This window comes from Saccostrea cucullata, unplaced genomic scaffold (assembly GCF_032062105.1).
Source record: "Saccostrea cucullata isolate Sc308-1 unplaced genomic scaffold, CSIRO_AGI_Scuc_v1 ctg5574, whole genome shotgun sequence".
NCBI lineage: Eukaryota > Metazoa > Mollusca > Bivalvia > Ostreida > Ostreidae > Saccostrea > Saccostrea cuccullata.
The window spans coordinates 2263-74351 of record NW_026918878.1 but is presented as its reverse complement, the minus strand read 5'-3'; the positions used below and the strand labels follow the sequence as shown (position 1 = coordinate 74351).

At 33.8% G+C, this 72089-nt stretch overlaps 2 protein-coding genes across 2 annotated transcripts; both read right to left on the bottom strand.

Annotated features, from left to right (window-relative positions):
* Window positions 1–44975: 44975 nt before the first annotated feature.
* LOC134274138 (uncharacterized) lies at window positions 44976–47228 on the bottom strand. The gene has a single exon (XM_062756395.1). The coding sequence runs from the start codon at window positions 47226–47228 to the stop codon at window positions 44976–44978; it is 2253 nt and encodes a 750-aa protein (XP_062612379.1).
* Window positions 46826–49794, bottom strand: LOC134274127 (uncharacterized). Its single transcript, XM_062756384.1, has 2 exons — window positions 49708–49794; window positions 46826–49657 (listed from the first exon to the last, which is right to left on the bottom strand). Exons 1-2 carry the CDS (start codon window positions 49725–49727, stop codon window positions 47323–47325), a joined length of 2355 nt encoding a protein of 784 aa, XP_062612368.1. The 5' UTR covers window positions 49728–49794; the 3' UTR covers window positions 46826–47322.
* Between the last annotated feature and the right edge of the window lie 22295 nt (window positions 49795–72089).

Sequence of the window (72089 nt, the reverse complement as noted above, 5' to 3'; positions counted from 1 at the left end):
AATGTCTCAATACCTCAAAGAAGAAAAAATAAGGAAAGAAATACAATATTGCAGAACGTGTCGTCTTACTTTATTAATTTTTTCAAATTTTTACAGTGAAGGCAAACCGTGTTATGATATCAAATATAGTTAAGGACAAACCTTTCTCCAATGAAGTTTTGATTATTCCTGTATGTGTCAAATCCCCTTTATATAAATTTACTTTCATTGACCTTCTTCAATTGATAACTTAATGCATAACAAATCTTGTTATTACATCTTTTGGCGGTGAGGTAACTTAGAGAAAATAAAAAATGTAATTTAACAACGCAACATTTGAACTTTTAACAGAGGATGAAAAATCAGTATAAATTTATTCCTGTTTCAAGACCATAAACTGGGAATAGACTTATTTAAAAATTTAAAAGTAATATAACTTTTGAAATAATTTTGATAATAAAACAAAATTTTCATTGTATGTTTGAATTCAAATTATTCAAAACCTATAAGTTTTAAGCAATATTTTCGATAAACTCATGTAATAAGAAATCAAAATTTTGACTTAAGTCTGTTTTCATTTTATGGCCTTTTGGCCTAATTAACGACAATAAATACCTTTATGTTGGTGTTTTCAGTTACTATTCTTCACCTCTTATTCCTGTTATATGGGAGGAAGCCACAATTTTATTCTAGAAATAAAAAAGTTGTTTTGGCCAAAATCATCCCCAAGGGTGAAAACCACGCCCGCAGGACACTCCAAGACATACCAAAATATAATTGGGCTGTAAAAATTGTGAAAGGATCTCAGGGAACCGGGCTCAAAGACCATAAAATGAGAACAGACTAAGGTAAAAATTGAGCCGTGAGGTAACTTTATCGAGGCAAACCCTTTCGTGACACTGGACCTTGGCATTAAGGTCTCATTCAAAACTATTTACTTCATAGTGCCGAGGACTTTACGTAAGGGACAGTTCTACGTAGTATTTTATCGAAATTGGGTTTGAGCCAAAAACCTTCCAATCATAAAGGGAGAGAGTTCTCTATACCAGCTGAAGTTATTTAGTGAAGATTTGTTCGGAATTACCTTAACCAACTTTATTCGGGTGCGAGAAAAATATAAGTTTCGAGACCAACTTTAATTTGTGAATATTTATTTGTTTTCCATTGTATTGGTCAGTCGCGAGAATTGATCGTCGTGGATTGATGTCAAAGTCAATCTGACGAATCGCAAATAAAAGATGACGAAAATAATAGTTGGTTTACAGTACCTACTCATCAAAACCCCGCTTGAAATGCAGGGGGTCAGGGTAACATAGTGCTGAATGAAATAATCAAACTTTTTAAGACAAAAAATCATCGATTACGTTTTAATCAAGAATTTAGAATTCTTCTGGCTTTAGGAAGATTCTTACGTTAAGATAATGAAAGCATCCACAGTGGGAAACTTCTGATGTATGCACCACATCGTCAAGAAATGATGAGGACGATGGAGATTTTATTGATTAAGATTTTACGTAATTAACTTAGCAAGATATATCAGTCTTGGGAAACTACCTTTATGCTGGTTTCATCAGTAGAATAAATCGACAAGAGACTTTAATCAGAGGAATAAATCTTTATGAATACAAAGCAATGCCACACGTTTATTTGGTTGAAATAAACAAAGTCACATTATTATGGCTTAAAGATGTACAACGGCAAGAACTTGATCGAGAAATCAAAGTCATTACAAGACAAATTCACTAACAAAGAAAGATAACAGAATTTGAGACTGGACGAAAACCAGATCTTATGACAAGTATAGACCAATTCTTGACGTTGGTAGCAGGGTCTTGGAAACCGAATGTATAAAAACGTATTCAGTACAGATGATACGTTCCTCAATAATATATATAACTTTTTTTCAAAATATTTGGTTGAAGTATTGCTACTCACAAAAAATGGAGATACCTTACCAAGCGTTTGTGCAAGATAGCAGAGGGTAGTATTTCGTATATAACCCTTATGGGTAAAACCTTAATCTTACAAAACCAACCCTTTTAGTGTTTCAGTTTTTTCAGATTATCAGAAAGCGGTTTAGAGATCAGGTTGTCATTGATATTTTGAATATTTTTCATACATATAAAATATACAAAACAGATATTTGAGGAAGGTGTTGTCTGACATTAAAATACAAGAAACCCTCTTGATTCCGTGCATTCATTCATCCAAAAAAAAAATAAAGTCAGCTTAATATCTAAAAATATTGAACAACCTGTGGCTAATTTTGTTCTAGCCTCTCTCTAAAATTGAGTGACTGCATGTTGGTTATTTAATGCTTCAGATGTGGATTGACCTTGAATCATACACGTGAATACAAGCAGCAAAGGCCAAAAATGCATTTTTAGAATTAATGGGTCTGTTTATTTAAGGATGGAATTTATTTAGTAAATTAGAGAATATTTTTTTTTCACTAGAGCCAGGCGCTATTTGGAATACTTATTTTAAAAACCCTATCTCTGGAAGGAAATAAATTTTATTTCCATGAGAAAGACAGGGAATTTTCTGGTAATAACATTATCTTTGGTATCATTTGTCCTAATTAGCGATCTCTTTATTGAAATTGTCCAATTAAGGAGCATAAAATTACCATGAATACTTTAAAATAACTAATTTTCGTGGGGCGGGGGGTATTTTCATGGTTTTAAATGTATGAAGAGACCCACGAATTGATGTTCACCACGAAATGCAATTTTTTCTCATATATTACTTCTGAACAATTCTTCAACCACGAAATCAAATCCCCTTGAAGCAATATTTTTATGCCCAAAAACAAGAAAACAAGTTTGAACAATTTACCAACTTTACCTTCTTATGTTGAGTACCTTTTAATAGTAAGTAAAACATTCGTGAGGTTCTTAAACCTTCTGCTCTTTCATATGAAATAGTGTTTTAATTTTTATGATTTTCTAAATGTAATCCAAAAGATGCACCATAGTTTGTAAACAAAAAAAAAACAATATTTCAACTTGACAAATCTGAAAAGACACAATTGACATTTATGTCTTTAAGAGTTATCTTTCTTATCACAGTATCAGTGAACCTTGATTGGTTTTTTTTTTTTTTTTTTGTAAATTAATCTTATAATAGAGAAGTGTTACTGTCTTGTGGTCATCTTTTTTTTGCAGTTTTTTTTTACCTGTTTCATGTACATGTAAATAAAAAACAAAGTAGGATACCGACCTCTAAAAATTGTGCTTCGTATGCATTGGGCACCTGACCTCACCTTTGGTGTTTCCAAGGTTACTCGTTCTTGGCCTGTTCTCTGTTCTGTTGTTTAGAAGGTTCATGATATTGAGCACTCCTTCATCTATAACACCAAGCCATATCAAAAAGAACCGGTATCACTGCACATCGTGAACTTCCAGCAGTGGACAACAAGGATACTACAAAATTTTGTCATGACTTTATGATTAATATTCAAGTACACGGACCTTATTTCTGGTACATTTGATATCCTCTAAAGCTGTGGAGGCATTTATCACAATACTTGAAATTTTGCATAAGTTCAAAAGTAGTTTAACATGAGGTCTACTAAAAATTGAATGATAATATTTTGCTCCGAGAGGTCATACGTAATGGATTACAGGTACCATATTTCAAATTTTACTCACAATTCCTTCTCAGACGTTGAGACAAAACTGATTTCCTATCGGTTTACGTATTTTACTGCACAATTTCCATAAATTTGGAAATTTGTCCCTCTACACCAATTTCCTTGAGGAAAAGACAGAATCAGTAACATGTCATTTTCTGTTCGGTCTAGTTAGCATCAGCAAATAGTGATAAATACAAAAAAACATGATATCAAGATGCACATCAGCGCATTCGTTTGATTAATAATTTAACATTTCGATAGATTATCAATTAAATTAAACTAATAATATCTTACGCAAAAAGTAAATCGATCATCTTTTGCATGTACACTAAAGAGAGAGTAAATGTTTCTTTTATTATTTGTACAATTACACTAACATGTACTCAATGGAAAAAGTTTTTTACATTTAACTAATTAGCAGAATGGATTTATATTGTCATTTTAATAAATTATCTCTCAGTTGATTCATTACGTAAGAGCATGCTCTACGTATAAACAATGTCTAAAACGAGGTAAATTATTGACAAACAAGTTGATGTAACAGGAATATCTAGCAGTCTCTATTAAAGACATCAGTTCGTACGTTCTATGGTCGATACAATGACCTTGCCAGTTAATTAATAAATTTTATCATTAGATTTAATTGCTGATTGATGTTTTTATTCATTAATGGTTAGTCCATTATTTTTACCCTAAAATCCAAGAGGATGGATTTTTTCTGTTATTTCCCGATCATAACAAGGAGCACATGGCGTGTGTGACTGCTCAGAAGGGGATGCTCACTCTTCAATGGCACCTGATCCCACCTCTGATGTATTTGGATGTTCGTGAAAAACAGTTAATCAGATGTGCGCAAATTTCATTTACAGTGTGATTGATTGATTGATTGATTGTATACTGTTTAACGTCCCGCTCCAGAATATTTCACTGATATTTTGACGTCACTATTGCCGGTGAGTGGCTGGAAATTTAGGCCTATGCTCGGCACTTACGGTATGGGGCAGGGAGGGATCTTTATCGTGCCACACCTGCTTTGACACAGGGCCTCGGTTTATACGGTTTCATCCGAAGGACCACCCCATTTACTCGCCTTTTACGACAAGCAAGGAGGTACTGAGGACTTATTCTAACCCGGATCCCCACGGGGCATATTTTCAGTGTGAAATCCTCGAAAGATAGACATAATAATAATAATACTCGGAAATATGACTGTCAATTGCCATTCATTCGTTAAAATTTCTGCATCAGAAATTTTCTGTGAAACTGAAAAAATTATGGAAGGTACAAATAAGAGTATAGAATCAATCGTATATACTAGTATATCTTTTTTTGGAAATCTTTTTTTTTTTGCCTTCGTGGAAAACTTGATTGGATGAAACGGGCAAAGCACTTTCGTCCTGCGCTGAACCTAATGTGTTCGTCGAATACCTGCTAAGAAATATGCTAAGAATTACACACATTGAAAGGAAGTTTTATCCTGTTCCAGTGGGACCAAATAGGGATGAAAAGGAAGTATAACCCTTGTTGTAATATCTGTATTCCAATAACAGGAAGTAGGATAGTTTTGAGTAAAGGTATTTTGCGAATATTTAACACCAATGTTCCTGTATTTGTTAATAAAATAAATATAAGAAATCCGTGAACAATTCCGTTCAAGGTGAGGCGAAATCTGGAAATTCTAGATAAAACAATTGTTTGCAATTGGATAAGTTCAAAGAGTGGTTGTCCAATTCGAATTACACCATTACCAATATAGATTTGTCTAAAAGATGTTCCAGAATCTTTTTTAGCACACTGAATATCCGAAATTGCAATAAGAATGGAATAAATTGTTGATCCAAGAGCAAATATCCACAGTAAAACCAATACTAAGTTTATGACGGAACGAGATCTTAAGGTTGTAGCTATATAGGTGCTATATCTAGTTCTGACTAAATCCATAAAATAATCCAAAAAATTGCAGCAGCTATTATTGTAGCTAATCTAAAAACAGGTATAATTACATAAGTCCAGATTCATAGAGACCCGTGGTTATATTCAAGTCGACGAATGCTACACCAGCAGCTATGACATTTATGGTTGCAATAACAGATAACATATTTGTCACGATAGATTATCTCTTGCTATAATTCGTAATATGGAATATTTGGTTCATAAACTCTTGTATGCATTTTTTGAAAAGCACAAGTAAAAAATAAACACTCACATATACGTAATTTTCGATGCAATGATATTTAAAATTCATGTAAAAGAAATCGTTATTCACCGGTATTTGTATTGTGATCAGTTTATCAATAAAGGAAATTTAATTTAGCATAAAAAATATTTAAATATTTTCATGATTTTCGGACAATTCGGACAATTACAGTTTCCCTTTTGATTTTTTGCACCATAGACTATTATATAGACATCTAACATTAATTCAGACCCACGGACAGAAGAACACTTTTGAACTCGGACTAATTTTATCCTATCATTCTCTTTTGCTCTATTGTAAAAGTGAGACTGCTGATATGGCAAAACTTCAATGAAATTATTTTGAGGAAAGATATACATTGTCAATATTTTGGAAGGTGTCGTCTAACTTTACAGGTTTCTCCAAATTTATACTGTTATAAGAAAAACAATGTCAAATATTGTTGTGGACAGAAGTTCCTCCAGTATATTCCTGTACCAAATCCCCTTGACATTAAATTTCTTTCATACTTCAACTGATAACCACATGCATTATAAATCATAGTATCAAATCCCGTGGAGGTGATGTAACTTGGAGGAAAAAGAAAATGTAATTAAAAAAACAATGCAACATCTTAAACATAAACAAAATACAAACAATACAGTGAATAAGATGCCACCACAAAAAAATCAATTGTTGCACGCTAAAGCCTTGTGTTTTCCTCTTAAAATAACCATCTCTGCATTTGTGTAACAAGGGAGGAAGAAAACCAAAGTTCATCTTTTATCATATTTATATACATGCAGTAGGGATGACAATTTGTAACCAGTTAACCGATTACTTGGAACGATAACAATCAGTTAGAAAATCTGCAATCGATTAGTTGGAAAAAATAAAATAGATATGTAAAACTGAACACAATTTTCTTGAAATTCATTTCAAAAATAGAAATCTCTGCACAAAGGTTAATAAGAAGAGGATAAAAACCCAAATTCAAAACTAGAAGTACTTTGAGCAATGAGCTCACTAAATTATACCCCCTCAAAATGAATAAAAGGGTAGTGTTCATTTTTTGCTATGGTAAACCCAAAATATGTCTCGGATCAAAAAAAGTAAAATAGGCGGTGCACTCTGTCAACATGTAATAAAGTTTCTGTGAAAGTCTCATCAAATTTCAATTCAATCAGTGGTTGCAGATAAGAGTTGGGTACCCAAAGCGTAACAGATGGACAGACAAACAGCTTCAGTACCTGGACCCGGGCCTCAATTAACTTACATATAGACTTATATAGTAAAAACATATGTTTTATTTTCTTTGTAATTTTTTTAAAAAATCTTCATTTCCAAAATATTTTTGATCATATGATAGAACAATGTGTCAGATAAATATTCACATCCACAAATAGGGGTGTTTAATGTGGAATTCCCTGATTATAAATAAACTTCTAACTTCATGACCTCAGGATAGCTCTCGCTTGGCAAAAAAAGTGTTAAAAAAACAAATGACTGCTCTGTTCAATACGTATTTCTATGCATAATTTTTCTTGAAATGCACCGTCATGCATATCATTGCAAACTTTATACATTAAACTTTTATTCTATACCAAAAGATTATCACAAACATGTGAACTATTTTTATTTTTATCATTGAATGGGAGGTATGTGAATTTCCTACATGTGCTATGTTTTAGCCGTTTGAAATTCCCCCTTTTATTGTGGCCCGGATCCTATATGGAAGCATATAATTAATAAAAAAAAAATTTAGGCAATATTTGAAATCCTAAGATACTACCTAATTTATGTACCAAGTTTGAATGAAATTAGTTGATATCTACATGTAAATTTACGGGGCCACAAATTTTCCGTGGAAATTTCTCCAAGCGTACTTAATATAAAAGTAAGGCATATAGTGACAGTCTTCGAAATACGATAAATTTTCTACCCGCGGATTAAACGAAAATTGAGATTCCGCCGAATACTGACCCCGCGGAAAAAAGTACGTGTACAGTAAGTGTATGAGGTAGAAGACGCAGACAATAAAAAACAATGACGTTGTCGGACGTCATGAAACGAAACGGCGACGGCGACAGGTGATCATATAATGTCAATTTTATTTTACAATAATTTTCAAATAATGAACGTATCGAGCTAAAATTTTCAACATTTATTTATTTTTTTTTTGTTTTATGTTCCATATTAATTTTGAAAGCACAGACAACATACAACTAATTTTATAGCCACAGTCCACAAATTTTTTGATAACCCCTCGTATATCTTTTCTTGGAAATTCTTTTTTTTTTTTTTTTTTTTTTGCCTTCGTGGAAAACTTGATTGAATGAAACAGGCAAAGCACTTTCGTCTTGCGCTGAACCTAATGTGTTCGTCGAATAGCTGCAAAGAAATATGCTAAGAATTTCACATATTGAAAGGAAGTTTTATTCTTTTCCAGTGGGACCAAATAGGGATAAAAAGGAAGTATAACCCTTGTTACAATATCCGTATTCCAATAACAGGAAGTAGGATGGTTTTGAGAAGAAGGTATTTTGCGAATATTAAACACCCATGTTCATGTATTTGTTACTAAAATAAATATAAGAAGGCCGTGAACAATTCCGTTCAAGGTGAGGCGAAATCTGGAAATTTTAGATAAAACAATTGTTCGGATAAGTTCAAAGAGTGGTTGTCCAATTCGAAATATACCATTAGCAATATAGGTTTGTCTAAAAGACTTCCAGAATCTTATAAAGCACACTGAATATCCGAAATCGCAATGAGAATGGAATAAATTGTTGATCCAAGAGCAAATATCCACAGAAAAATCGATACTAAGTTGATGACGGAACGAGATGTTAAGGTAGAAGGTATATAAATGCTATATCTAGTTCTGATTAAATCCATAAAATAATCAAAAAAATTCAGCAGCTATTATTGTAGCTAATCTAAAAATGGGTAATATCATTTGTCCAACAGATTTATAGAGACCCGTGGTTGTATACAATTCGACGAGTGCTACACCAACAGCTATGACACTTATGGTCACAATTACAGATAACATATTTGTCACGAAAGATTATATCTTGCTACAATTCGTAATATGGAATATTTGGTTCATGAACTGATGTCTGCATTTTTTTAAAGTACAAGTAAAAAAAACACTCACATATACGTAACTCTCAATGCAATGATATTTGAAATTCATGTAAAAGCAATTGTTATGTACCGGTATTTGTATTGTGGTCAGTTTTTTAATGCAGGAAATTATAGCGTAAAAATGCTTGTGGTGTCGAATTTAAAAATTTTCATGATTTCCAGAATAATTACAATTTCCCTTTTGATTTTTTGCACCACAGACTATTATATAGAAATCTAAAATTAATTCAGACCCACGGACAGATGAATACTTTGGAACTCGGACTAACTTTATTCTATCATTCTCTTTTGCTCTGTTGTAAAAGTGAGACTGCCGATATGGCAAAACCTCAATGAAATTATTTTGAGGAAAGATATACATTGTCAATATTGCGGAAGGTGTCGTCTAACTTTACAGGTTTCTCCAAATTTATACTGTTATAAGAAAAACAATGTCAAATATTGTTGTGGACAAAAGTTCCTCCAGTATATTCCTGTACCAAATCCCCTTGACATTAAATTTCTTTCATAAGGCTTCTTCAACTGATATCCACATGCATTATAAATAATAGTATTAAATCTCGTGGTAGTGATATAACTTGGAGGAAAAAGAAAATGTAATTAAATAAACAATGCAACATCTTAAACATAAACAAAATACAAAAAAAATACAGTGTGAATAAGGTGCTATCACAAAACAATCAATTGTCGCACGCTTGTGTTTTCTTCTTAATATAACCATCTCTGTATTCGTGTAACAAGGGAGGAAGAAAACCAAAGTTCATCTTTTATCATATTTATATACATGCAGTAGGGATGACAATTTGTAACCGGTTAACCGATTACTTGGAACGATAACAATCAGTTAGAAAATCTGCAATCGATTAGTTCGAAAAAAATGAAATAGATATGTAAAACTGAACACAATTTTCTTGAAATTCATTTCAAAGATAGAAATCTCTGCACAAAGGTTAATTAGAAGTGCTTCTTCGGACAAACAGATAGACAGAGGATAAAAACCCAAATTCAAAACTAGAAGTACTTTGAGCAATAAGCTCACTTAATTATACCCCCTCACATATGAATAAAAGGGACGTGTCCTAATTTTGCTATGGGAAACCCAAAATATGTCTCGGATCAAAAAAGTAAAATAGGCGGTGCACACTGTCAACATGTAATATAGTTTCTGTGAAAGTCTCATCAAATTTCAATTCAATCAGTGGTATTATATGAGTTGCAGATAAGAATTGGGTACCCAAAGCGTAACAGATGGACAGACAAACAGCTACAGTACCTGGAACCGGACCACAATTAACTTACATGTAGACTTATATAGTAAAAACATGTGTTTTATTTTCTTTGTGACTTTTTTTTTAAAAATCTTCATTTTCAAAATATCTTTGACCATATGATAGAACAATGTGTCAGATAAATATTCACATCCACAAATAGTGGTGTTCCATGTGGAATTCCCTGGTTATAAATAAACTTCTAACTTCATGACCTCAGGATAGCTCTCGCTTGGCAAAAAAAGTGTAAATAAACCAAATGACTGCTCTACTCAATACATATTTCTATGCATAAAGAATGGGTGGACTTAACGCCCTATTTTGGATCTTTTTGCGACTCCTCTTACAATCTGTAAATGAAGTGAATCCAAAATAAATTATGTGCAATTGAAAGAGCAACATATACTTGGTTATATTAGGTGGAACATTTGTGCAAAAACAATGCTCTGTTGTCGTGTATCAAAATTGAAGCAACGACACATGAGTGTCGTCTTCCGGAATTCGACATGTACCCGGGGTGGTTTCTTTGTCACACAATCAATATTTATAGGAGGCGGGGCTATTGATCGGTGTCATTGTTGACATCTCTCTCTCTATCCCTCTCTCTTTCCAAAAATTCAAATACGTGTTTAGCATTTTACAGCAATGTCAATATGAAATTATTTCTAAAATGTGATGACACGCAAAAGTAAAACAATATTTAATTTGCTAAACTCTGAAAACGGCAACAAAACACGCTAAAAGACATGATTTAGATCGAGGTCAGGTTGAAGAATACAATGTAACTGTTTTCACGAGTACAGTCGCAGGTGGACATCACGTGATGAATTGTAATATTTAACAGGTCAATCAAAGACATTTAAATGGAAGCGAGAAGTTTGTTTTGAACATGTTTTTTTTTTGTTAAATTAAGTATGAGCACACTTTTGTCGGCTCTTTTCCTTTTAATATAACATTATTTTGTTCAATACACACCTACAGTTTTCTTAAGAACAGCCGACAAACATGTGCTGACTATGTATTCAGACGATGAAAAACGAGTGACCCTGATTATCTATTGATATTTAAGAAATCTTCAGGCACCATGCTTTCGATATTTAGTTAGTTTAGGTCGAAAAGAGTGTTTTAAATTCACATCCTTACCATGAATACACAGTTAAGATATCGGGGGTTTATATGATGGAAAGAAATAAACATTTTAAGACGCTTAAATTTACGGCATTTTTTCTGGCCAGTTAAGTCCATTCTTTGCTTGAAATGCACCTTCATGCATATCATTGTAAACTTTAGACATACAACTTTTATTCTATACCAAAAGAGTATCACAAACATGTTAGCTGTTTTTATTTTTATCATGAAAGGGAGGTATGTGAATTTCCTACATGTGCTAAGTTTTAGCCATTTGACCTTCACCCTTTATTGTGACCCGGATCATGGCCATACGTCTGTCATAAAATGTCTGCCGAAATATCAAAATTCAGGAAGCCGTTAGTAAATAAATTACTCTATACAAGCTGCTGTTGAATACTTTCTTTCTATAGAGTGTTTACAAGAATATTATGACGTCATTTTATAGAAAGTGACGTATTATCTGTCAAATATTTAGCAGCTGACAAGATGGCTACCAAAAGTAAACAGATGTCTACCCCTATAAAAATGCGATAATAACTATGTCTGAGAGTGGACATACCCTATCTGTGAGTCATTCCGGGATTCTATGTTCCTCAAGCGACACAAGACGCGCGGATCCAGTAAAAATAAGCATCGAAGCGGACGACCTAGAAAAACTGATGTACGAGGAGATCGTTAAGATACTTCGATATGTGAAACTCAACAGACGGCAAACCTATGAGATAACGAACAGTATTTAATCTCTAATTCCATAAAACAATACAAAATAAGAGCAGAAACATCAGAGGTGGGATCAGGTGCCATAGAAGAGTGAGCATCCCCTGCCGACCGGTCACACCCGCCGTGTGCTCCTTTTCATAATCAGGAAATAACGGAAAAAATCCGTCGCCAATTCAGTGTATAAATCATGGATTAACAATAGGTATGAAAAACGTCAGTCAGCATTTGACTCAGTGATAAATTGTACTTGGTGACAAGGTCATTGTATCGACCAAAAAACTTACGAAATGATGACTTTAAACGAGACTGCTGATATTCTTGTTTCATCAACTTGCTTGTCAATAATTTACCGCGTTTTAGAAATTGTTCATACGTAGAGCATGCTCTTGCGTATCGAATCAATTGAGATATATATACTCCGTATGCAGGTGATGAAGGTATATTGCTGCATAAGTAAGGGAAGTTGACGATAGCAAAGTTAAAGTCATCACGTTTATCATATAGCTTGGTTGTTAGATTACTATTATTGTCTTTTTCAAGTAAAATATGTAAAGTATGAAACAGAAGTGTCGGACTCTGTGGTATCTTTTATCTCAAGCTCATCAGGATATATCATATCGACGTACATGTAGGAATGGAAATTGCCATTATTAATTGAAATAATTAATTAATTAATTAATAACTAGTGAAATAACTGGTGAAGTGAACTCGAAGTTACCAAGTTCTAGCTATCACTTCACGGACGGTGAGAAGACGTTTGCGATTTTTAAACTTTACAAGACGGAAAACCAGGAATACCCTGACAATTCGGTGTAGAAACCGCACTCCCTGTGTAAATTGTTGTCGAAGGAAATTACACTGGACAGCGAATAATAACTGAAAGGTGATTTTGGCGATGAAACTCAGGTTGTGATTGACCAGAAGAAGCGAGCTTACATCTGTAGAAGACCGGACAAAGTATTGCGACCCAAGTGTCTTGGCGTCCTTGGAATCGGAAAGTACTCGGCGATGTTTTGTGGGTGTATTACTCACGAAGGAGTCGGAACATTAACAGAAGTAGATGCAAATATTAATTCCCAGTACTACAAAAATAAATAATAATATTAAGCATAAAAAGCTTTCTACGGAAGCGTATTAGTGCCATTCGGACACGTCACTTTTTTTTAATTTTTACACTTTAATGTAAATTTTACACTTTAAAGTGTAAATTTTACACATTAATCTGTAAATTTTACACTTTAAAGTGTAAATTTTGCACTTTATTCTGTAAAATTTACAGATTAAAGTGTAAATTTTACAATTTAAAGTGTAAATTTTACACTTTAATCTGTAAAATTTACACTTTAATCTGTAAAATTTAAACTTTAATCTGTAAAATTTACACTTTAATCTGTAAAATTTACACTTTAATCTGTAAAATTTACACTTTAATCTGTAAATTTTACACATTAATCTGTAAATTTTACACATTAATCTGTAAATTTTACACTTTATTTGTTTATTCACATAGTCAATTTAGCGACATCACACATTCCCAGTAAAACATATTAAAGCCAACAGACCGTTAATCATGCAAGACAATTACAGAAGCGTAATATCTATCTGAACTGCAAATTAAAAAATCTTTGAGATATATATTTTTATTTTTCGGTACACTATAGTAAAACTAAAAAAACACATGTATATATATTGAAACAAAAGAAGATCCCTAATTTCTTATGCTGGGGAAAATTACGAGATCCATGAGGAATTAGTCCATCCTTGTTTATCATGTACTAATAAACAAGTACGAGTACATGTACATGTAAAATAAAAATAAACAAACAATTACATCTCAGTTTAATAATTTTTCTCAAGTGTCAGAGGTAAAACATCACAAATCGACCGCTCGATCATAAACTAATGCAGTTCAGGTTGTTCAAAATAAAGTGTAAATTTAACACTTTAAAGTGTAAAATTTACTGATTAAAGTGTAAAATTTACACTTTAAAGTGTAAAATTTACACTTTAAAGTGTAAAATTTACACTTAAATCTGTAAAATTTACAGATAAATGTGTAAAATTTATAGATTAAAGTGTAAATTTTACAGATTAAAGTGTAAATTTTACAGATTAAAGTGTAAAATTTACACTTTAAAGTGTAAAATTTACAGATTAATGTGTAAAATTTACACTTTAAAGTGTAAAATTTACAGATTAATGTGTAAAATTTACACTTTAAAGTGTAAAATTTAAACTTTAATCTGTAAAATTTACAGATAAATGTGTAAAATTAACAGATTAAAGTTTAAATTTTACAGATTAAAGTGTAAATTTTTCAGATTAAAGTTTAAAATTTACACTTAATGTGTAAAATTTACACTTTAAAGTATAAAATATACAGATTAAAGTGTAAAATTTTCAGATTAAAGTGTAGAAATTGAAAAAAAAGTGAAGTGTCTAAGTGGCACTAATACGCTTCCGTAGCTTTCAGTTTATAGAAATATTTCAAAGAAACATTAAATAACTCTGCCATGTTTATCGACCAAAAGTGCTCTAGATCTATAGTTTCAACCAGACGCTCGGCTGTCTCCGTAAGCTCCGACGAGCTCCGTGACGTCGTCAGGCACGTAGCATCCGGGGGGGGGGCCAGGGGCCACTTTTTTCACCAACCTTACTTATACATGTACTATACGAAATGTTCATCAAAAGGCTGGGTGCCCCCCCCCCCACTTTTTGTTGTACAGGAAAATGTAGTCTAAAAATTGTTACTGAAAGAAGGTGACATTGAAAAAAGTTGGCATCTACCCCCCCCCCCCCCCCCCCCCCGAAATAGGATTTTCGTCTTTGGACAAGTTGCCCTTTTTTCTTTTGCTTGTCAACTTCTTCGGGTAAAACAAAAAAAAAATTCCCTCTGGTTGCCCCCCCCCCCCCCCACTTTCAAGATCTATGCTACGTGGCTGGTCGTATCATGTCTCGTGCGGCTTGATATTTGAAGTAGCTTTTCCAGAATAAGGGTCATGCAACTAAATACTAGAGATATAAGTGTAAGTGCTTGATATTTATGGGGTTTTTTTTAATTTTGAATGTTGCGTTTACATTGTTTACGTTACGTTACGTCAGCCATTTAATGACAGACTTATTTTCAGGTACTGTGACAGACGAACGGACTGTAATCCGATAACTACCGTATATACCCTCCCGCTTTTCAAGCGGGGGGGGGGGCATAATTACACCTTCAATACGAACAGTATTATTATAATTGGGAATGCACAGCCATATTGGATCTAGTCTGGTGTAAAATAAGAAATACCAAGAATCACCTTAATACTCTACCAAACTAGCCAAAAATTACTCAGAGAGCTAATGCACTCATTACCTACTGTTAGAGACCAAAATTAGTAAACAAGAGGTACTGTGAGCAATGAGCTCACTAAATGATACCCCCGGCCTCCCGTATGAATAAAATGGCAGTGTCCATACTTTGCTCTAAAAAATCCAAAATATATGTCATATCAAAAAGTAAAATAGTAGGTGCACAATGGCAATATGTAATAAAGATTCTGTGAAAGTTTCATTAAATTTCCTTCAGTGGTATGAGAGGAGTTGCGGATAAGAGATGGGTACCCCAAAGCGTAACAGACGTACAGACGGACGGACGGACATACCGATTACTATATACCCTCCCGCTTTTCAAGCGGGGGGTATAATAATTAAGTTCGTTTTCTTCTAATTAGGAGGAAATTAATCATGTTAGAACTGCGCAGCTACAGCCTTCACGAGATGAAAAATGCATTGAAAATAATGTCAGTTCGGGTCATTGATATTATGGCTACAACCATTTGTTTCGCCTTTTTCATGTCATTATTTATAATTCTTGAAAATTTTATTTTTCAAATGGGGTCTTCTTGAGGCCATGTGTTCATTACGTCCGCCATTCCTCTGTCACACAAAGTTTAAATAACATTGATTTTAGAATAAATGCGACCATATTAAGACAAGAAATTACTAAGTAATAATCCTTAGGTTATATAACTAGCTACTTAAATTTGTTGCATCGCATCGTTTGATTAATGAAAAACCGCGATTTTAAGCCCACTCCAGCAAATCGGGAAAAACTTTTCTGTTAATCGCTTGAGTTTCCTCGTTCTTATCATTCCACTGAGCACGTGGTTGGCATGTGCATATATCTGTTGTGGATAGAGGCGTTTATTACCATGATTATATTTCATTTTTCATGGAACAAGTCTTGATAATTTGTTAGTTTCTTTAAGACTCAAGAAAAAAGATAAAAATGTCCTAAACAAACATGTATATGTGTTTACGGCGGGTCTCTTTTCTGTGGCGGTATTTACATTCGAAAACTTGGTACATATGTCAATTTTATTTACCAGTAAGATAGACAGAATAGTCAGTTATAAGATTTCCTTCAGGCACCTCAGATAAATAGCTAGATTGTTTGCGATGGCCCACACATTGTATGGAGTAATGTTGGACAAAAAACACATATCTCACTATGTTCACAAAGTTGTAAGCTCTCACAAATATACGAAGTTTGATAAAATATATTGACCAGAGTTGTTTCTTTGTGTGTGACTAGCTTTATATTGTTGAGACCACTTTTTATAAAAATTATTGCATGGTTGCCCTCTCTCCCGACCTACTGCCTAGAAATGGCCCGACTCAATTTTTTTTTTACACTTTTTTTTTCTTTTTAATCTGTCAACAAATATATTTAAATTTTAAGGAAAAAAATTCTCACCAATAAGAGCGGACGCAATAATTTTTCCCTGAGTTGGGAGGATCACCTAACGTCATTTCAAAGATCATATTTACCCTAAAATATTTAATTATGTTGATTTCTTTCTTTACTCTGTAAAATTGTAATTTTACAACATGGGCAAATAGAAAAAAAAAACAACTTTTTTTTACAACATGGGTAAATAGAAAAAAAAACTTTATTCAGTAAATCTCCTGACCCACTCTGAATTATTTCATTCCTTTTCAAATGGCGCTAAATCTGAAAGATGAGTACCATTTTGGAAGTATTTCAAAGAATCTTTAATTTTCAGTAACCAAGGCAATACCGTTCATCGAAATCGAAAACCCAGATCAAGAATTATATATTTTAGTACAGTCTAATTGTATGCGACGTTTTATTGAAATCAGAGGAGTAGCATTTTGAAAGTGTTTCCCAGAAATTTCTATTCTAAGTAACCAAGACAACACCGTCCATTAAAATCAAAAACGGATAATTAAACACAGTTATGTATCTAAGTGTTATCTACTTCTGTACCAATTTTTATATTGAAATCAGATCAAAACTTTAAGGGAGTAGCGTGCTGAAAAATTGTTTACAGACAGACAGCTAAACGGACGAAAGTCAGACACATTACACATAACCCCTGAACAGTAAAGCAAAAAATGAATGCATAATTTGGTTTTGAAGTCAGGGAAATTAGATTTACGGAATTTAACCCCTGAAAAGCTTGCTTTTGAATAAATGAAAATGCACTTGAGTGGTACACTTTTTAATATAGTATATATTAGTTTTTTGCACTCTCAAGTCAATTGATATTTTTCTCTATAGGACTTAGACTATTGTTCCTTTCCAGACCCCAAAGCTTTAATTATTGTTCTCAACTATCTAACACACATGTAGCTCTAATCTCTAATTTTATTTGTTGGTAAGTAAATAACGCACCAAAATTAATTTTAAAATGGGGAAAATATCCATAGAAATCTAATCCAATTGCTGATTATGCCAGGTTTGTTAACTTTTTGACAAATGAATAAAAATGAAACCTACGAGATCCCCCCAAAAGAAATAAATAATAATTAACATTCCGATTTTGACATATTTTAAGAATTTTTCCCCTCCTACTTTTTGATGAAGTAGAAAGCAAGGGCGATCAAATAACATCGTTTAACATCGTTAAACTTAAAGAAAAGAAAAAAAAAGAAGAAGTTTCTGTGATTGACATCGGCATTCTGTTTATCATGCAAATCATAATTTAAAAAAAAAAAGCCAACCCACTGTACTTTTTCGTTGAATGATAATTGCTATCAGAGCAAGCCAATAAAATTTATATCAGAAGGTCATTGGGGTTAATTTCAACTATTAAAGACTCTCTTCCAAGATTTTTTTTTTAATATCACTAAGACATTTTCAGGAGTGAGTACATGACGAATTTCATGAAAACAGGTAGGAAACATTTGATTTTTTCCCTTTTTCTAGAAAAACGACTTTCACCTTCAGTGACTTGGAAATTGTGCTAAATTACGGTGTATGGCTATGGTAAAATATATAATTTATTTCACTTATTTGTGAAGTCAACATTTGTTTTACGGGTTTTTTTGTATAATCATTTCTGCATGACCCACTATGAAAAGCCAGTGTTTTCTGTTCGTTATTGGAGATGTAAACATGTATATTTCTCTTTTAAACATACATGGCTCTAAAGACCCTTTGATAGGAATCATGCACATCAGTAAAACACTGAATTAAACTACATGTGTTAATGGATGGCGGCAAATTTACAAAATATGACAATATATCAATAAAGAAAATTAAAAATGACGAAGTTAAGTGTAAGACAAAGCCTTTTAGTGAAAAAAGGAAGAGAGAAACAAACAAGTTTGGGGTCAGACTAAAAGAAATTGAAATAACGGTGTAATAAGAAAAGAAAGTCTTGCAGTTCTTTGTAATTTTCCCTTAAGGTTTAGCAGACATAATTTTTTTTTTAAATACATCGGTTTAAACAGCACAGTATAGAGCAATATCTTGAAATTGCATCATGACTTTTTATTTTTTATTAAATGACGTGTAAATTAGTCTCATAGCAAAATATGTCCTTTTTTTTTTTTTTTTTTTTTGAATAGGGAATCCCTGTTGTTCTGAAAAAAAAATGCCTCCTTGAAATAAAATGAATTTGATATACGCATAAAGGTACACAAGACTTTTCATTTTTCGATTCTTGTTTCAAAGAAGCATATTTATTTAAAAAAAATTAAAATTAAATAAAAATTATTATCCATTCGAAATGCAAAAAATGTATGCACATACAAAAGTTCTTTCATAGTGTCAGGCTTGATGAGGAGGAAATCGAGAATTCCTTAAATCTTATAGTGAATTCGTAATTGCTGGCGCATCTTAGCTGGAAAAAATAATGATACGGGAATGAGTGTAGATCTGCTTGATATATTTTTTACCGATTTGATACTTGAAAAACCATGATGTGGTTTAAATTTTTTCACTCTGATATTGTCTATTTACATGTGAAGTTGGTAAATAAATCGGGTGTTGTTTTATTATATTTTTTATGTCTTTAAGACGCGATTGATTTCAATTGTGTGATTAACAGAAAAGTCTTACCTTTATATAAAATAATAAAACAAATATAAAGATTTTTTTTGGTTATCTAGAGTTATAAAAAAAATACGCCATATATGGTTTAAAATAATTTTATTATTTTTTGTTAATATTTCGGTTCATTTTTGTTCTATTTTAAGTTCATTTTATAGCTACGAAATTTACATAATAAATTTTACTTTTCAGAGAACGCCATGTTTTACATTACCAAATTTTTCATCGTCGTGATGGTATTATGGCCTTCCACGTCTTCAATAAATTTTCAACCCTACAACGATCCTCTTCAGAACTACACAAATAGCTCATCACCAAATGATACCCTGGCAATATCGCCTCCCACGTCGTCAACAATACTTGAACTTCGCAACGACATTCTGCAGAACTACACGAAGGTGCTACCACCGAACGTTACACAGACAGTTGTCGACCTATCTTTCTCTCTCCTTCAAATAGTAGAATTTAACGACTTGGAGAGTAGATTTACAGTTAGTGGATACCTTGAAGTGTCCTGGATCGATCCGAGAATTGCCATCAATTGGGCTTCCTCACAGGCTTCCCTACATATACCGGAAAATTTTTCAATGTATTTTAAGGATTCAGAAGTCTGGACTCCACAGATTCTTCATAGCAATTCATACAGTAGATTTAATTTTGAAAAAATGATCGAAGAAACAGTAATGTTTCAGAGTGACGGATCTGCATACATGATGAAAATGGACGTACTTACTTCTACATGCCTGTCAGATTCTTCCTATTTTCCATTTGACACACAAACGTGTTCGATAGACATAGTAGTGTTGGGTTTTTTAAAAGACGAAATAGCCTTAAATGCACCCGAAAGCAAAGTTAACACATTTCCTTACGAAGATAACATCGCCTGGACCTTAGAAGACACTAAAATCAGTATTTTCAACATTGATGTTTATGGGAATCGCCAGGTTCCCAGGGCTAAAATTGAATTTACAATAGAGAGGAACTCATTATATTATCAATATTTTCTGCTATCACCCTTTTTTTTTATGCAATTCTTACAACCGTTTGTGTTTATAATACCGTGGGACAGTGGTGAAAGAACGGGCTACTCGATCACTATTCTTCTTGCAATTGCTGTTTATCTCACTTTGGTCGCCGAAAACACTCCAAAAACTTCAGGCGACACAATCTCAATTGTGGGAGTAAAGATGGTCCAAGATCTGTTCTTAGCGACTATGATCCAGGTTTGTGTAGTGATCAGTCATATAGTCCACAAACGCGGTCATAAAGAAGAGCTAAATTCCACGGGAGTTTCTAGAGATTCGGAATTCACCAATTTCTTTTCAAGAATATTAAATTTTAGAAAGCTTAGCTGGAAGGCTTGGGGATATATGCTTGATAGAATATGCCTTTTGATATCATGTTTATTCTCATGGGTTTCTACAATTTATTTTTTTTTCTAATTAAAATAATTTTCCAGTTATCTCAGGAAAAAAACGGAAAATTTTGAAGGGAAGGGTAAAGATATTTGAGTCTTTTGTAATCAGTTAGAGGTCAATTTCTCTGATACAAATGCTGTAAAATTACGAAGCTGATAAAAACTTTCGGAACCTTTAAAATAGCATATTAATGCTTCAGAAGTATGATAAGGGTTTGGATATTTTTTTGAAGTATGAAAAATCGATTTCAATTTTTTTTTTAATTTCCCTTTTTTCTCGAATTTTGCAATACTATTTATTACACTTATTTATCCCAGGATGCCTTATGAAAATAAAAATAGGGGATAGGGGGAAACAAATATATAATCTTACAATTACTCGTACAATGTATGTTTCATAATAGTTTGTATAAAGCTCGCTCTTAAAGAGAAATGCCACACCAAAATTTTATTTCAGACATCCCTTTCAAGTTATAGGTTCAGCATTGAAAGGCCGATATCAGCTCTTAATTACTTTATAGAGAAAGAAAAAAAAAACCTTTTATTAGCAAATAACATTCTTAGAGTTCAATCACAATCAAAAAGATTTATGACTGGTAAATACATAAAGAATGCTTCAATTTTTATTTAATTTATTTTGTGTTAATTTAGATCGAGATCGGTCAAAATATATGAATAATTATTTTCTCTAAACTTTTGCAATTTTATTTAGTTTTTTAAAAATATGATTGACTAACATGTTCTCCCTAATTGTGACTAGTTTTATGAAGATTTTATCCATAGGTTAAAAAATGTTTAATATGAACATATTTTATTTTCATAAATATTTGTTATTTGAATAATCAAAAAGTCTATCCAGCATTTCCGTTTATATTTTACCACAATTCATATATTTACAACAAATTTTAAAGCATCTTACTCGCAAATAAAACATTAAATATAATTCTGGTGTGGAATTCGCTGAATGAAAGAATTATATGAGCATGTCAACTATTAATGCAATTTTTCATGACATTAAGCATTGCATTGCAACGCTTAATGATATTTGTATCATTAAGCGGCGTTATATCTTTAGCGGTTGCTATACTGTCACACGATTAATCATCAGAGTGGAGGGTATAACAATAAGCTTTGCCCAATTTATATAGAATCAGAGAAACAGTAAAAAATCAGAATTGAGAAAATATTACTATTTGCTGAAGTGCTGTCATACAACTGAATCAATGATGTTTGACAAGGTCAATAGGAAACAAGTATGACTTTTGTTGTTTTGGACAAAACGTGAAATAAAGAAACAAAATCATGATGGGTGGCAAAAAACTGAATATTATGAAGGTTTTAAAAAGGACATGCTTTCCTGTACTGTGATAGGTCATTTGCCATATAATGAAATTCTTCATATTGATCAAAAAATGGGCTTTCTCTATAGGTTTTCTTTTAAACAGGTATGGAAAACTTGTAAAATTTTAAATCTGTGAGAATGGAAAGTTTTAAATATACGATATAATTACATATAGTCTTGGGGGAAAATAGAGTTGCTGCAAACTTTTACCTATGCTTGACACCCAGGCCATTGGGGATCTTTTTTGTACCAGCACCCACTGCGACTGCTCGTCACATCCCACGATTGGATTCGAACCCCGAGACGTAAGGATTAAATCCTTACGACGCCGTGCTTGAGTGCAAATGCTCTAACCACTACGCTACAGTGGAGACTCCTCTTATGTTCTGATTTTTGATAAAGAATCCGTATGCAAGTAATTTCCCTTTTGTTGATAATATTCTCAAAATTGAAAGATAGGACTTTTAATTATAAATTTTAGTAAAAAGAATTGAAATGTTCATCACATTCAAAAATTGGTGAAATTTGTATTAACCATTTTTGCATTCCTAGTTATGTGGGTTTTTTTTATCCTAATTGTTTACTTGTTTAAAAAATTCAAGTCAATTATTTTCATTTTTTATGTTTTAATAAAAATGTTATGTTTGATGAAATTCGTATTCCCAACTCTTTGCATTCCTAGTTATGTGGGTTTTTTTATCCTAATTGTTTGCTTCATAAAAATCAACATGATCAAGTCAATTTTTTATTTTTTTATGTTTTGATAAAAATGTTTGCTTGATGTTACGTTGCTTTGTAAATACGCTTACTATATTTCGGGTTTAATTTTGTTAACAATATTGATTTTTATGGTATTGTTTATTTCCCACAAATATCAAGATGAGTAATATATACATGTACATGTATTCTTAAGATTTTGATATGTAATTCTCATGTAAAATGTAAATATTTACTTCTCAAGTTTTGCTATTTTTTATCAATAATTTTTTAAAAAGAAAAATGAAACAACAAAAATATTTTAACGAGTTAAGATATTTAATTAACTTTTCACGTACAATGTACATTTGTATTTCAAGTTTCAAATGACTTTTTTTTATAATTTAAGTTTGAAAAAAATCCATATTCATTTAAATTACTTTTAACCTTTATATCAATGTCAGGTATTTTGTTTTTGTTATCAGACAGGTTAAATGAATTAATCACCTGCTTTGAATGCACCATGTGCCATACATTATTTACTCATGTTGAGTGCCTTTAGCAAAAAGCTGTCTTTGATTTCGGTCAGTTGTCATCTATTCTAACATATAATTGTCTAAAATCAACAATGTTTAAAATTTTCCGTTTTTCAAGAAGTAAATTTTAGGCTAAAGAGAGTAAAATATACTTCACATTTTTTGATTTCTCAATATTGATTTATCTTTTAATATGAATTGAAAATAAACAAGATTGTTTATTTCCCTCTGAAACTTTTCCTCTTTTCTTAACAAAAGTATTTTACTTAAGAAATTATAAATTGGCTTTCTTAATATTTTTTTTATATACACATGTACATGTACCTAGTATATATTGAGCTGTATAGGTATCCATTCTTCTGGTACAGGTCTATGCTTCACTTATGAAAGTTCTTGCCACGCATTTTTGAAAAAATAAATGCTTAACCTTTTTTCCATGAGAAACTTTAAATCTATATTTTAAAGAGACATTGACACAAGTTTCAACTGAATTTTAAAACCAAACTAGAAAACTGACCAGTCAGCAAGGGCCCAGCCATGGGGTAGAATTAAAAGGGTGCAGCTTACGGAATGATTAAAAAATGTACGAAGAATAAGCAACAGCAACTGTATTCTTAAAACTGTATTCTTAGAAATTCCTGAATATTCAAAAACCTGAAAATAATATCCTTAATGTATTTACATTAGGCAGTAAAGAACAATTCAACATTGAATGTATTAAACAATTATGAAGCCTGTGTTATATAAAATGCCAGCCTTCAATGAATGCAAATATCATGAAGGCTTGACCTTAACTTCAAACAAACAGCAGTTGCAAACAAAGGTTTTCATTAATCTTAAAGATAAAGAAAAGCCTACTAAATTTTCTGCAGCAGGCTAGATAATTGATCCCAAAGGATTAATTGTACCTCTCTCATCATTTTCTTCTAAAGTTACAATAAGAACTTTTTCAGTATTAATGATAGAATGGGGTTTTTATAAAACTACCTTAAAAATTAATTAACATAAAGAAAAAAAAGTAATTCAAAAAATCTTCTTTAATCTATTTCTTGTTTTTAGAATTCAATGAAATCATAACTATTAAACAAAAATAAATTATAAAAATTTATACCTAAATCCACATTTCACAGTGTTCATAGCATTCCAAATTGACTTAACTTCAAAACAAACTTCATTTGCAGACAGAGGTGGTAATTCATCTCAATGTGACAGATAAAGATAATGCTCTGGATTTTCTTCAGGAGGAAACCTAATTACACCCAAAGGACTCATAGCCAGCATTCATTTCACAATGGGAACATCTTCAGCAGTTATCTCTCTTAGCCAATGCATTCTAAAGATAAGGAATCTACCCCACCACCCCAGCTCCAAACCAGGGGACAAAGAGAACCAAACTTAGCATCAAAATATGTATTTCTGCCTACTGAACTAATATACCAAATTTGAACTTGATTGGGCAACCAAAAAAAAAGTTGCCCATTCATTCTTATGCATAGTAAAGGAATCTACCCCACCACCCCAGCTCCAAACCAGAAGACATTGAGAACAAAACTTAGCATCAAAATATGTATTTCTGCCTACTGAACTACCATACCAAATTTGAACTTGATTGGGCAACCATAAAAAAAAGTTATTAGAAAAAAACAGAAAATTTGTGGACGGAAGAGAGACAGACGGACAGACAGAGTGATTACTATAGGGCACCCGCAAATCCTTGCGGGGCCCTAATTAATTAAATACTTACAATTCCTACGGCATCATCTAATGATCAGCAAAAACTTAAACATTATTTATTGATCAACAAAAGAAATACAGGATTTTAAGTTCTTCAAAATGTAAACAAGGCTTGTACCTTGTTTTTGTTTACATGTGGAAAATGTCATATTTACAGCAAATCACTAGAAACTGTCTAATTCTATTTAGAATTAATTTAACTTCTTTATTGAAATTATTTGCTTTAAACGAACATATATTTGTATATTAATATGCAAACAAAACATGACACTGACACTGTTTACATAACAAAGGTTTGGAGCTCTAAATCTGTCTTGTATCTCAACAACTGAAGTTCTATTTTTTGATGATCATTAGAAAGACCATAGTTAAATATTTATAAATATGGAAAAATAAATTTGAAATATTTTTGCTGAAACTGTGTCTATGCCCCTTTCAGTATAAAATTAACAAAATATTTTATTTTCATGTTTTAATGTTCCTGTCATATTTGTTATCAAGTTGTCTTATAAAACTCTCTCTACTTACATAATGTATTCATGTCAATTTTTATTTTTATTATTACAATATTGATTTTTTTTTATCAATTAAATAAAAAAAATAATAATAAACCTTGATTACTTTTCAATAAATAAACATCTCTAAAGAAAGATATTTTAAGTTGAAAATAGGAAAGAATTCCGAACCCCTGCATTTGTCCGTAGCAGGTTCTCAATCACTTTTCGGCCTGAGTAAAGACGAATAACGATCCCTATCGGATACTCTAGTAAAATCCACCTGTGACGTCATTCTTTTGTTTGAGCGCTCCATTACTTATAAGGAATGGAGAGTTGCAAATTACATTGAAAACGGAATTTGTAATGTTCTTTGCGTGGACCCTGCGGTCCACGCAGTAAATATATAAGCGAAGTTAAACCGGATGCCCTGGGCAAACGACAGGCTACGCATGCGCGAGAATGCTAGGGAGTTCGCACTTTAGGTAACTTGCCCGTAGAATAATTCGCCCCATTTGAATGAAAATTTTGCCATTCATTGGCAAATCGCGCTTTTAAATCTGCATATCGCATTTACATATTCATTGTCAGATCCGTTTTTCTCTCTTTTGCATAAACTTTTATATACAAACTAAACATTGATTCTATGGTACAAGCACTTTAAAAAGTTACGGTATATAGGTACATGTAACTTAACAACTTGAATGAAAAACGTCACTCAACGAATAGAATATAGAGCACCGGCAATTAGTTTTGTGCATCAAGGCTCGCAAAATAATTTAATATTTCAGCAATCTAAATATTGTTTGGTAAAGGTCTGTAGCAACGGTTTTTAATGTGTGTGTAGGGGGGGGGGGGGTTGACCAAAAAAATTCTGCGTCCTGCAGCTGTGCTACTTGTGAACCATCAGATCTCCATTTTTTCCATGATGAATTTCCTCCGTATTAATCCAGAACAGTACTGACAAAAACTATATAAAGATCGCTAGTCGCAGATAAAATTTCTAAATTTTGCTTTGAGACTACAATCAGTTTTAAGTATAGGCAGATCATTGTAGTAAAAGTGAAAAAACCTACATGAATATTCCCTACACCTAGAAATTTTCTTAATTGAATATCAGTTAGAAAAAAACATACATATGGTCCACGTATTGCAGTCTTTTTTTAAAGGACAGCAACTTGTTTTCTCCTTTCCGTGCCTCTACCAAGGAAAGAACTTAGAAAATTTTAGAGAAGAGTTTAAGAAAATTGTAAAGCTTAGTTTCACATTAAGAAAATTTAGCACCCATGAAGAGAATCGAACCCGGTATAGACGGTAACTTCACCATAGCAGTCCGATGCTCATTTCACGGAGCTAACGAAGCGATTGAGAGGCATGTGTTTATATTAACTTCAGTACAGACCTTTTAGTTTTTCTTTCTATATTATATATAAATAATATTACTAATATGTAAAAAGTATTTACAACGTATAATATAAATGTTCTTTATTATGTATTAACAAACCATAAAAAGAAGCATTCAGAAAGGTGGATATTACGCGGGTTAATATACTCGTAGCGCTCCATTCCTTAAAAGTAATGGGCGTCCACCCCTTTGGGGCTTCGGCTCCATTACTTTTAAGGAATGGAGCGCTACTCGTACATTAACCCTTACGTAATGAACGGGGGGTCATCACACCCAGAGTAGAAAAAAAAATTGTTAGAAAAGAGCCTAGGTGTTTTTTTAATATGTGACTCCTATTAAAAAAAATTACCCCCGTTAAAATATGACCCCTTTTAGAGTGATGCAAAAGAGTGATACAGTGACCTACATTTTAGTTGACATTCTCGGAAAAACCCAAGATGCATCAACTGACAAAGTTAAACGATTTTAAGCCAATAAGTACCTAAGATACTTAAATTTAGCCATAAAATGTCAAAAGGTCATTGTGGCCTACTTTTTGGTTGACGTTCTCCAAAACCCCAAGTTGTATCAACTGACAGGGTTTGATGATTCTTAGCCAATAAGTACCTGAGATATTCAGAAGAAGGTCACTGTGACCTAATTTTAGTCGACATTCTCCGAAAACCCAAGATACATCGACTGACAAAGTTTTACAAGTCTATGCCAATAAATGCCTGAGATTAAATATAGCCAGAAAATGTCAAAGTAGGTCACCGTGACCAACTATTTGGTTGAAGTTCTCCGAAAACCAAAGACGTATCAACCGACAAAGTTTGATGAATCTAAGCCAATATGTACCCAAGATAAGCAAAAGTATGTCACCGTGACCAACTTTTTTGTCGATATTCTTTGAATATCCAAGATGCATCAAAAGACGAAGTTTGATGATTCTAAACCGATTAGTATCTGAGATACTTAAATATTGCCATAAAATATCAAAAGTAGGTCATTGTGACCTATTTTATGGTCGAAGTTCTCCGAAAACACAAGATGCATCAACTGACAAAGTTTGATAATCATAGGTCTGATAGTATTCAAAATTTAAAAAAAAAATGAAAACGAATGCCTGCAAAATTCAAAAAGTAAGTTACAGTGACCTACATTTTCATATATACTTTTAGGCTCCAAGATGCATAAACTTAAAATATTTGATGTTTCTAAACCTCTTAGTGTCTGAATAAATGGGATTACATGTTTTAGGAAAGATTAGCTATAAAATTCAAAAAGTAGGTCACGGTGACCTACTTTTAATTTGATCGTTTTTGTGGGCACAAGATGCACCACTTACATGATCATAGGCTTTAAAGTGTCTAAAACATGCCTCCAAAAAAGTTAAAGCAAATGCCCGCAAAATTGAAAAAGTAGCTCAATTTGAACTACTTTTGAGTTAACATGATGTGAAGTTCTAAGATGCATCAACTTACAAGATTTGATTTTCCCAGTTTTTAAAGTAAGCAAAATATAATCATTCTTATTAAGTTTAATTTTTTATCCTCTTTGACGTGATCTGGAGACAACGCCCTTTGCCCCAGGGTAATTCCCCGTGCAAATTTTAATCTTCAACATATCCTGATCCTTGTATGTAAGTTTGGTGAAAATCCGCCCGATGTTTCTGAAGAAGAAGATTTTTTAGCAATCAGTACTCTTGGTTTTATTAATTTTTCTTATTATCTTCCCTAGTTCAAAGGCCGGATCTGACATAGTTAAATATCCACAGCAATTAAATATATTAGAGAGCAGGTCACACATCCAACTGATAAGACTACAGAGTCAAGCTATCATATAATAGATAACTGCCTAGAACAATTAAACTCGTGTTACACAGAGAATAGAGATAAAACTATGCACATGGTTTCACTATAATTAATTTCTCTCCTTTGAGTACGCTTGTTTGATACAGCGCATCTATATTTTACTTCTAAAATTAAATGTTTTCTTTTCAGTGCAAAGTCCCAAGAAAAGCACGCACTTCATTTTGTTCATTTCCAAATGCTATTCGTTTGTCTTGATGAACATTCAATGTATTATTGAAACATTTCACAAAGTACGTATCATTTTCTAAATTAAATGGTATGGATTCTAATAAATAGTGGAATTTATAATGATACTCCTCAGTAATTTAACTGCCACTGTATTTTCCATTACATCCTTTGAAGGTTCATAATTTGGATCTCGTTTACATCTATAGCCATGTTTTTCCTTTATTGGTCCTTTTGATATATCAATCAAGGCCTTTTTAAAACTCATGATGCCATGCCAAAGATCGTTTTGATTGTATGTAAATCCATGTTCCCTTTCCCTCACAAATTTGTTGATGGCCATATTCCTTTCGTGGGTATGTATACATTCACAGAGATGTCTCTATTGTCAAAATCTTCATAAATTTTCCTTGTTCTGACTACCTCATGTCGTTGGAAAACAGCTAGGTTCCTCTGCTTTTGAGAATGGGCACAATTGAGTACTTTATGGGATCTTTCTCCAGTTGTAACAACAGTAGTGTCTTGTGTATTTTTTCTCCATCCATGGCGTGCGTCACTTATTATGTCTATTCCATTTTCATATAACCCGACTTTTAAAATAGCAGCTAGTAGTGCACGAATCCTCATATTCTTCTTGTACAAATTGTTTATACGAGGGTTGTCCCGTAAAATCGTGGACAAGTTGTCTAGTTTGAAAAATAATCATCACTGCGTTCTGAAATTTTCACCACTTTTTAGTAGATAAATTATGAATATACATAACAAATTTCAAATTGATATATGCATAGGTAAACAAATTGTGATATTTTATGTTATGAACTGTATCGCCCTACGGCGCACGGATGATAACGTCAAAGTGTCTAAAACAGCGTCACGTTTCATCTTTGCTAAACTTAAAGTTGGATAAGCCCCACTTAAATTTAGAAATTTTATTGATTTACATATGTGAGTATCTATAACCAGTGAAGAAACCAATAAGGCACACTCATGCGATCTTCTGAATATTTATTAGCAAGTTACAGACAGTATTCTCACCATCATTCAACTAAAAGAGAATCTCGCATCGATGGTCGACAGTGACAGTGTCCTTTGCTATAACAAATGGCAGTCTGTCCATATGTTTTGTACTATCTGGAGACTCGATCACGAAGACTTCACTGAGAAAACTTTCATTTCATTTATATACTAAAGATCTGGTGATATTTTTCATATTTTCTTTCTTTTGTATTCATTTAAAGTCTCTTAAGGCGTCATTACAACATCCTAATCTATCTGAACTGCTCTCCGGTGCGCCGTAACGTTATAAAAAGTCGCCATTTTTCGTGTATTGTGTTTATTACTTTCTCATTTCAAATGCTCGGGAAACTGCCAAAAATTAACCAAATGCCTTGAAATTTTTAAAAAGACGAGAGAATTGATTAAGGAATGGAATTAGGATAATTTTCATCCTAATCTTATGTATTGAAAACTTTTCTTACGAATTAATTCTTATGACTTCTCTAATATAACCTTGCTATTTTTACCGTGCGCCGTAGGACCGTACCTTGTGCACATTCAAGCAGAATAAAATCTTTATTTTTGAATATATATTATCAAAAACATTATGATTCACTTAAATATGATGAATAAACATTTACTGAAAATTTCAGCTTAGTGCGCCCATTACTTTTAGAGAAAAACGCTTTGTCCACGATTTTATGGGACAACCCTCGTACATTTTGAAAAAATGTATCTCGTTTTTCTACGGAAAGAATGCCAAGACCTGCAGCATTACAGAACCGGGAATAATGAGAATGCAACATTTCGCTGCAAGGAAATGCCAGTGTAAAGACGAATAATGACCCCATCGAATAATGACCGGTGGTCATTTTTCGACAGCGAAAAATGACCCTCGGTCAATATTCGACGTAGAGAAATGACCCTTTTGCCCGTAGAAAAAGTGTCACCACCCTAAAAATTTGCAGAACCCACGTGAAGAAAAATGACCCCCGCAGAAAAATGACTCCCTGTGGATTAAAGCAGAAATTTTTAGGGGGCTAAAAAAAATTAGATAAAGAAGCATATTGGCCCAATGCTCACCTGAGCTTATTTGGATTAAATTGATGATATGTTGATCTCATAACATTATACGATTATTGCTATATTTTAAGGTCATTACGAATCGAAAGGAGTAAAGATTTATCGAGCCTAAAGGGTTAGGTAAACATTGTTTTTCGATGGTGGAAATCATCGTACTTACAGAAAAAATCAGCAGTATTATATATTAATATATCCTCCGCTTGAAAAGCGAGGGTATAAAAGTGATCGGGATGTCCGTCCGTCCGTCTGTTATGCTTTGGGGTATTCATCTCTTATCCGCAACTCCTCTTATATATAAAAACTTGAAAAGATGTGTTTGTGAAACAGTTATGCCCCTGTATGGCAACATAGCGAAGATCAAACTTTTCTTAAATGTAAATTAAATATATTAGTGTCCAAAGTAGGGTCTTCTCACAAGAAATACAATTGCAGAATAGGAAAGCCCTAGCACCACTTGTTCCAAATTAATGGCTAAGGATAAGAGTTTGTGAAATGGGACAAACTCCAAGGTAAAGGTCAAAAGGTCAAATTTGGTGGTACCCAAAGTAAGGTCTTGTCACAAGGAATATACACATATTGAATATGAAAGGCATAGCTACAATAAATGAAAAGTTATGGTCAAGGTTAAAGTTTTTACGGAGAAACAGACCGCCAGATAGACAGACAGACAAACAGACGGGCACGATAAAACTATATACCCCCTAATCTTCGAATACAGGGACATAAAAAGAAATGGTCTTCAATTAACTTTTCATATTATGATAGAGTATAGAGAAGACAATACAAAAATGAAAATGTTTGTTCTGATTTTCATATTAATTTCTCTGAAAAATATACTCAGAACTGGGTAAAAGGGTGAAGTAAAACAAGAATTAAGAAATGTAATGAATACTGTGTGCTAAATCTAAAGGTTATGTCTACATGTATAGTTTTTGCATTAGAATTATATTTTACACTAGCCATAGCATTACAGAGCATATTTTTAGGTGTTATACCCACCCCATCCCCTTACTTATTTAGGAGGAAGTCGATTATCAATAAAAGCAACAAAGAAACTACCCTACCTTTATTTTTCTATAAGGAGGGACTAAACATAAGCTGAAAATAATCTACTATTCTACTAATTTTCCACTGTTACTTTGCCACAATAATTTCAAACATACCCACACCAACATTAAAAGTATGCTTTAATCATGGCGAAGTAAATTATGATATGACAGAACTTATGTGAAGGCTTAACTTCATTTCAACATTTTATCTAGAGCCTCTATTAGTATTATTGAAAGGTATAGAGTTTTATTTATATTTTTTGCTTTTCATTTATTTATTTATTTATTTTTTTGATTTTAACGTATTTTTTTTCTTTCATTGTCAAATAGGATTTGCCAAACTTATACAAGCTAAAAGTTGAAATGAAGGATCAATTAATTAATCCTATTAAAGAGTATTGGAACATGATTGTTGCATCGTTTGATTTCTAAAAACAAGTGGAATATCATCCTTTAACGGGTCGAGGAAACTACCTTATATGGATATTGTTGTCATTGCTCACACAAAGGTGCTCAAAGCAAACAATGGTCCAATCCAATGAATGAGCCGAAAAGCATGATGGTCTACTACATGTTTATTTTTACTACAAAAGGGTTTTGGGAAATTAAGAATGCGATTTAGAATGACTGCTGGAAAGTCATTTTACAAGTTTTTGAAACGTATTTGAGAAAAATACGAAGGATAGGTATTAATTAAGAATTTCCATGCTCACATTAACAAACAAAGTCAGTTTTCCTTGTTAAATAGTACTTTGAAATACCGCTCACAAAGTCTCCACAAGTAAAAAAAAAAAGAAGACTCCAGTACTCGATAATCGTAAATTTGCCATGTAACTGGTTGAATTAGTTGTTGCTCAGTTAATTGTTACTAGAAATTTAAAGTTCACGCATTTATAAAAAAGATTAAGGATATCCGATCCTCAGCAAGGAAGGATAACTCCAAAAATTGATATTTAAATTGAAATGCATCAAAATGAAACTTAAAAATTAATTTTATTCATGCAACAATTTTCATTTTATTTATCTTTATAAGATTCGAGCTCTTTGGAAGTTTTAGGAAAGGTCCTATAAAAGTTGACATTTGTACCCTATAAAAGGAGAAAAAATTCATACAGTTTTAGAGAAATAAGATTTTCTTGAATCCAGCCATATATATCAATGCTTATTAGCATAATAGGAAATTAGAAGTGATTTGTGATGTCTTGCAATGATAACAAAAGCCTTTTACACTATGTATTATGGAATACATCACGGAAATAGAAGACAAAAATTATCAAATAAGCATAAAAATCATGACATTTTCTCTGAATGCCTGGATACATATAATTTTTTAACTTAAAATATATTTGTTGATCAATTTGCAATAAGAAAATGCATTGCTCATATTCCAATTCGCTTTTTCTGCAAAAATATTGGAGATTTGACAATTTTCCCTATATAATATGATTAACTTCAATCATTAACTTTAAAGAAATACTGTGGATAAATTTACATAACTTTGTGGATTCAGAGATACTTTAATGAGTATTTTTGATTACTTAACTGCTAATTCTATAAACCTGAGGATCGGACTACCTTAAAGTTGAACGTTTTTTTTTTAAATTTACCTCTATATCAATTACTAGTACCCCGGTACTAGTCAAAATTTCTAACGCCCCAGATGATACTTTTAAAAGCATTACCTTTAAACGCAATTATGTTGACTAAACCTTTATGTAAGATGAAGGAAAAATAAATGAACAAATAAATTTCATTTTATTCCATCAAAATTTATTGCTATGCTTGATGAAAATTAAGTTCCGGTATAGGTACCCTGCAATTCAAAATTCCTAACATTCAGTACCGAGTATGTCCCCCATTTGCACGAATGACAGCAAAACATTTGCTTCTCATAGAGTTCACATAATTATGCAGAAATCTTTGAGGGAGGTTATTCAATGTGTTACAGTGGCTGGAACGTTATTGTTGACAACTTACACGAACGATCACGTTACACGCACGATTCCGCACGATTAACGCACGATTAAACCTGATACACGAACGATCCTTCACGTTCACGATTCTACACGTTACACGATCTTACACGATTGCTAACGCAAACGCACGATTCTTCACGCAAACTAGTTCAAATTATTTAGGAATCGATATTTCCAAAACGATATACGGTTTTATACTGATTTTAGATTCAATGAATTATCAATAAATATATTATATCATCGACTTTGAAAAAAACTGAAATGGGTATTTCTGGTACTAAATACATGTAAGATTTTTTTTTTATTATTTTAGATAATAAATAATTATTTAGATAATTCTCCGACATAAGAAAACGGATTTTTTTGTTCTATCAGAAGATAGTAGTAGGTGGACCGTAAAATTTGATTGAATTGGATTTCATAATATGTAGAATGGGGGATACGATTGGGAAAAAAATGGCAGCATTGTATGGAATGACTTAACTTAAAAGTTATATCTATATGTTTCATTACTTCAAATGTTTATGAATCTCTAAAACATGAAAAACGACATTGCAAATTATTGTTTTACTTTAAAAATTAATTAAAAGTAAGCTACAGAGATAAACACTGTTAAACAAAACCCCGAAAATCATGTGCGTGACGTGCATGTACATTCGCCGACTAAACATTTATGTAAGCTTTGAAAAATATTTATTTATTTGTAAAAACAATTCTTTTTGATTATTTGAAATTAAAAAAAATATCTTACAACAATTAGCAGCAAACAAGAATGATCTTCAGAAAGATATAGTAAAACATCTTAGTACTGTTTATCACAATAAGTCACGCTATTTGACGAGAACATAATATTGTACGACTTACTATATTGCTTTTTTAGAAGCGATAGTTAGTTCGTTCCGCATTCAATTATGTAAACTGCGCTTCATTCATTTTATTTGAATTAAAAAATAAAATATAAACGAAATACTTGTTTCACAGATAACATTCCGATAAAAACTTACAAAACGAAATTTACACGTTTCTAAATGCACGTTCACGCACGATTAAAACTGCAAACGATTGAGTCTGTTACACGCACGATCTCGCACGTTACACGAACGATCACGCACGATGCACGAACGATTCTACACGATTGGTTTGTCAACAATAACGTTCCAGCCACTGTAACAAGATCCCTCTCCAGTACCGCCAAATTCTGCTGCTGGGGAATCTGTCTTATCCTTCTGTCTAGCTCGTCCCACACATGTTCAATAGGATTGAAATCCGGACTACATGGGGGCCAGTCGAGTAAACGGATGTTGTGTCCATGCAGCATCTGTTGTGTAATTCTGGCAGTGTGGGGAGTGGCGTTGTCCTGCATTAGCATCATTCCTCTATTGGCTCTGATGTGAGGAAATGCTTCCGGCTAAAGGATGTCGGTCTGATACCGAGCAGCATTCAGGTTTCCTCGGATTGGAAGTATCCTGATTTTCGTGTGTAACGACACACCCGCCCATACCATTATCGATCCACCACCAAACTGCCCTCTTTCCCTCACACAGGCGTCAGTATACCGCTCACCCCTTCTTCGATACACTCGGCTTCGTCCGTCAGATCGTCGCAAGTTGAACCTGGACTCGTCCGTAAAGAGTACACGACCCCAGTCTGCCCTTGTAAATCTGAGGTGGCGCCTTGCCCAAGCCAAACGGAGCTGCCTGTACCTGTCCGACAAACTAAGCCTACATATGGTCTTCTGGCATGCAGTCCACCCTCCCTTAGTCTGTTGCGCACAGTTTGGTCACTCAGAGGTCTGCCATGCGTTCCCATTGTTTGTCGAGCCGTTGTGCGTGCTGTACGGAGTCTGTTCCTAAGATGCGCAACCCTAATGTAGTTGTCCTGTTGGCGTGTCGCCACTCGACGTTTCGGTCTTCAGGGTAGATCATCTGTATTTCCGGTTTCATTGAATTTCTGGACGAGCCTTAGTATGGTTTTATGGTCTCGGTTGAAAGTTCTAGCAACCTGAAAAAGTTTTAATCCATTTATTTAGCTTTTTTTTTATTAGTTTTTAAATGCTGGAAGAAAAAAAAATTGTACAAAGCGAAAAGGAAACACACCTCCCGTGAACTGCTCCCGGCTTGGACCATGCCAACTGCTCAAGACTTGCGCGTTCTTGCGCAGACATGCGTCGCAATTTCTCCCAAACTTTAACTGTTTTTTAAGATGATCTAGAGACAGAGAACACGTGGAATAACCCGTTTTGAAAAATACACCCGAAAACCATTTCGAACTCGTACTTCACGCTTTTCAACAAAAGCGGTCACGGCTGAATAATTTCTAATTGAATTCATTTTTTTTTCAATTGCAGACATGAAAGAGTACATACAGCAGACGATGTTTTAAGGACTTTAATATTAACATAACGGTTTCTTCAATTTTCAAAAAATAAAAGTGGGGCGTTAGAAATTTTGACAAGTATATAAAATAATAACCCCTAGGACACTTTTTCTACAAAAAAATTTTTTTTCTACGGGTAGGGGGTCTTTTTTTGTCGTTGGAAAATGATCCCCGGACATTATTCGATGGGGGTCATTATTCGTCGTTACAACGGCTTTGGGTTAAAAGCTGAGTGGAGTGGAGTGGAATGGAGTTGTGGAGTGGAGTCTGTATCATAACATTACAGAGAGTTTAAGAACAAAACATTTTTTGCAAGCGATATCTCCCCTGTACTGAAAGTGTTATTTTTACGTATGTGTACCAAGAATGAAACAAGAAAGAAATCTGTGCAGTCAAAAACTGATGACCTTTAAATATCAAACAGTGAATTACCTAAAAATGCTTAACTAAGTAATATATTAACACCATCTTTACTTAGCTAGACTGTTTGACCTTATTCGCCTATCCCAAATAAACAAATTCTTGCTGTTGACAGACTTAATATCAAATACAGAAAAAGTACACAACTGTACTGCAGAACTGATGACAGCAATTGAATAAGAAAGGCACATTTTTTGCGAAAGTGAGGGGACATTAAATCTCATTCGTCTGTCCGTCAGTCTGTCCTTCTGTCCGTCTGTCCGTCCGTCACAAAAACTTTAACCTTGCTCATAACTTCTGATTTAGTGGAGCTATCACTTTCATATTTCACATGTGTATTCCTCGTGACAAGACGTTTCTTTGGGTACACCAAATTTGATCTTTTGACCTTGACCTTGGAGTTTGACCCACTTTTACACAAAAATTCAAAACTTTTACTTTTGGACATATCTTTTGAATGATAGAAACTAGGACTTTCATATTTCTCATATGTATTTGTTGTGACAAGGCCTTTCATTGGATATCAACAATTTTGACCTTTGGCCTTGACCTTGGAGATTTCCGTACTTATTAAAAAACTTTAATCTTGACCATATAACTTTTGAACGTTACCGGCTAGGGCTTTAAGATTTTTTCATATATGTATTCTTAGTGGCAAGGCCTTTAATTGGATACCAAGAACTTTGACCCTTTGACCTTGGAGTTTGACCTACTTTTCAAAAACTTTGACCTTGACCATTACTTTTGAACAGGTGGTGCTTGGGATTTTGTATTTCACAATCGTATTTCTTGTCTGAAAACCCTACTTTGGGTAATGATATATTTGATTTGCATTTAAGAAAAGTTAAATCTTCGTTATGTTGCCATACAGGGTCATCAGTGTTTCACAAACACATCTTGTCCCTTCTATTGAGAAGAGATAGGGCTTTTCTCAATGTGCCCTATGTGCATATGTGCATAATATTTCATAAAAATGATATCTCACCCACAAAGAGACCGAAAGCGGGGGACCACAATTATTTGAATATGCTTGTTGGTTTTACTATGAAAGCGCAAGATACCCTCTTTGTTGGTATTTAAATATCACAATTTTTTCGATGAATCTATCCTGTAGTTCTTAATTTATATATTTCTACACATGTACATGCATCTCCCTTTTTCTGGTTAAATTACCTTGGCAGGTTCGATATGTATGTATTACCTTATATAAGTTTAATTTTCAAAAAATCATTACATTATTGGGCATATTTACAAAAGAACTATTTACATTCACTGAGACGAAACACGTTAGCTGATAATATTATATTGCAGCATCAAATGTCGAAAATTGCTAGTACAAAAAATATCTCTCTAAATTATATTTAAAAGGGTTAAACCAATTTTAAAAATCAATGTTAGACAGAAAGCTTATCTCAAAATTATATTTTGGTCCAGCAATAAGTTCTTTTGTGAAACAGATCCAATTTTGAAGAATAGCTACATGTATAAAGCAGTGCCTATGGTTTGAAAAATTATCTAATTAATGAATCAGATTTCATTTATCTGACCATAATTAAAGATGTGTTACAAACTAAGTTATTTATATCTTGTTAATTATTAAATACCTCATATTGGAGGGGCGGATATGGTAATTTTGGCGGATTTAGAAACACATTTGTTTGTTTTAGTTTGTGTGTAAGTTTGTCTTTGTGCAAAACAGGTGGCATCATTTCGATTCTTATTTGCTGACAAAAGCAATACCAGTTGATTTAGTTCTTTTTCAAGCAAAATTGCTTTTACAATCAACACTGAGAAAGCATTTCTAGTACAGTGCCGGTAATTACTTGTTAATCTGCCAACACCTCTCGCCTTTTGGGACGGGGTTGCACGTGGGTCACTTGTTCTCTGTTACTCAAAACAAGTTATGTTGACATTCAAGGTCATGATTTTTTTCATTTACTCATTCATTCACGATATGAACTAGATTTTAACTAATTGTAACAGACTCTCAGTGATCACAGACAATAGAATTGTCATACAGATATTAAAGAGGAAAGGAGGAGAAATTGTGTTTGACGACCAACGTAATTTTTTGCACTTCTAACCCTCTGTAGTGTTTCCTACAAATTACCAATACCACCACGCCCATACCCAAAAGCAAGATAATGTATATATTTACACAAAATGATAAATAACAAACAATGAAATAAGATACAGAAAACGTCACAGACCTTCAAATATCAACAATAAAAAAATAATTTAGATACAAACTAAGTCTTAACAGTACAAAACATATTTCACCACAGTCGAACACTTTCATTGTTATCTTATTGTACAGCCATAGGTAAGGTCTCGTTCTGCTTGGATGACTACCTGGCACTGTTCATCAATTTTTTTTTATATAAAAACAGAGTTCTACTAAATGCTTGACAATTAGATCATTTACACTGCAACGACCACAGATGACGACGTACATTTTAAATTTGAAAAAAAGACCTTCAGAATCGGGTGTTTTGACGATTCCATTTATCGATTACACCAAGATGCTTCAGTTCAAGTTTTCTACTGCGGAATCCGCGAATATATTCCTATGTTTCGGAATTTGCAATAAACAGTTTCTGATTTACAGGTAATTTTTGTAAAGCAATATGATTTGAAGGATTTTACTTCAACCACTGTTTAAGCATTTTCTATGAAATTGGGAGATTATTTCTGATGTATTTTTTTCAATGCAACGGTTTCTCTTTTGTTCGCAGTTTTCAAACTCGGAAGGATTTTACTCCAGCCAGTCCTTAAAACAACGACAGTCACTCGCTCAAACAACGCGGGACTAAATGGACAAATGTCATAAATCACCGAACAAAATTATAGATTTCTTTGGAATTTCTTGAGATAAATTTTGTGTTAAAGGCGGAAAAAATGGATATTTAGATAAGCAAAAAGCCCAAGGTTGAGAGTAAGAAAAGGCGCTTTTCTGATTCTTCTTCGTTTTCCCTTGGATCCTATGTATGTTCCGTGTGTAACCGGAAGTAGAACCCTTTAGTATATAAATTACCAAATTTACTAGCCAACTTGGCTTGAAGGAGTTAACTATCTCCAGTTATCAATGATCAACCCAGGTAAGGGGATTTCTGAACTTTGATCAACGCTAAATGAAAACACAGTTGTAAAGTTTTATCAATTTAATAAAGTGAGAATTAACTCTTGTAAATTATAACAATAATAAATAATGATCAAAATTAATAAACAGTCAAGTCTGAAAATTGCACTGGTATTAATAAAGCTTTATAATAAATAATTTAATGTGGTAGTTAATTCACAAAACTCTCAATAAATAATCTCAAGAAATAAATAATTTGTTGTTGAAAAATGAAATAGAAAATGGGAGGAATGTGGAAAAACTATGAAAAATAATTTATGTCCCTACTAAGCCTCCATACTTATGAAAATGATCAAAAATTCTATAAAAATGAATGAGATGGAAAGGTGTAAAGGGAATAAGCTACATTACCCAATATGACACTATCAACACTCTAGAGTTGAACTGAAAATACCAATGCTAATTCTAAGCTCTTAAAATAACTGACCCAGAAAATAAACAACACCAAAAATAAATAATAAATAGTGGTTCTAGAAAGTAAACCTGTTATCTACATATCCCTAGACCAGGCAGGACTTGGAAAGGGGAAACTTAATTTACTTTAGATACCCTACATCCTAACTGTTTCCTAACAGCTAGAAACCTAGAACTTGTGAAAAAGCTAAGCTTAGACCTAGATTACTGTTAACTCATAAGATTTAATCATAACTTCTAAAATTTACCAAACAAATACCGGTAAGTGCATTTAAACCAGGAGGTTTTAATAGCACAGTAAAGAGGAACTAACCATGAGGCTGTGTTCCCCAACCCAAGTGAAGAAAACTACACGAGCACGGGTTTAAGGTTTCGTCAAAGGTCAACATGTCCAAAAATTTATTTTTACAATAGCCCCAAATCTATGTAAGGTATAAAGTTAAAACTTTTACAGTTTATAAATTATTTATTGATTAACAGATAGAAAGTATCTCTTGATAAAAAAAATACTTGGAATAATATTAATTGAGAAAAATTCTTCTTAAAAATGCATATATTTTCAAAAAAATACACCTAATTAATTCCATGCTTTTAGTGAAAACCATCATTGCAGAAACAAAATATGTTTATCAATGAAGGGCAAGTTGGACTTGGATAGCCTCTGGAAAGTTGTTTTCCCTGTTTATTTTGTCCAAATGTTAAGACTTGAAAGTGAAAGTACACTGCAAATGGCGGATTCTATAGGGGTCTTGTCTTTATACATGTCATGCTTTCAATAACAGCCTTTCAGAGACCATTCACGTCCAACTTGCCCTTCAATGATAAACATATATTATTTCTACAATGTTGGTTTTCACAAAAAGGACAGAATTAAGCAGGTGCATTTTTTTTAAAATATGCACATTTTCTGAAACAATTTTTCTCACAAAATATCTTTTTTAAAAATATTTGTTATCAAGTAATACTTTCTATCTATTAATCAATGTTATTTTTACAAAATGTAAACGTTTTGACTTCATACCACACATAGTTTTGGAGCAATTGTAAAAATAATTTTTTAGACATGTTGACCTTTGACGAAACCTTAAATGCCCTAGCTAGGCCCAAAATAAAAGCCAATGACTATCAAAGATCCTACAGAAAACACTGAGCTATCAAAAATCATTTCTTTATCTTCGGTTTTTAAAAAGTTTAGCTTCCATCATTTAATAGTCGCTCCCAACACGGATACATGTAACAGATATAACTGATAATGTTCATAAGTTGTTTTTTCCCCAATTAAATATCATTTGTTTATTTTGATCTTCTGATAAACTTCTCTTCAGTCATTTGTTCTTCTCCATTCAGATTTTTTAAATGATTGGACGGGATCCTGTCAGAAGATAAATTGTTTTCTGTATACAGCGATTTTTTTCTCTATAACGATCGTCATTTTTAAAAAGTAGTTATGTTATGGTTCTAAGAACGGGGATTGTTTAAGCAAAAAAATGATAAACTTCGTTATTTTATTAATTAATATCAATTAAAAAAATATTAAGATCATGTTAACTATGCATGTTGATACATGTATGTATTATTGATACTTACAATCATATTTTCATTGAACATTTTCAATAAATGACGAAATGAAGGGATAAGTTGCATAAAATACATTCTTTTTAATTTCCATTTTTTTTAAATTGAAAAACATTTTTTTCTCTTTAAATTAACTTAAAAATCGACTTTAATCATGTAGCAAATTCTGATTTAACTAAATTAAGTACAAATGATACAGCATGGTTATAACCAGACTAGAAAAGAACTTATAATACTTTAGAAATAGGTATCTTTATCCTTTCTTGAAAGTTGCTTTTGTGATTATACATGATCAGGAAATCAAATTCAGATCATATTTGGATGTTATACTGATTATTATAGACAGGCACGGATCCAGGAATTGAAGTTAGGGGGCGCAGGCCTTCAGTGGGTCCAGTGGGCGAAGCCCTGGTGGGGGCCCAGAGGGCAAAGCCCTCAAAAGCTTCTGGATTCTAGGGATTTTGTAGGTTAAAAATGACATCAACAGAGCAGACATTTTTACATTTTCTGGACTAAAACTATGATTAAATCAACTTTGACAATTTTTAAGGGGGGGCGTACGGAAGTGAATTTGTGCCATGTCGAAACTTTTTTTTCAATTTCTACACTTTAATGTGAAAAATGTACACTTTAATCTGTAAATTTTACAGTTAAATCTGTTAATGTTACACTTTAATCTGCAAATTTTGCACTTTAACCTGTAAAAATTTCACTTTTATCTCAAAAACTCAAACTGATTTGGCAAATTGAAATTTAAAATTTTAGTTCAGAAATTTAAATTTTCAAATTTCCAAACAGGTTTTAAAATTTCAATATTTTAGATTTTTACCTTAAATGTCCAGAATTCAAACTTCCAGAAAGGATTTTTGAATTTTAAACTTTTGAGTTTTTAATCTACTTTTTGTTTAGAAAGTTTACGCTTATCAGTATAAAGTTCAGTAACATTGTTCGTCTTTCGATTATTTAACATATATACAACAAACTTCTAAGTTTCAACTTTCAAACGTTTTAGATTTTTAGAAATTTGAAATTTTTGCCATTGTTCAATACTGAAAACTAAAAGCATATGTGTAACCTTGATAAATATATATTTATTACATCTTGAGGCGAAGAGGTGATCTTGTAATCCGATAATTGTATGTTTTCCATTATTTTTCTGTTTGTTTGTTTGTTTGTTTGTATTTACTATCAATGTTTGTACGTACACATTGTTCTCCTGTAAATTATCCACTTCTGTACTGAAACTGTTTGCATTATTTTGTACTGATAAGCTGTAAAGCTTAAAGTAACAAGAAAGAAAGAAATAATATAACTCGGTCGCCAGAATAGGTCCAAGATTAGGAACTAACTATGTGCACAAACAAGCTTAAGTGTGTTTAAGATGTTTATTGGCCTCCTCGTCATGAGGCTAAGAGACTACAAAACAAAACAGCCGTCTTACAAATAAATTCATAAACAAACAATTATAAACAGTTATTAAATTCGTAAGATAACACCATGACAATCCATGACATACATTATGCCAAATTTGAAAAATACATGAAAAATCTGTTTTATGACTTTCTAAATACTAGCTTCAATACTGTATTACATTGTTTGACCTTTCAACTTAATACAAACTTGATACAAACCAAATAATTCATAAAGTAAAGTGATAAAGTATCGATACATAAATATACATATCCAGATTTTCCCTAACGTCAATGCCATGTGCGTTTGTGCACTTAGGATTTATAACAAAAATATGCAAAAATCAAGTATAGACAACAGTTAAGACTTATCGTATGCAATAATTATAATGTGATTACAAATATGCAAAGGAAAAACTTACTCTTTGGGCCTTCAAAACAATATAAAAGGGGCAAATATGCCTCCGAAACAAAACGTGAAGTCTTCCCGGAAATACAGTACAGGTATAAAACAGAACATAAAATCTAAAACCAACACGGACAATTTCCGTGTCACCACACTCCCTTTCTGATTTCTGTACAAGAAATCACTATATCAATTACACGTCTCTTAGGAAAATAAACTTAACAAATGTACCTTACATATCTTACAATGTTTCATGCACAACAACTAAGACAAGACTAGTGGCACAAGTTTGTGAATGGGTCTAACATAATGAGATACAGTGTCCCCCCTAACCACACGCACTTCAACTTCACGTACATGTCCATCAGCAGAAGGAAAGGTTCTATTCACACGTGCAACCGGCCACTGATTCCTTGGACTCTCAGACTCTTCAAGCATCACTACGTCTCCTTCCTTTAAACTGGGTTTGTCTGACGTCCACTTTCGTCGAATTTGTAGGGCAGATAAGTACTCACATTCCCATTTTCGCCAAAACTCAGCCGCAAGAGTTTGAACGTAACGCCACTGAGACTTGTATAATTCCTTGGGGTCACACCGATCATGCGCTCCCAGGCTCCACCAAAGTGGGATGCATGTGGAGGGTTGAATATCCATGAGCACTCATTGTCCTGCAAGAATCTCTGTACCATGGGTTTCTCCACAAACTGATGAACCATCTGTAGTTCCTTTGCTGCTCCAACAAAGTTGGTTCCTCTGTCAGAACGGAATTGACGGACAGGTCCTCGTATAGAGAGGGAACGCCTTAACGCATTGATAAAAGAGGAAGTGCTCAATTCCTCAACGAGCTCAATGTGGATACCCCGTGATACCAGGCACGTAAACATAATTGCCCATCTCTTGCTTGTCGCTAATCCTCCCCGTGTACGCCATGCTGTTACATCCCAAGGTCCGAACGTATCGAGGCTGACGAACGTAAATGGAGGTCCTGGGGTCAAACGATCCTTTGGAAGGTTAGCCATTTTCTGACCGCAGAAGGCTCCTCGCAATTTGTGACATGTGACACAGTTGTGAATCTCAGATGCTATCAGACGCTTGGCTTGGCTCCAATTATCCAGAATCCCGATGACCTGATCTTGCCTTCTGTAATCTTGCGTCCTTGGTGGGATACCTTCTCATGAAAATACCTAGTCAATAAGGTGGCTATGTGGGATTTCTTAGGTATGATTATAGAGTGTACGTCCAAGTCAACTAACTTCTGTACAGCAGAAATCCTACCACTAACACGTAGTAAGCCATTGGAGTCCAGAAATGGTACCAAGGAAATGATGCTGCTACCTTTAGGTATGGGCTTCTCCTTGATGAGACATTCTACCTCTTCACTGAATTCAGACCTTTGTACCTCTCTCAAAATATGAATCTCAGCTGAATTCAGGGTCTCCAAGTTCAAAGACTGTGGACAGTAATGCCATCGTCTTGTTGAATGTTTACAGGAGTGCTTTGCAAGTAAAACATGCCTCAAGATACTGCGAACTAGTTTAGTCCATTGCGAGTACCTTTCTAAGCGAGACTTGAAAGAGCTATGGGTCTTTCCCTCGACGGTCGTTTTGTTGACTTCAACAATAGGTCGAACTTCCTTATCATCATCTGATATGAGAGCAAAGTTCTCACGTGCTCCCACAAAGGTAGTGGAGAGGTTGTCTTCCCTAAGGAATGCTGGTCCTCGCAGCCACATACTTTGAGGGAGTTCTTGAGCATCGAACGATTGAGTACCCAAATCTGCTGGATTTTGATCAGTAGTAATGTGCCGCCATTGGTCAGGTTCACTAAATGACCTAATCCTACGCACTCTATTCGCAACGTAGACATAAAAACGTTTGGCATCATTGGTTATATAACCAAGAGCTATCTGACTGTCACTGTAAAATCTGAAAGTTTTCTTCTCTAAATCCATCTGTTCTTTGATGATTTCTGCTATCTCTATCCCAAGAACCGCTGCACACAGTTCCAGCCTGGGGATTGTGTGGCCATGTGCTGGAGCCACTTTGGCCTTGCCAATAAGGAAACCTACATCACTGTTACCCTCGTCCTTCCATACTTTCAGAAAAGCCACTGCAGCTATCGCATATTTGGAGGCGTCCGTAAAAATGTGCAGTTCCTTGCGTTTTGACTCACAAACAGAATACTTGCTGCACATCCTTGGTATCCTGACATCTTCAAGATGACGGACTGAGTTGACCCAATTAGACCATTTCAAGCGGAACGAGTCATCTAGGGGATCGTCCCAATGAACTTCACTGGAGGTTGATAGCATCTGTCGGAATAACATCTTCCCTTGCACAGTTACTGGAGATGCAAAACCAAGGGGGTCGAACAGACTATTGACGGTTGATAAGACTCCCCTGCGAGTGAAGGGCTTCTGGTCAGTTGATATCTTGAAGGTGAAGACATCAGCATTGATGTCCCACGACATACCAAGGCTTCTCTGTACAGGTAAATCATCTCCGCCAATATCTAAATCCTTTAGGTCTCTGGCCAGATCATCTGATGGAAACTTCAACAACACAGACTTTGAGTTTGAGGAGATTTTATGAAGTTTAAGCTGTCCCCCTTCCTTCAGGGCAAGCTGAGTTCTCTTCACCAGGTCGATGGCCATATCTTCACTTGGACAACTTAAGAGTCCATCATCCACGTAAAAGTCTTTTGAAATAAAGTCAATTACATCAGGGTCAGAGTGAGCAACACAGCGACGTAGTCCATATGTTGCGACTGCCGGGGAGGGGCGATTTCCAAAGACGTGGACAGTCATTCTGTACTCCTTTAAGGGTAGGTCTAAATTATTCTCTGGGTGCCATAAAAAGCGCAAATAGTCTCTGTGATCCAATTTCACCTTCAAATTGTGAAACATCTGCTCCACATCCCCTATTACTGCCACCCTCTCACGTCGAAAACGTAAGATGCCTTGGCGATTGTTCGTAATGTCTGGACCTTTAAGAAGGACATCATTGAGCGAGATGTTGCTGAACTTCGCAGACGAGTCAAACACCATTCGTATGGAATCCCTTTTCTGCGGGTGATAAACACCGAACATAGGAAGGTACCATCTTTCTTTGGTATCGGGTAAAGGTGGCGCTTCCTCTGCATGCCCCTTCTCAAATATTTTGTCCATGAACTTTGACACATGTTCTCTCTTTGTAGGGTTCTGTTTCATACTTCGATCAAGAGACAGCGCTCGATTGATGGCCTGTGGTTTATTGTTTGGTAATGGCTGCCTTTGGTTCCGGAACGGAAGAGGTGCCTCCCAATAACCATCTGAATCTCTTTTGAATTCTTTGTCCATAATGTCAAGAAAGGCTGTGTCTTCTATTGAGGGGGCAACTTTCTCATCATGATCTGTCTTTAAAAAGATACTGTCCTTAACCAGTAGCTTGCTATCACAAGGCTGGAATACTGAAGGACGGCCACTGCTTAACACATGTTTTATGTACTGTCACTTTATGGGGCATATGAATGGCATCTAGACAAATGGGCCCAATAATTACCCAGCCTAGGGGAAGTTTCTGAGCGAAGGGAACAGACCATCCTGTCACATGTCTTTGGTCCTCTACTACATGAGCTGAAGTGAGATCTCGTCCAATCAGTAGCTCGATCTCAGCAGTCTCAATCAACTCTGGGATGCTGTCTTTGATATCTGTTAGATGGGAATATTGTTCAGCTATACGAGGTGAAGGTATCTCCTCCCTGTTGTTAGGTAAATCCGAGCATTCGATTAATGTGGGGAGATCAAAGGAACTACTGCCATCAAGGGCTTCCTTGACGAGTCCTTGAGCCCTTCTTCCTGCTGACATAACTGAACCTGAACAAGATGTTAAAGTGTACTCATACTCAGGTCCGCCAACATTGAATGCATCAAGGAGTGAGGGTGCTGCTAGGGAATGATTGCTCTGATCATCCAACATAGCATAAACAATTCTGAAGTGACTGGCAGAGTCCTTATGGTATATTTTCACTGGCAGAATTTTTGCACAAGATTTACTTGTCCCTCTTACTGTCCCACATATTTTGGTGCAAGAAATTGTGACTGTTTGTCGACGTTGCTCCCCTTCATGGTTTTTCTCCCCTCCATGATCTTCTCTTCTCTTGTGATTCTGAGGACTCGAATTGTCAGTATGAAGTGCTGTTGGATGAGAGGACTGATTACACAAGCCGCACCTTACCAAAGACGTGCAGTTTTTAGCGTAATGTTTGTTAGGTCCACAACACTTGAGGCAGATTCCGTTAGCCATGATAAACTTCTTTCTTTCTTCAAAAGTCTTGGACCGGAACTTGTTACATTCATTCAAGGTATGATTCGAGTTGTGAAGAGTGCACCGAGCCAAGTCATTGTTTTCAGTCAAAACATGATTAGAAGAACTCTGTGTTTCAGTTTTCCTGGCAGCAACTACTGTTGTTTTCTGGAAATTCTTTGGATGGTTCACATAGGGCTTCTCACCATCAGAACATGAGTAGTTAAAACTTGGATCATTCTTCATCCGAGCCATGTCCTTCAAGAAGTTGATGAAGAAGGTGAATGGCGGATATATGGCTGACTCACGCTTCTTGTACTTTGTCGCTTCGGCAGTCCATTTGTCTTGTAGTGATGTAGGAAGTTTTGTAACAATCGGATTTATGCCAGTGGGAGAATCAAAGTATCCAAAAAGGGATGCATACTGGGACTGTCGTTTAACTGAAGCTATTTCTTCCACTAAATCCAGAAGATTGTAGAGTCTTTTCATGTCCTGATTCCCAATCTTTGGAAACGATGAAATCTGACGTCTGAGAGAACTTTCTATCAACTCGGGTGCCCCATATCTCTCTTCAAGCCTCTCCCACACTAATCTCAGGGCGGTTTCCGGGTCGTTGGCATTACATTTCCTTATGGTTGCTGCCTGTCTTGAGGATTCATTGCCGAGATATCGTACAAGCATGTCAAGTTCCTCCGACGGGGTTACACTCAGGTCCTCCATGATGTTCCTAAAGGTAAGTTTCCAGGTAAGGAATAAACTTGGATTGTCATCATACTTTGTAATTCTTGATAGGATGAGATCCTTTTTCAGAAGGAACTTTGTCATGTCCATAATTGGTTCCCTATGTGTTGGGTTCATAGGAGTGTTTTCAATGTGGGTCTCAATCGGAGCGCTAGGCTGATTGTCACTGTTCACGTAAACGTGTTGAGTAGTTTCATTTGGTAGTATCACAGGTAGAGGTGACAAAGAGAACTCTGGCAGCTCTGGCAGAGAGTACGCAGTCTGAGTATTTGGCTGTCTTTGTGGTTCATTGAACAGTCTGGTAGGTTGCACTTGCAAAGGTGGGGTGATAGTCGGTGGGAAGGTCGGAAGATATGACCCCCGACGTTGTCCTTTCGGCAAACTTTCCACGTATTGCTGTGTGCGTGAGAAAGCGTCGTCTGATGGGAGGTTGAGTTCAGGACTGTGCTCTTTAAGAGCACTAACTTCCGCCTGTTTGGATTCTATCTCCTCTTCAATTTTGATCGCCTTCAGCTTTGTTTCCAGTTCCGCTTTCTGGCGAATAATGTTAGCTTCTTCCGCAAGAAATTTCTTCTTCACGACAGCTGCACGTAGCTCTGCTTCCTTCCGTTCTAAAAGGCTAATGTTTGATTTCACAAAATTCCTGCTAGAGGAACGACTATGTGAAGTGGAAGGTGGTGGGGGATTCAATAAAGAGTCTATTCTTTTTGAAATCAAATTTGCTTTACAGAGTACTGTTTGTCTAATTAGGTTGTGAGAGGATTCTTCGTTATCACTTTCGTAGGTTCTTACTGTTCTGAGATACTCAACATACTTGCGCGAAAGTTCTGTATATGCTTGTTCACACGACTGTATTAAATCTCTAACGGATTTCAGAGAGCTTGGATCATCCTTTATCTGATCAATGTGCGCTGCACCTGCATCCATATCATCCTTAATGTTGTGTAACTCTGTCGTAAATTTGGCCACTCTACGTTCATATTCCTCTTGGGCTGGCGTTCTTAAGTGTCTTCTTCTCTTTAACTCCAATGTTTCACCTGCTTCCGCTAGCTCGGTGTACAGGTCAGTCATCATTGTTTGGTGATGAGTCCAGATCTCTTACTGTGCACAAACAAGCTTAAGTGTGTTTAAGATGTTTATTGGCCTCCTCGTCATGAGGGTAAGAGACTACAAAACAAAACAGCCGTCTTACAAATAAATTCATAAACAAACAATTATAAACAGTTATTAAATTCGTAAGATAACACCATGACAATCCATGACATACATTATGCCAAATTTGAAAAATACATGAAAAATCTGTTTTATGACTTTCTAAATACTAGCTTCAATACTGTATTACATTGTTTGACCTTTCAACTTAATACAAACTTGATACAAACCAAATAATTCATAAAGTAAAGTGATAAAGTATCGATACATAAATATACATATCCAGATTTTCCCTAACGTCAATGCCATGTGCGTTTGTGCACTTAGGATTTATAACAAAAATATGCAAAAATCAAGTATAGACAACAGTTAAGACTTATCGTATGCAATAATTATAATGTGATTACAAATATGCAAAGGAAAAACTTACTCTTTGGGCCTTCAAAACAATATAAAAGGGGCAAATATGCCTCCGAAACAAAACGTGAAGTCTTCCCGGAAATACAGTACAGGCGGTAACTGGAAAAACCCGAAACCCCCCGATTTTTGGAGAATACCCATACAGGAGGGGTGAAACCCCAATAAAGTGGTGGAAACCCCATAAAATTGAATGTAATGGGGTACTATAAGGCCTAAGGTGATGTTTAATTGAATGATATTGACATCCGTAAATTTTTATAGCCAATTTTACCTCAGAATCGACGGGTTTTCTTCTTGTCTTGATATACTGCACACCACGCCCGATCTAAATTTGCGATCGCTGATGTCGTTTCGAGTAATCCGTGGAAATAATTACTATCTTGATCAATATGAATATTATATTATGTATGAATATAATTTTAAAAAAAAATTATTTGTAAGGAAACCTTAAGAATATATTCTTATATATAAGAATATGAGTATGTATTATATATAAGTATGAAATATTTATCATGTTGAAAGACATTACAGTGCAATGTTTAATTGAATTTTTTAAAAAGAATTTAACTAGTCCATTAATCAAGAAATAAAGTCATTTTTATAAATTCCAATCATTTATAATATGTAATTGAATTTAATCAATTAATGAATGAATCTGTTAATGTAATTATTATAATGAAAGACATTACAGTGAAATTTATAATTGAATGTTTTTTTATGAATTTAACCAGTCCATTAATCAAGTATGGAATGCCATATACGACAGCCAACTGCTTACTGCCAACAGCTGACTGCTTACTGCCAACTGTCAGCTGCTTACTGCCAACTGCCACACATATTTGAATAAATTTTATATTTGTATTGATATTTATATGAATTTTCACAAAAAAGGAAAAAAGGCACGGATCCAGGACATTTTTTTCCAAGGGGGTCACCCTGGTAAAATTGAATTGAATATATCAAAATACTGGATCATTATTCCTAGTCAATCTTTTGTTCATATAAAAAAATATTACAGCCAAATGAAAGTTATATACATAAAATAAAATAACATAATAAAAATTTTAGAGAAAGGAATTTATAATTTAATTAGCAACATTTAAAAAAACAATATAACATTCCTAACCTAACCTAACCTAACACAACACCAAACAGTATTCACTGGTCTGCACCCGTCTGGCGGGGGAGGAATACTGCCTGATACTAACCCTATTCTAAGTCCTAACCTAACACAACACCAAACAGTATTCACTGGTCAACACCCGTCTGGCGGGGGAGGAATACTGCCTGATACTAACCCTACTCTAAAAAATAATAAATAAAATCTTAAAAACATTTTTGGTTTTGTTTTTTGGTTTAAGACTGATTATTGGCCTCTGATCTACTGTATTTTAATTTTTTTTAAAGTTGTAGTCCTGTCCACTTTTTTACGTTTTTGTTGACCTATCTTTTTACCTAAGGTACGTGGTCTAACTATAGTGGTAGTACCGTCAGTTGATGTAAGCGTCGTTTTGTCTGGAGGAATGTAAAGTTTGAATCTTTTGTACAACCTATCTCGCTCGTCTGTCGTTTTGGTCACCCACACTGATTTTAACTTTATAATTTTTATCCAATTGAACAAACAAGCACTAGGAAATGGTTAACTCCTTCAGGAAGAATTTCTTTTCAACTCCTTCAGGGACCACAAGAATATGACAGGGCCAATAAGCTAAACTGAAATTTGATTAATATATAACGATTGTAAACAGAAATATGGCACAAGTGTTAACTAGGTTGAAGTATTTTTTGAACATTATTACTGTGACAACTTAATGAATCTATAAGACTGTAAATTACCACTATCAGTAATACCGGTAAGTGGTGGTGGTGCCACCAAGTGGTTCCAAAAGCATTTTCTATATTACAGGAAGGGTCTAGTTAGCTAACCTGAACGTTGAGGTTTTTCATCATTGTACTATTATACGCCTTATCCTTGAAGTGTTCATCAAATGATTATTGGGGCAAGGTACAGGGGGCCTAGGACTATCATTTGCCAGTCTCAGAATTGGGCTGTAGTGGCACCACCAAGTGGTGCCAAGTGCGTGGGGCATATTTCCAGCATTCATATTTTATTCATTGTTGGCCTCCTGAGCAAACTAACACTGGGGGTAGTTAGGGGGCCTTAGGGGATATCACTTGACAGATTTCTGCAGGGTCCTAGGGACCGGAAGGGTCCAGTTAGCTAACCTGAAATTTCAGGTTTTTCGTCATTGTTCATTTGGAAACGGAAAAAGGGCAACTATTATACGCCTTATCCTTGAAGTGTTCATCAAATGATTATTGGGGCAAGGTAGAGGGGGCCTAGGACTATCATTTGCCAGTCTCAGAATGGGGCTGTAGTGGCACCACCAAGTGGTGCCAAGTGCGTGGGGCATATTTCCAGCATTCATATTTTATTCATTGTTGGCCTCCTGAGCAAACTAACACTGGGGGTAGTTAGGGGGCATTAGGGGGTATCCCTTGACAGATTTCTGCAGGGTCCTAGGGACCAGAAGGGTCCAGTTAGCTAACCTGAACTTTGAGGTTTTTCATCATTGTTCATTGGGAAACGGGAAAAGGGCAACTATTATACGCCTTATCCTTGAAGTGTTCATCAAATGATTATTGGGGCAAGGTAGAGGGGGCCTAGGACTATCATTTGCCAGTCTCAGAATGGGGCTGTAGTGGCACCACCAAGTGGTGCCAAGTGCGTGGGGCATATTTCCAGCATTCATATTTTATTCATTGTTGGCCTCCTGAGCAAACTAACACTGGGGGTAGTTATGGGGCCTTAAGGGGTATCCCGTGACAGATTTCTGCAGGGTCCTAGGGACCGGAAGGGTCCAGTTCGCTAACCTAAACTTTGAGGTTTTTCGTCATTGTTCATTGGGAAACGGAAAAAGGGCAACTATTATACGCCTTATCCTTGAAGTGTTCATCAAATGATTATTGGGGCAAGGTACAGGGGGCCTAGGACTATCATTTGCCAGTCTCAGAATGGGGCTGTAGTGGCACCACCAAGTGGTGCCAAGTGCATGGGGCATATTTCCAGCATTCATATTTTATTCATTGTCGGCCTCCTGAGCAAACTAACACTGGGGGTAGTTAGGGGGCCTTAGGGGGTATCCCTTGACAGATTTCTGCAGGGTCCTAGGGACCGGAAGGGTCCAGTTAGCTAACCTGAACTTTGAGGTTTTTCGTCATTGTTCATTGGGAAACGGAAAAAGGGCAAGTATTCTACGCCTTATCCTTGAAGTGTTCATCAAATGATTATTGGGGCAAGGTACAGGGGGCCTAAGACTATCATTTGCCAGTCTCAGAATGGGGCTGTAGTGGCACCACCAAGTGGTGCCAAGTGCGTGGGGCATATTTCCAGCATTCATATTTTATTCATTGTTGGCTTTTGTGCTTGCTTTTGAGGGCCCGGGGATGAAATTCACAGTTTAAAATGGAAACTGATGGGTCAAAAAGACCATTTGCAGATGGAAAGAAGGACTGAATACACCTAGATGTAACTGACGCAGCTACATGCATAGACCATGCACTTGAAAATTGGTAATTTCTACCACATCCCTAAGTGACTCCTCATACTTAGGAGCTACATCTGACAACTTATCACTCTTGTGAATGCTTATATAATAATCTCTATGGTAAAACATTTCTAGACAAGTCCTAACCCTGATTTCAGATGCAAGATTTTCATCCCCCTGAATAGCCATGGAAATAGCATTAAATAAACAATTACCATTTCCCCTAACTGACACAGGCACATAATCTGACTTCCCTAACAAATGATTAGCCACATGATCTACCCTCATAGATTTATCAAATTTTGTAGCTTGTGCAGATGGCAAACGTTTCGGTTGTGCACGCATAAAGATTGATTCCATCCTAACCCCCATCTCAAAGCAGCCAGATCGAATGGCAGATTCTAACCGTTTAAGAGACTCATCATAATCAAAAAAACCCCATTCATTTACACAACATTTGGAACAAATGTAGGGCAAGGTGCATTTTTGCAAATAAATAAAATCAGATTTAGACAATCCCTCACAACTTTGGTGAAACCATCTTTCACAATTGTCACAACCTACATCTTTATAACCATCACAGTTATCGTGGCAAATGCCACATGGATAGTCACAGACAGCTGCAGACATTATCTAACTATTTTGAGCCTTAGAAACTCTTTAGGAACTATTGAACTCAAAACTATTTCAACGATACCCTTTTTAAAGCCTACTGGAATTTTGTAGTAATAATTAAACAAAAGCACTATTCTATTTAGTTCAAATATAACAGCACTGAGGAGCACTAGTCTTAAGTCAGATTAAACTATCTTACCCAAATGGAGACCATTCAGAGGAGAAAAACCTGTGTGAAACAATTCAAAAATGCAACTCTTTATATATCAGAAATAGGGGTAAGTTAGTGTCATGTCATGGACATGCCAAGGAACTGCGGGGATAACCTGGGCGCATACCAGGAACACATAAGGGAGCTGAAGCCAACCTGCCAGATACAAGACAGGGACTTACATGTACAAGGGGGCTGAAGCCCACCTGACAGATACAAGATAGGAACCTCTCTCTCTCTCTTTCTCTCTCTCTCTCTCTCTCTCTCTCTCTCTCTCTCTCTCTCTTATATAGTAGAATTTTTAATTTAAACAAATAATTTACTATGAAAACAAATACTTAAATATATTTTAAATTTATAAGCAAAACTTTTTACTGATGTTTGAAAAAAAGATATTTCTTTTAAAAAAAATTTAAATACAATTTTAAGAAAAATTAAGTTAATTTGTATTATGCTTTATATTTTTGATAATGTAATAGGAATCCAAAACATTATTGAAAAACTGTTAAGAAATGATTCGGTTCAAAAAATATTTATTGGAAGTCTGTTTAGGCAAATGATTTGTGGTACTATGGATCCAGGAAAGTACAATTCTACGGTTTTTGATATAAATAACACACTCCGGAGGAAATATGGAAATTCTCAGAATGTGATATTTTGGAGATGTAGGGGTTTAATGAATTCGAATAAAAACATTTGGCATGTCAATGGGATAAGTTTGAACAGAGAGGCAATGGAAATTTTTAGTCGACAGATTCAGCTTGCAGTGAAATGTAAAATTACATAAAATACATGTGCTTGGAGATGATCAAATAATTTCATCTTTCAACCAGTTCAGACAGACATTTTTCATAGTTAAAATTCCATCAAAACTTCAGTTCTTTTATTTTGTTGTGTGATTTTTTTCTTCTTTTTTTTCTTTTATTTCATATTTGTTGTGCTTTAAAGACAATTCAAAATGTAAACAACTGATGTAAAATAATTTTTTTGCTAAGAAAAGAACATAAAAAAGTTACTTTGAAATAAAATATCTATATATTTAAAATTGATATGTTATTTTAATTTACTATTTATTTCAGGTTTCAGTATATTTTTCATCTTTTGACTTTGATTTATTTTTTGTTGTATTTTTAACATATAAGTAATTATTATTTTTATTTTTAATTATTACTGTTGCTTTGAACCTTTGAATTTCAAATTTTTATATCCCTACATTCAGAATTTGTCAAAAATCTCAAAAATAAATTCAGTTTTTTCATATTTTGAATTTTATTTATTTTTTTTTTTTGTTCTCTTTGTAACAAATAAGTAATGAATTATCTTTACTATTTTTTTTTGGTTAATGTTGCTTCGAAGCTTTTGGATATTTTCATATCTATAAATTCATATTTTCTCTTAAATATCCAAAATGATTTTTTTTTTAATTATGGCTCTACAAAAAGGAGGCCTCCACGTGGCTAGAGCTGGTAACATTGGGATAATATGAATAATAATTAATACACAAATTCATATTTTCTTAATGGCTAACGTCCTTACATTTTTTGTTAAATACTTATTACATAATTCATATTTTACTATTATCATTGTAAAACAAATATAATTGTGGAAATTATTATGAATTATTTCAATATTATCTATACAATTATATTGACAAACAGCACGCTTCGAATTTAGATCGGGCGTGGTGTACGGTAAACTCGTAATGTCGGCCGATTTCCGTCGATTCTGAGGGTGCAAAACACAGTTTTATGTATAACGTTATCAGGACGTTACTTGGTGAGGGACAAGCAAAACTGACCCCTATAAAAAAATAAAATGGAGGCTTGTTACATAGACTTCTGCATATCAATGGAAAGATAAAATTGTGAATTTTGTAAATATTCAACTATAATACATTCATCAATTACTACTAGGGGGTATTTGACACCTGAAATATGGGGGATATTGGGTTGTTTATGCATCCATTTTCAGTGCACCTATGCATTTTTAACCCCCCTGCTCAACAAAAACAGAAAAAATCAGACAAAATAAGTTGCATGCATTTCACAGAACAAGTCTTAAGGTTTTCTTTTAGTGTGCTTTCAGGGTACATTTTCCACCTCTTGAAAGAGCTACATTACCTGCTAATTGACTCATGCAATTCTGCACATGTGAAAACTGGATGTTTTGGGAGTTATCTCCCCCTATTAAAAAGTCTCACAATTTTTTTTTTCTAAAAATGAATGCACATTTTTTTCTTTAAATATTAAGATAAGACTCTACTTTATGCGAATAAAAACAAAAAAGATGCAGTTTTCATCTAGACTCCTATAAATAGCAGGAAAATCCCTACCCAGCATGCTTCTCTCTGGGAAAAACCCCCTGGATTTTATACGAAACTGTGTTTAGCTACCTTAAAGGAAATAAAATTTTTTTGCAATTCACTTTTTTGTATTTAGGTGCAAAGAGGACAGAATTCCAAACATTTTGGTGCATAAATTGTTGAATTTGGTCCAGAAATGGGCAAGTTATTGTAAATTTAGTATTACATGTCTACGACATTAGTCGACGCATAAAACAGGTCTTCGAAGAGAAATTCAAACCTAACCGAATCAGCTCACACAATAATTTTATTTTTCTTCAATTTAAAAAACACAAAGTATGAAATATACAGTATTTGAATATCAATAAAATGTTACATTATAATTTTTTTGAAAAGGTGCCAAACAATTTTTACAGATATTGCTAGTTTCTGTATAAACAAGGGGGGGGGGGGAGGCTCATTGGAAATAGTGACTGTCTTAAATCAGAAGATTGCCTAAAAAATCTGGACGGTGTCACCCTAACTAGATACTCAATAGGTCTATGTCACATGCATATCTATACAGAAGATACATATTCTCATTTGCGATCAATTAAATTGAAGGTCATGACCTTGCGAAGCTTCCATTTTTGACATGACGTCACACTTTGATGTCACAATGCAGTTGCGTCATAATGTAAAATAACAACTTTAGCCCCTGAATCCTTGTCATATGTATAAATTCTATGGAACATGTATCTAATAGGCATTATGCCTTACACAGTGTCAACCTGAGATTATATTGTATGGTTTACTACATAAATTAAAACAGATAAAGCAATTTTCTATGAACTTACAGGCAAATAAATGTGGGAAATGTCATCAAATGCTACTCCTTAAGGGTGCAAAACACAGTTTTATGTATAACGTTATCAGGACGTTACTTGGTGAGGGACAAGCAAAACTGACCCCTATAAAAAAATAAAATGGAGGCTTGTTACATAGACTTCTGCATATCAATGGAAAGATAAAATTGTGAATTTTGTAAATATTCAACTATAATACATTCATCAATTACTACTAGGGGGTATTTGACACCTGAAATATGGGGGATATTGGGTTGTTTATGCATCCATTTTCAGTGCACCTATGCATTTTTAACCCCCCTGCTCAACAAAAACAGAAAAAATCAGACAAAATAAGTTGCATGCATTTCACAGAACAAGTCTTAAGGTTTTCTTTTAGTGTGCTTTCAGGGTACATTTTCCACCTCTTGAAAGAGCTACATTACCTGCTAATTGACTCATGCAATTCTGCACATGTGAAAACTGGATGTTTTGGGAGTTATCTCCCCCTATTAAAAAGTCTCACAATTTTTTTTTTCTAAAAATGAATGCACATTTTTTTCTTTAAATATTAAGATAAGACTCTACTTTATGCGAATAAAAACAAAAAAGATGCAGTTTTCATCTAGACTCCTATAAATAGCAGGAAAATCCCTACCCAGCATGCTTCTCTCTGGGAAAAACCCCCTGGATTTTATACGAAACTGTGTTTAGCTACCTTAAAGGAAATAAAATTTTTTTGCAATTCACTTTTTTGTATTTAGGTGCAAAGAGGACAGAATTCCAAACATTTTGGTGCATAAATTGTTGAATTTGGTCCAGAAATGGGCAAGTTATTGTAAATTTAGTATTACATGTCTACGACATTAGTCGACGCATAAAACAGGTCTTCGAAGAGAAATTCAAACCTAACCGAATCAGCTCACACAATAATTTTATTTTTCTTCAATTTAAAAAACACAAAGTATGAAATATACAGTATTTGAATATCAATAAAATGTTACATTATAATTTTTTTGAAAAGCTGCCAAACAATTTTTACAGATATTGCTAGTTTCTGTATAAACAAGGGGGGGGGGGGGGGTCTAATTGGAAATAGTGACTGTCTTAAATCAGAAGATTGCCTAAAAAATCTGGACGGTGTCACCCTAACTAGATACTCAATAGGTCTATGTCACATGCATATCTATACAGAAGATACATATTCTCATTTGCGATCAATTAAATTGAAGGTCATGACCTTGCGAAGCTTCCATTTTTGACATGACGTCACACTTTGATGTCACAATGCAGTTGCGTCATAATGTAAAATAACAACTTTAGCCCCTGAATCCTTGTCATATGTATAAATTCTATGGAACATGTATCTAATAGGCATTATGCCTTACACAGTGTCAACCTGAGATTATATTGTATGGTTTACTACATAAATTAAAACAGATAAAGCAATTTTCTATGAACTTACAGGCAAATAAATGTGGGAAATGTCATCAAATGCTACTCCTTAAGGGTGCAAAACACAGTTTTATGTATAACGTTATCAGGACGTTACTTGGTGAGGGACAAGCAAAACTGACCCCTATAAAAAAATAAAATGGAGGCTTGTTACATAGACTTCTGCATATCAATGGAAAGATAAAATTGTGAATTTTGTAAATATTCAACTATAATACATTCATCAATTACTACTAGGGGGTATTTGACACCTGAAATATGGGGGATATTGGGTTGTTTATGCATCCATTTTCAGTGCACCTATGCATTTTTAACCCCCCTGCTCAACAAAAACAGAAAAAATCAGACAAAATAAGTTGCATGCATTTCACAGAACAAGTCTTAAGGTTTTCTTTTAGTGTGCTTTCAGGGTACATTTTCCACCTCTTGAAAGAGCTACATTACCTGCTAATTGACTCATGCAATTCTGCACATGTGAAAACTGGATGTTTTGGGAGTTATCTCCCCCTATTAAAAAGTCTCACAATTTTTTTTTTCTAAAAATGAATGCACATTTTTTTCTTTAAATATTAAGATAAGACTCTACTTTATGCGAATAAAAACAAAAAAGATGCAGTTTTCATCTAGACTCCTATAAATAGCAGGAAAATCCCTACCCAGCATGCTTCTCTCTGGGAAAAACCCCCTGGATTTTATACGAAACTGTGTTTAGCTACCTTAAAGGAAATAAAATTTTTTTGCAATTCACTTTTTTGTATTTAGGTGCAAAGAGGACAGAATTCCAAACATTTTGGTGCATAAATTGTTGAATTTGGTCCAGAAATGGGCAAGTTATTGTAAATTTAGTATTACATGTCTACGACATTAGTCGACGCATAAAACAGGCCTTCGAAGAGAAATTCAAACCTAACCGAATCAGCTCACACAATAATTTTATTTTTCTTCAATTTAAAAAACACAAAGTATGAAATATACAGTATTTGAATATCAATAAAATGTTACATTATAATTTTTTTGAAAAGGTGCCAAACAATTTTTACAGATATTGCTAGTTTCTGTATAAACAAGGGGGGGGGGGGGTCTCATTGGAAATAGTGACTGTCTTAAATCAGAAGATTGCCTAAAAAATCTGGACGGTGTCACCCTAACTAGATACTCAATAGGTCTATGTCACATGCATATCTATACAGAAGATACATATTCTCATTTGCGATCAATTAAATTGAAGGTCATGACCTTGCGAAGCTTCCATTTTTGACATGACGTCACACTTTGATGTCACAATGCAGTTGCGTCATAATGTAAAATAACAACTTTAGCCCCTGAATCCTTGTCATATGTATAAATTCTATGGAACATGTATCTAATAGGCATTATGCCTTACACAGTGTCAACCTGAGATTATATTGTATGGTTTACTACATAAATTAAAACAGATAAAGCAATTTTCTATGAACTTACAGGCAAATAAATGTGGGAAATGTCATCAAATGCTACTCCTTAAGGGTGCAAAACACAGTTTTATGTATAACGTTATCAGGACGTTACTTGGTGAGGGACAAGCAAAACTGACCCCTATAAAAAAATAAAATGGAGGCTTGTTACATAGACTTCTGCATATCAATGGAAAGATAAAATTGTGAATTTTGTAAATATTCAACTATAATACATTCATCAATTACTACTAGGGGGTATTTGACACCTGAAATATGGGGGATATTGGGTTGTTTATGCATCCATTTTCAGTGCACCTATGCATTTTTAACCCCCCTGCTCAACAAAAACAGAAAAAATCAGACAAAATAAGTTGCATGCATTTCACAGAACAAGTCTTAAGGTTTTCTTTTAGTGTGCTTTCAGGGTACATTTTCCACCTCTTGAAAGAGCTACATTACCTGCTAATTGACTCATGCAATTCTGCACATGTGAAAACTGGATGTTTTGGGAGTTATCTCCCCCTATTAAAAAGTCTCACAATTTTTTTTTTCTAAAAATGAATGCACATTTTTTTCTTTAAATATTAAGATAAGACTCTACTTTATGCGAATAAAAACAAAAAAGATGCAGTTTTCATCTAGACTCCTATAAATAGCAGGAAAATCCCTACCCAGCATGCTTCTCTCTGGGAAAAACCCCCTGGATTTTATACGAAACTGTGTTTAGCTACCTGAGGTAAAATTGGCTATAAAAATTTACGGATGTCAATATCATTCAATTAAACATTACCTTAGGCCTTATTGTACCCCATTACGTTCAATTTTATGGGATTTCCACCACTTTATTGGGGTTTCACCCCTCCTGTATGGGTATTCTCCAAAAATCGGGGGGTTTCGGGTTTTTCCAGTCACCCCAGTACAGGTATAAAAACAGAACATAAAATCTAAAACCAACACGGACAATTTCCGTGTCACCACAAACTATATGCCAAGGCTTACTTCGTGTAATTAGTAGCAGTAATCAGCATGTCCATCATCGTCCATACAAGAAATACCAATTTAAGCTGACAATGATTTGGTGAATGTTAATTAATGAATTATTTTTAATATTAAGCACTTGATTACTAATGAGGAATTTATGAAAATGGGGATCTTAGCTGAAAAAAGTATTGAATATAAGTATCGTTGAATTTGATCGTTCATGGAAAGTTAAAAATTCCGAATTTTTCTTTGTAACTAAAACCAACCCCTGTTTGTTTTCTTATAATTATACAGAGAAAAGCATATGCTGCACATAAATTCATCATTGATATAATCTATGTTTTTATATTTCATAAATTGTAAATACTCCAGCAGAATTTCACACTTTTTCTAAGTACATAATTTGTGGCAAATAAACATTCTTTGTTCAGAAAGAAGGAGGATGGAAGATGGACAGAAATGTATGTCATGCAGAAAAGTATTAATAATATGTACATCGTTTTGTTATCTTCGACCTTTTACAAATTAAAAAAATGAAGTACTACATGTAATTAGAACGCATTTCATTTCCGGAAATATGCATAGCATTTCCGATATTTTTTAAATTCATTTCCGCATTTTTTTTTTCTTTTCATTTCAGACATACATATTTTTTTTCATTTCCGGAATTTATCTGTGTGGAAATTTAATGTTTTCCAAGTAAGTGAAATGGAATTTTTAAAAGTGCTCGTATTTTATTGCAAAACATTTTTAATATTTCAATTTTTAAAAAAATCTCTATATACGAATTTTATAGCAGTCGTGTGAGATTTTAAATAACTGAAAAATCAAAGAAGAATACCATTTAAAACGAATTATTGACTTGCATAGAAAATCAATGAAAGGTGAACAACTGAAAAATTAGGATTTATAAAAAAGGAAGAAAAAGCAAAAGCGTTAAAAAACAACATATTAAATGTTTGGCGTCCATCCAACCAGATAAGAAAATCAGAACAGAGAAAGGACCAATGCTTGTAGAGAAGTTTATCGAAAGAAAATCAAGGTAAGAAACTGATAAAAAAAAGTTATCCTTTATATCTGACATCCATGCTGGTAAGGAATTATAACTTACGGAAGAAAGATATTTATCAAATACTCAAAATAGAGAAAAAAAGATATTGAAATGCGGAAGAAAATGGCACAGAGTTAATAAAATACTAAAACAATAATCCGACTTAACTCAATATGAGTTAAGTCCCGTTATGGAGACAAATAGAGATAAAAGGTTCAGGGAAGATAACTCTCACTCAAATGCACTGACTTCATTTAGTCACATCATTACGCATGTGCATTTGCTCTTCCTTTCCATCTTCCGTCAGCCATTGAAACTCAGCATCGAGTTTAGTCTCAACAATATTCATCTTCATCTTGCATTCCTTTGACCATCCAACGTCGGAAATATGAACATAATCAGGGCAAATAGATCCTGGACTAACGGCCCATCCATATCACCCGACGTGCGAATTTATCATAGCATATCTAAAGTATCAACATCCCCAACGACGATATTAACCATGCGTCCAGCAACCACCGCAGTAGATGAACTCTTGTTTGAGAACAAGACCTCAGTGTATTAATACATTGGTGAAATCGAGACCAACTTTTCGTTGTTATAAAAACCAGCGTTTACAAATGGTGCCCACATACATTGGACATTACCAATAGCCATCCTGCAGTGATCACGTGCCTCTTGGATCCGCCACGACATAGATCAGTGTCACATATCATCGGGTTCGGACTGCAAAATATTCCATCCATCATGGATTCATGTGTCGGTAAAATTGTTTTAATTTTTAAGTGCAGCGAGGAACTTGGCTGTGAATGTACCTTAAGAAAGACAATTTCTGCAAATTCAACCAAAGTGGCATTTATTACTTTGTTAATTTAACTGTTTTAAAATATTTACTTGTCATTTCATTAAATCATTTCGTGCATCAATCAGCTGATCTCTTGACAGTCTTGTCGTAACACTTGTGCTTGTCTTGATATATGCTATTTATTCAATGTTTATTTATTTATTTTGCATTTACATCACATTGATCACCACCATCATTGTTTGTGCCTCAATGTTGTACACTGGTTGAGAAATATCTTTGAAGAAAGAGTCACAGATGTGTGAGAGTTGAGGGTAAGTTACGACTGATTGAGAAGGGAACCATCTACAGATCACGTTCATAGACCATAGATATGGTAAGATTGTGTTTAGCAAAGTTTGTGTATATTGTGATGTCTGTGTTTAATACAATTTCATTTGGCAACTATAGGAATTGAAATGTTTATAGTGAAAAGTAAAGTATTTTATGATGACAAATTTGCATAATATAATGCATGAAATGTTATTTTACGATCCTTAAAAGTTACTAGGAAAATGGAATAATTTCCTTGAGCAAAATATTCAGTGTCCAACATTTGTAAGTGCATGCTCCTTGGGTGTTCAACGACGATGTCTTACTTTAGGAAAAATTTACATCTATAAACTCCATTGGATTGTCAGTCAATAGGTTACAAAAATAAATAAATAACTAAATAAATAAAATAATAAATAAATAAAATAAAATTAATGAATTAATGATATAAAAAATAATAAATAAATAATGTGGGAAACGATGACATTTCAACAAACTTGTCAGGAAATAGGAATTCCAGTTAACGCAGATTAAGATGGAAAGCCCACCCACTTATTTAGAATAAATAAATAAATTCCATGGATTCCGTAGAGTCTGAGAAACTACCTAAACATTTTAACAAAATTGTCAGAAAATAAAAAAATTGCAATTAAAACAGTTTAAAATCGTAGGCCACACATTGTATTATAAAAATAGATAAACAAATGAATAAGTTTCAAGGATTCCTTAGTGTATTAGAAACTACATGTACCTAAACACTAACAAACTTGTCAGGAAATAAAAATTTCAATTAATCCAGTTTTCAATCCCTGGTTTTAGATTACCGATAATTGATACACATACAAATGGACACAAATATGGAGGATTAGATGCACGGGATTGACGTACACACTGTAATGGGATAAAGGGATCTTATCGCATTGTTTACAAAACCTCTCTATTTTGTCATTGTTCAGATATGTCACAATACGTAATTTAAATATTTTTTCTGAATAGTAAATAACAACTGCAGATAGACAAAAATAATAACATATTATAATACATTTAACCAGGACAGGAACAAAAATAAATTCAGGAAATAAAAAATTCCAATGAAATCAGTTTAAAATTTGTAGGCATTTAACATAAAATAGATAAATGAATAAATAAGTTTTAAGGATTCCCTAGTGTGTTAGAAACTACATGTACCTAAACACTTACAAACTTGTCAGGAAATATAAATCTCAATTAATTCAGGTTAAAATTGAAGGCCCAACTACTAATTTAACATTTCTTGTTCTAGTTAAAAATTGGAAGTTCAAGTTCAAGTTATTCACTCAAACCGTATAAATGCTACATGAGGTTCAACAATATATGTACAATATATACAAAAAATAATATACAAGATACAAGTGAAATGGCGGAATTAATTTTCGTACGAGTAACAACATATAATTATGCCAAAACATATTCACCCCAGAGCATTTTGTAAAGAGTGAAAATTTGTTTGGCTGATTATTGGCATTTTCAAATGCAGTATCGTTCAATGCTGTGGCATTAGTAATTTAATTTTGTTAAACAGTAAAGTTTTATCAGAAAGTGTGGCATGTAGCTGAAGATTTCACAATGCAGCTTTAACCCATAATTTAAAAAAAAAAAAAAAAAAAACGTTATGTTTATAATATAATAATAGACAAATGGCTAATTAGATATAAATAAATAAATAATTAATAAATAGATTAAATAGATCTAATTAAAATAAATAGTCAAATAAATATAATAATAAAAATGCAAAAGCATAATTATACATGTATATATATCTTCCACATTTTGTCAAATCAAGAAACATCTTCATTATTTAAAATACTTCACAGGTATTTGTCAATTAGACCCTACTTTCCATGTTCAGTTTTTGATTATTTGGCGTGAAGCCTTCTTATCATTCCATTACTTTAATGCTACAGAAATTTATTTTATTTCTTGGCGTTGACACTAAAACATTTAAGGGTAATACTCTTAGAATTGGGGGTGCTACACATTGAATTTATAAGGCTTGTCTGAAGATTATATAAATATTAAAGGGAGATGGAAGTCCATGCATTTCAGACTTTCATTCAATTTTAGTCAGACACAGTCTCACTTGACAACACCTTTTACTGTTTTTAAATTTATTCTAAGTTTGCAGGCACTTAATTCTGTCATTGTATGTGTTATTGCATCATCTTTATGAGTATTATGCAAAAAAAAAAAAAAAAAAAAAAAAACCCACACATTCATCAATTTAGATTATGCGAATCGGACTTAAAACAATACAACATCCATATCAGATGGTTTGGTCAACAAGGAATCACCTGGAAAAGGGTCCCACCATTCAAATATTTGAACTCTGGTGTCATAACACAACATCCCACATGTCATAATGATACATTGGGGGTAATAGTATTGGTTCCATGTCCCTTCGCCATCTACAAAAGTTTATGAAATTGACTGTCTTGTTTTCAATTATGTTTAATACCAAGGTTAAAATTTATTGGGTCACAAATGCTGCCAAGAAATTATTTCAGGCCCATGTTGTCACACAAGGTTTGCATTAGGATAAATAGCTCATATATTGGTTCATTGACACAAGAGGTGGGGGTATAGTCACTTCCTCAATATTCAACAGGGCTCACCAAAATTGTATCCAGAGGGTGTTCACCTTTCCCATATACCACACTCTACAATTATTCTCTATACCATTCAGTGTGACATAATAAAAATAATTTGTCAAAATTTTCAGTGCTACCTACCATTTCCATTTAGTTATTGAGCATTGCATATATTATTGATCTTTGCAACTATTGTTCTATTGAACTTTTGAACAGTTATTGATCATTACATATATTATTGATCTTTGCAACTATTGATCTATTGAAAAGTTATTTATCATTACATATATTATTGATCTTCATAAAAAATTTCCCTAGTTCTACAGTATACTGCATATATATCAAGCAGTAATTAATTTTACATAATGGTAATAAATATAGCAGTTTTGTCATGGCATGGGCAAAATTTGCCGCATGTGGCGGATGTCTTCACATGCCGCGCTTTATTAGCTCCCATGTGAAGACATATGGCCGAATTTTGCTAGAAGCTCGCTGCTGATCCTGTTATCTTCCAGGTCCAGTGGCCAATAATTGAGCTTCCGTCATTGTGCCATTGCTATTGATTCTACGTCATATACTATTGATAAAGTCGACGTAGACCATTGTATTTGTAATACATTGCTACCTGATCATTGCAATTCATTTATCATTGAATATCATTGTATATCATTGAATATCATCGCATATTATTGCATAACATTGCATATCATTGAATATCATTGTACCCATTGTGTAAATACATGTGTACACTTTGCGTACATCATTGATTGAATATCATTGTTTATCATTGAATATCATTGTACCCATTGTGTATTAATTGTTCAATATACACTTTGCGTACATCATTGAATTGATACTTTATGTACATCATTGTAGAGATACCTTGTGTACATCATTGTATTTATTGTATTGATTTGACTATTGAGTATATTGATGATTGATTTTGACTATTGATTTATTGATGATTGATTTGACTATTAATCAATAAAGCCATGACAAAAACTGCCAATCACTCTTAATCTATTTTGTCGACATAATCCGACTTAACTCAATATGAGTTAAGTCCCGTTATGGAGACAAATAGAGATAAAAGGTTCAGGGAAGATAACTCTCACTCAAATGCACTGACTTCATTTAGTCACATCATTACGCATGTGCATTTGCTCTTCCTTTCCATCTTCCGTCAGCCATTGAAACTCAGCATCCCACCCACCTCTCCCAATTTACAAGATTTTTATGAATTGTTCTTTTTTGACAACAAAATTTTGCTGCTGTCTTTGATTTCCTTTTTCAGTTACCATCCATGCTTTTGGCTTCCCATTCCTTTGACCACCAGCAGAAGAATCCATTACATCCATTCCCTTGTCCTCAAACAGAAGAATCCATTTCCGCCGTCCTTGGCTTCCAGCGATAGGAACCATAACCTCAGTTCCCTTGGATACCAAAAGAACCTATTAGCGTCATGGCTTTATTACGACTCATTGAAATGCAAAGTATATGGTATTCTTACAGACTGTTTTTTAATGCTGAATCGAATTTTGCTAGAAGCTCGCTGCTGATCCTGTTATCTTCCAGGTCCAGTGGCCGAATTTTGCTAGAAGCTCGCTGCTGATCCTGTTATCTTCCAGGTCCAGTGGCCAATAATTGAGCTTCCGTCATTGTGCCATTGCTATTGATTCTACGTCATATCCCTTAGCAAAAACAAATGCTATATTTGCATTGATTTTTGATTTTATTTGTCTTGAAAATACATTGAACATTGGTTATGCATTTATTTTTGATTGAATCCAATTCAAAAATCTTCAGACCATTGATTTTGGAATGATTGAAATTTGATTTTTTCAATAAATGTTGTTTCAATGCATTTATTTTGCATTTATTTTGAATTTATATGATGTCATACCAATAACAAATTACACATGAAGTGATCTCTTTGGTAAATCCATGATTGAATTTGTATTTATTTTCTGAAGCATTGATTCAGAAATAAATGGTAGCTTTATCAGCTGTGTATATTGCTGGTTATATTAGTGCTGACCAGCTGTAAACATATCCAGGGAGAGGCTGATAAAAATCACGTGATTACTCTACGTCACTTTATCAGCCATTTCAAATTCTGCTGGCGCTGCATCCAGACAAGCTTAGAAGCCATGATGTACTTTGATGGAAATGATCAACATTTTGTTGTGTTCTTCCCTGTGGACTAAACTATTCATATTATGGCAAAAAGTTGTGTAGAATCTAAGAATGATGAAGACAGCTAGTGTTGTTTTGTGACAGACAAGTGATATTGAAGGTGATGAAAAGATGGTGCTGTTGAAGTAGATGCCATACAAATAATGGATACATAATGTTTTCTCAGGAAGTAAGTTATTTCTTTTTTTCTCAAAATTTATTCTTAATCACTGTTTATAGCATTATTTTACCCATCATTACACATTCTGTGGAATTTCAGAGAGGGGGAACATGCCAAGTATTAAATTTCACTCTCCAGGGAAGTCTTATGTAAACAAAGATCGGGGCTTAATTTCCATCACATGCTTTCTGATCAAATTAAGTTAATCTATGCTCTTTGTTTAAGCAACACTGCTGGTGTCCACTGCTGAGCTGATAGTGTAACTATAAACTAATTAGTCTACACTACAGAATTACTAATTATGCACCAAACCTCGAAACACCATGCAGTCTTGACTCTCATTTCTTTTTTATTTAAAAGATTCATTTATTTATCAAATGATAAATATCTTGAATGTGTTTTTTTTTCAGAGTATGTACATGCTCCACAAATATGCTCCAAGTGCAAAAATTTGAAGTTAGATCCTGTGCCACCGAAAATGTTCGATAAATTTAAAGCAGTCTATAGTTAAATGGAAAAAAAAGATTTAACTAATGCAGTTCCACAAAAACTACCAATAACAGTCCAGAAAGTGAGAAACTTATTTGCTGAGTAACATAGAAATGGAATTCAAGGAAGTGTACTTCAAATTGTGCCTTGTGATATGTGATTAATGTATGGAACTACATGTATACTGTTATTGTGTCAGTGATTTTTGGGTTTTATTCATGTCTCACACACATTCAAGTGTAACATTTAATTAATAGGAAGTTAGTAATTCATTTACTTGAATTTATAACTGTACTGGTGAATTTTTAAGATAAGTATTCAAAATTTTGGTATTAAGATACATATGATGGATTATTAGTAATAATGTTTGCATTGAGCATGATGCTGGATATTGTTTGTTACCATAATTATGTGTTTATTCTATGTTACTTCTCAAGTTTCATAACATCACTTAAATGTTTTTTTATATATTACTTTAACATTTTTCTGTGATGTCACAATAATGCTAAGTGACATCAAATAAATGCTTCATACTGTATTTCATTTGTTTTGCATTGATTTTGCATTTTTCCGTGATGTCAAATTAATCCTTCATCTCATTTACATATTTCGCAAAAATCCAGCCATTTTCAATCAAAAGTCAATGCAAAATAAATCAAAATCCAATGTTCAATGCTATTTCAATGCTTTTTTCCCATACAATTTAGCAAGGAGGCACAGTTGATTTCTTTGCAAATCAAAAAACAATGAAAATCCAATGCTCAGAAAACAACTACAAAATAAATCAAAATTCAATCAATTTGATTTTGCTAAGGGATACTATTGATAAAGTCGACGTAGACCATTGTCTTTGTAATACATTGCTACCTGATCATTGCAATTCATTTATCATTGAATATCATTGTATATCATTGAATATCATCGCATATTATTGCATAACATTGCATATCATTGAATATCATTGTACCCATTGTGTAAATACATGTGTACACTTTGCGTACATCATTGATTGAATATCATTGTTTATCATTGAATATCATTGTACCCATTGTGTATTAATTGTTCAATATACACTTTGCGTACATCATTGAATTGATACTTTATGTACATCATTGTAGAGATACCTTGTGTACATCATTGTATTTATTGTATTGATTTGACTATTGAGTATATTGATGATTGATTTTGACTATTGATTTATTGATGATTGATTTGACTATTAATCAATAAAGCCATGACAAAAACTGCCAATCACTCTTAATCTATTTTGTCGACATAATCCGTGCAGTACCTGTTGATTCATTAAAAAAGATGGAAAGTTAACTCAAAATGATTGAAATTTCCCTACTCCCTGTTAATTCTTTTGAATATGTTCAAAGTTTGTAGAGATGTAATGAAAATGATATGACAATTTTCATTGGTGCAAAACATTATCGTTTCACTTATTAAATGAAATCTTTAAAAACCCTTTAAAACACCCTTGTTCCTCAAATCACATACTGAATATATCATATTTTACCAATTACAATAATTGACGGCGGCAACAAAGTTCGAGAAAAGCTATTTCAGCGTATAGGTCACAGTCAGAGTCACAAGGCATTGACCTTGGTGTCATTTGAAAGAACTTGATTAGTGGAGTATGCATACTAAACATAAAATCTCTATCTCTCATGGGTCAAAAGTTATGGTGAAGGTTAAATGTTTTAAAAAAGCTATTTTTAGCAAATAGGCCAATTTAAGGTCACAAGGTCATTGACCTTGGTGTCATTTGAAAGAACTTGATTAGTGGAGTAAGCATATCAAATATGAAGTTTCTATCTTTCATGGTTCAAAAGTTATGGCGAAGGTTAAAGTTTGCAGACAAACAAACAAACAATCAGACAGACAGGACAAAAGCAATATGGTGCTTCTGGCCGCGATGATTATTTGCTAGGGTTACCACAGGGCTGCCCCACAATCAATAAACAATACAACAAATTTGATGACCCAAATCGGGCGAATCATGCACTGGGTAGTGCATGGACGTCAACAATTCAATAATCAATCAAATTCAATCAATCGATTATTAATCAATCAGTCAATCAATCAAAAGTATCAATCAAGTCAAGTACTTGTCAATCAATCAATTATTAATCAATCAATCAATTCAAATATCAATCAAGTCAATAAACAATGGAATTATCATAAGAATATGTGTTGCACTCGTCCAATTGCGTTGAGGTGCGACGGAATACGCAAACCAAAGAATTCCAACCACGATAATGCTGAGGTGGACGCTCTTATACCAACAGGCAGTCATCACGGAATAGGTAATACAGTGACTTCTTCACCGCGACATTGGTTGATGTGAACAATGTACCCAACAGGCAATCTTTGCAGAATACGCAATCATACAGAATTCACACTGCGACATAGGTTGTTGTGGATGCAAGACCAAGCAGGCAGTCTTCAGCTACATGACATAACAAGAACAGCAGTATTTGTTCTAAAAAGAAGAGGAGGGTGGGTGGGAAAAAATAAACCATTGCCACAATTCAACTTCATAAAATTTTCCATGATCTTACCGTTTTATCGATTTGTCAAGAAAGGAAGA

Excerpts from the sequence above, each read along its gene's own strand:
- LOC134274138 (XM_062756395.1), bottom strand. The coding sequence starts at position 47,228 with ATGGACAAAGAATTCAAAAGAGATTCAGATGGTTATTGGGAGGCACCT.
- LOC134274127 (XM_062756384.1), bottom strand. The coding sequence starts at position 49,727 with ATGTTGAGTATCTCAGAACA. Across the intron at positions 49,658-49,707 it reads ATGTTGAGTATCTCAGAACA|ACAAACAGTACTCTGTAAAG; the intron begins GTAAGAACCTAC and ends CAACCTAATTAG.